The 72,089-nt window shown below is 43.1% G+C and overlaps 1 protein-coding gene across 1 annotated transcript; it reads left to right on the forward strand.

Moving 5' to 3' along the window:
• The first annotated feature begins 746 nt into the window (after positions 1 to 746).
• LOC134610573 (protein TsetseEP-like) lies at positions 747 to 41,030 on the forward strand. The gene is made up of 13 exons (XM_063453574.1): positions 747 to 861; positions 8,264 to 8,307; positions 8,566 to 8,646; positions 25,412 to 25,495; positions 25,910 to 25,990; positions 27,703 to 27,804; positions 31,048 to 31,131; positions 31,686 to 31,751; positions 32,436 to 32,516; positions 33,463 to 33,537; positions 38,209 to 38,342; positions 40,356 to 40,482; positions 40,822 to 41,030. The coding sequence occupies exons 2-13, from the start codon at positions 8,277 to 8,279 to the stop codon at positions 40,899 to 40,901; spliced, it is 1,026 nt and encodes a 341-aa protein (XP_063309644.1). The 5' UTR covers positions 747 to 861; positions 8,264 to 8,276; the 3' UTR covers positions 40,902 to 41,030.
• Positions 41,031 to 72,089: the final 31,059 nt, after the last annotated feature.

A 72,089-nucleotide genomic window follows, 5' to 3' on the forward strand; every position in this document is an offset into this window, starting at 1 on the left:
TGAGGCAGCGTTACCTGCGATCAGGACTTGTCTGTGCGCATTGTTCATCTATATTCCCCAATTTGAACTGCCCTAGGGAAATAGATGCTCTCAATTTCACAGCAAGCTCACTGATGGGTCGTATTAACTAAATGGGGAATCATCGTGAATTGACGTATTGCATAAAATTCAGACTTCAATGAACAAATTAAGGATTTTCAAACTCAGATTTTTGTTTTAAAGTATTATTTTTCTCTAAAATGGGAATTATGGAAAAGTGAGAATGAAATTGCAAGTTTTGGGTCGAAGTCTGGGCGGTGGAAAATGTAGCTGCAGTTGAGAATTATCCCAGTATGGTGAGTTTTACACTAAGATTTATAATTTTGGGAATCTGGGAATCCAACCGGACATTAAGATACAGATATTACACCAAAAGTGTAAATGGATAAACAGCTTGTTAATGAATACTAATTACAGACTCCCACCCTCTGAAAACATACCACAGACATGATATACTGCACCTAACGAAACAAACGTTACATTGAATCGTGTCTGTACGCAGTGTCTGGTATTAAAGGAACACTCTGGGCACCATAACAACTTCATTTTGGTTATGTGAACTATCCATTTAAAGAGCAGATATCGATGGGTTAAAAGCAGGTGCAGTATGAACTCCACTAACGTTAAAGGGGGGTGTATATATATAAACCATTTTTTTTTTTTTTTTTGGCAGTAGGACTGTGTATGGTCTTCAGGGCAGGGTTAGGGACTCGGACACACCCAGCAAGCTGCCTTTGGGGCTGATATAAACCAAGCCTCAGATCAGAGCTGGAATTGTCAGGTCAAAAGTAATATCAGGAAAGAAGCTGTGCTGCTGTACAGGTAAGTGATCCTGCGCTTAGTATGAAAAGGGGCAATGGGAATAAATAAAATGATTAGAGACGGCTGGGGGAGAGATTGAAATGTGAATGGATTTGTATTTTGGTATCACTGCTGTCAATGTGCAACCTATATATACATTTTTATTTATTTTTTACATTTGTATTTAGCATTTTTGTTTCCATTCTGTAAAATTCTGCTTGCAACTTAATTAGTGCAATGTATAACTTCCTGTGTCTTAGAATTGGGCATATCATGCTGTCACATTTATTATATTCGTTCTGCTGCTCTGGTAATGATATCGTTTAGTCTATTCGTGTCCTCCGCACATCTCACATGACTACAGAGCGGAATTTGTTAGCATCCACAATTTAATAATAATAATAATAATAATAATAATATTATTTTACATTTAGATTGTTTGGTAGTCAGGTGTGTGTGTATATATATATAACATTTAATAATCTCACTCCAACTTTTGTGGATTTTGTTTGGTTTTCAATTTATAATTTTGATTCAGTGTTAATTGTTTGGTTTGATATATATATAATTTTTTAAATGACTGTTTTGCCTTGAGGACTGGGTGAGGACAAATCTTCTGTAGTATTCAAATGTATCTCACTCTGGAGATCTTAAATAACACATGATATATGTCTCAAATCCTCCCACTCACCTGAACCTGTCCTCATTTAGGCTCTGTGTAAAAATGAAAGCTCTTGGGGGTAGTGTTGTTTTTTGGTTCGCGAATGAATAAATTGAATAGAACATTCTATACATACAAAATCTAGCCAGCGCTCTACAGATGTGATGGAAGGCTGGATGCAGTAATGTTGGGGTGTTTGTGAGTCTCCAGCTCTGGGTTAGTATGCCCTAGGGTTTCTTCATATTTTGCATTTGCAGTGAGCATTTCAGTGTCTGGGTTTGTGTGTATGGTTCATTTTCTACATGTATGCACTTTGCACTCTTTTCTATGTAATATTATGTGTGCTTTGAGTTTACTTTTCTTCACATGACTTATAGAACAAGAACATTGCCTGGCTGTTAGGTCATGGCATGATCATCAACAATGACCTGTCACTCATTGTGGTCAAAGTTATCTTGCTAGATATGGTCCAAGTGGTGATTATGGCTGTAGTTGTATCTCCTAATTGATCTTATTTAGGAGGAATGGTGCATACCTTTGGGCCCAAATCCATCAGTTTCTCTTCTATCCTAATGTTTCTTTAAACTACAATAAATGTGTTTAGAAATCAGGCTGTGTCATAGACGCGGGCACACCCCGTTGCCCGCACAGTGTGCCTCCATGGGCCGGTAAGGGAAATCAAATATCGCCCTCACCAGCCCACAGGGAGGGAGGAGAATGAAAAGAGGTTCCTTTTTGCGAGGTCGGAGAGTTGCCAAGGGTTCACTCACACTAGGACCATCAGGGATGGCAGCAATGATTCTTCGCCCTCCCCTCAGGCAAAAGGTAAGAAGGGAGGGGGGCTATTTCCTAATCTGTCCCCCTACCCCCACACACCATCCCTCCAAACAGATTAGCACCCTCACACACAGTACACCAACAGCGCACACACAGTGTGTATGTGTGTAGCTGCACACGCCTATAGGCTGTCTAAATTAGATACGTTGTTCTTCTTCATTATATTTTAGTTATAAATTGTTAATATTAAGTACTTGTTATTAGAACAGCCCCATCTCTGCCACACTCAAACATGTCCCTCTTTGTCCATTTGACATGATGGGAAATATGGCTTTTCCTACTTAGACCATGAGTGGATGAGAAGGCATGAGGCAGCCTCACCCGAGGGAACAGGAAGGGAAAAAGGTGGAAAAACATCTGAACGTAATAGTGTTTCTCTAGGGGCCCAGATTCCATGCTATATCCTCTGATGAAATGGCTCTTCTCTTGCATAGAACTGTAAATAAACGGTTAGCTCAAGATTTTGTTTGTTTTGATGCCAACAAATGCAAGAAAGCCAAACTCTTTAACTGTGTTCCATGCATGCCCTGCATTTTCCTTGGTACTAAGCCATCTTCATCCTTCATACTTGTCATCAGGAGTTTTATTTAGCAAAATGGGAACTGTCAATACATTTGCTAATTTTGGGCAAAAATAGACAAATCTAGAAGAGAGAAACTGGCAAATCTGCTCACACCTGGACCGTTTTCCAAGTTTGCTGCCCCAAAACTTTCCATTTCCACTTTACTGAATACGACCACCGGTCTCCGCTGTTAGCGGTTCATATAACAAAACCTGCAAATAAAGCATTTTCTGTAAAACACTGACATTATAGTATTCTGCCTAGTCTATAATAATCTATGTACTGATTACATGAAGATGACTACAGAACCATCCAACTAAATGTCATGGGAATTTTTATTTTTTATTTTATTAAGAGTATTCAAGTATGCTGAGTTGTGAAGAATTCTAGTAACTTGCCCTGACGTGTGTGTGTGTGTGTGTGTGTGTGTGTGTGTGTGTGTGTGTGTGTGTGTGTGTGTGTGTGTGTGTGTCTGTGTTTAATGAGACCATAACCTTGAAACCTTCCAGCTATTACACTGATTTAACATGTTAAGAGTTAATGACTCTCTGCTATAAGTCTCAACTTGTTCTACTGGCCTCTGACTTAACTTGTTAAGCATTTGACGCTCTTTCTAGGAATGTCATCAATCACATGACAAACGACAGATCAGAATCACAGGAATGGTTGCCGATGCGCTGTCTTCCAGAGTTCATATTTCTATTTTATTGATATGTAGAAGATGTAATGTTTATGCACGGAGATGACCACTTTTGCAAATGTAAGCAACGGAGTGTTGAAAATCTCCAATGCGGTGTGTGTTCTGTTCACAAAACTGTCAGACAACATGCACTTTTTGTTTTTGTGGTTTTGTTTGTGTTTTTTTTTTTTTTTTTTTTTTCTGCTTTGGGTTTTTTCCCTCTTTGGGAGACTGGACAGGCAAGTAAAAGATGAGATTCAATTCCCACAAACAACTTGTATATGAAGTCACTTTGAGTTAGGGGTAACTGTAAATGAAAAGGACTTCAAAACAATTAAGATAACAAATTGGGCAACTAACAGTATAAAACTACCCTCTGCTACAGCAAAGTAGGGGGATTTCATGTATTAAGGGATGTTGATTAATGTTATCCAATTATGACTTTTGCTTCTTATACATGTGTTGTAAAGGATATTGCAGAACTAGAAAGAGAAACAAAATAAAGGGGATGGAAACCCCTTAAGGCTGGAAACCTAGTTTGTGTTCTAACCTGTCCATTAGCTGGAATAGACACCAGACAAGAGCTCACCCATTGAGACTGGAAGAAAGGCGTTTTCACCTACTGCAGAAGAAAGAATTCTTTACAGTAAAAACAAAAAGATGTATGAACCCAGAATATTTACATATATAATATATGAGCAGGTTGTTGATCAAAGGAGAATATAAAACATGAACTTTTTTTTTTTTTTTTTTAATGGAAGTTAGATATTTTAACAATTAAAGATAGTAATTAGAGATGAGCGGACACCTGGATGTTCGGGTTTGGCCGAACCTCAGCAAAAAGTTCGAGTTCGGACTCTAACTTGACCCTGAACCCCACTGAAGTCAATGGGGACCCAAACTTTTGGGCACTAAAATGGCTCTAAAAAAGTCCTGGAAAGGGCTAGAGGGCTGCAAACAAATGTGGGTAGGGAAATCACTTAAAATAACATAAAAATTTAAATTGGGGTAGCCCCTAAAATATTGGGACATATAAAAAAAGAAAACAAAGAATAAGTGCACTTGAGTATAACAATGGCTGGGTGAGGCCGGTATAAATGTCTATTCTGCACAAGGTACAGACAAGTCTGGTGGGATCCATGCCTGGCTCATTTTAATAAACGTGAGCTTGTCCACGTTGGTTGTGGATAGGCGGCTGCGCTTGTCTGTGATAACGCCCCATGCCGTGCTAAACACACATTCAGACAATACACTGGCTGCAGGGCAGGCCAGCACCTCCAATGCATAAAGGGCAAGCTCAGGCCATGTGCCCAATTTGGAGACCCAGAAGTTGAATGGGGCATACCCATCAGTCAGTACGTGTAGGCGTGTGCACACATACTGTTCCACCATGTTGCTGAAATGCTGCCTGCTGCTAAGGCGTTCCATATCAGCTGGTGGTGCTGGTTGTTGTGGCGTGCTGACAAAGCTTTTCCACATTTCGGCCATGCTAACCCTGCCTTCTGAGGTGCTGGCGGTGCCCCAGCTGCGTTGGCGACCTCTTCCTTCTCCTTGTGCTTCCCCTGAGTAAATAAATTGGTGTTCAAACTCAAGGAAATCGGTCTAGATGAAAATGCTTGTTCTTGGGTAGAACATTGGCTTAAAAACAGAGTACAGAGAGTTGTCGTTAATGGTAAATTTTCAAGCTGGACAGAGGTGGCAAGTGGTGTCCCTCATGGGTCTGTTCTGGGACCCCTTCTATTTAACATTTTTATAAATGATCTTGAAGTCGGCATTGAAAGTCATGTTTCAGTGTTTGCAGATGAGACAAAACTCTGTAAAGTAATACAATGTGAGCAAGATATTAATTTGCTGCAGAGGGATTTAGACAGACTGGGGGACTGGGCACTCAAATGGCAGATGAAATTTAATGTTGAAAAATGCAAAGTTATGCACTTTGGCATAAAGAATACACAAGCAACGTATACCCTTAATGGAAGCGAATTAGGGATAACAACACACGAAAAGGACTTGGGAATTGTTATAGACCATAAACTATGCAACAATGTGCAATGTCAATCAGCAGTGGCCAAGGCCAGTAAGGTATTGTCATGCATGAAATAGGGCATTCATTCTTGGGACAAGAATATAATTTTGCCTCTTTATAAATCACTGGTAAGACCACATATTGAATATGCTGTGCAATTGTAGGCACATGTTCTAAAGAAGGATATTATGGCACTAGAAAGTGCAGAGGCGGGCTACAAAATTAATAAAAGGAATGGAACATATCAGCTATGAAGAAAGGTTAACACATTTAAACCTATTTAGTTTAGAACAATGTCGCCTGAGAGGGGATATGATAACATTATACAAATATATTTGGGGCCAATACAAACCATTGTGTGGAAATCTATTCACAAACCGGACTTTACATAGGACACGAGGTCATGCGTTTAGACTAGAAGAAAGAAGATTTCGTCTAAGGCAAAGGAAAGGTTTTTTTTTTACTGGAAAAACAATAAGGATGTGGAATTCTCTACCTGAAGAAGTGGTTTTATCAGAGTCCATACAGATGTTCAAACTACTAGATGCATATTTGCAAAAACAGAATATTCAAGGATATAATCTTTCAATGTAGGGTAATAACTGCTTGATCCAAGGATAAATCTGACTGCCATTCTGGGGTTGTAACGGCACCCCAGGCATAAAAAGGGGTTAAAAGCCATTTAGTAGATCTTCCCTACACCGAACCGGAGAAGCATATGAATTTCCAGCAGAATAGGAAAAAACGTACGACTAGGTTTACACTCCTAGCAGTCGAACTGGAACAGCATACAATAAATCCCCTCCCCCCCCCAAGAACGAGACAAGGCTCTGTTTTGAGGGTCAAGCAGGAACAGACAGAGCTGTGGGTTTATTGTTCTTATATATACATTCTTAGTAACACCCACAGGGTTCTAGACAACCAATAAACACGTACAATACATTCCCACACAATCCTCTCCTCTTCCTGTGATACAATTGCCTTACACAATGGGTAATGTAATTATCACAGGCAGAGAAATACAGTTTTTCCACATTATTCCTAACTTTAAAAGTATGCATCACATTCACACAAAATATACATTTTCAGAATCCGCATACAAATACAAATACAAACATACGTCAAAATCATACAAATTGGTCCAGTGGATGAAAAGATAGATCAAAGTTCCACAGAGTCTTCTATCCTGGAGATAATTGAGAAGTAATCCAATTATCTCCAAGGACAGAGGCAAAACTCCATTGAACACATGGCAGCAAAAGACAATAAAATACATAAAAATATATAACTGTGTAGCTATTGCATAAAACAGGTACATTCAACATATCCCCAGATAGCTTAGATCTGAGCGCACAATACTGAATGGCGCTCAGATAACACACATACAGTTCAATTGCCATGGAGCCAAAGTCTTTTATTACACGAATAGGCTCCATGGCATAGCTATCTGGGTTAAAAGAGTTAATTCAGTAAATCCGAGAATCTACAGAACGCCAGGGCAGAAATACATGAATAGACCTTTCTGCATAGGAAAATAAACTACCGGTCCATAGTCAAAAGGCAGCAGGCAGGCAACCAGGCTCCTCCAATGCACAGTGGCGAGATTGGTCTCGTCACTGGGGTCAAGAAGGAATTTTTTTCCTAGCTTGTTGCAAAATTGGGAAGTGCTTCAAACTGTGTTTTTTTTTTTTTTCCTTCTTTTGGATTAACAGCAAATAACAAATGTGAGGAAGGCTGAACTTGATGTACGCAAGTCTCTTTTCAGCTATGTAACACCAGAATTCTGTCCTAATCTGTCCCTCACAGCTGCAGTATCCTCTCTCTACACTAATGAGAGCTCATGTGACTCCAGTTTATATAAAGGCTGGGTCACATGCTGCACTGGCCAATCACAGCCATGCCATTAGTAGGCATGGCTGTGATGGCTTCTAAGGGCACACGAGTCAAACGCTTGTTGGCTGGCTGTCCTGCAGCTCTTCAAAACGCGCCATTAAATCGCCGAACCCGAACTGTGACTGAAATGTCCGGGGTCAAAAAATCGTAATGTTTGGTACGAACCCGAACTTTACAGTTCGGGTTCACTCATCTCTAATATTGATTGATTAGATTTCTATTTATAGGAGATTCTAAACTTGTTGTAGACTCTTTGGAGTCTATGTAAGTATTTCATTCGTAACTAATAGTACTATCTAGACTCTGGAAAACACACTCCAGTAGAAATTAATTAATTTACACTGTGTGGAACCTGAACTCCTTATGTTAAGTTACCTCTTACAATCTATTAAAGCCCAGATTAAAGATCTTGAGGAAAACCCTGAGGGGTCGAAACGTCGATCGGATGATGTAAACCCTTTTTTTGGAAAATAAATACCGAGTAATGATTTATTAAGACCTGAGAGTGCATCTCTTATTGCTTTATATATATCTTTCAACGTGGGATAGCACCTAGGCATTGAAACTACCTTATTGAGAAAGGGTGAGTGCCAAGCTACAGATATTTTCATATATATATATATATATATATATATATATATATATATATATATATAATTTTTTTTTTTTCAATATTTAAAATGTATGAAGCGTTTTAAATTCTCAAAGGACAAAGTCCTAAATCTGCCCGCACACACACTCCCTGACTTTATCTTGTATTCACAGGTTGACTACAAACATGGATCCTGCCACATCAGAAAATGCCCCAGGTGAGTCCATTTTTTAAGTTATTTCTTCTACTCTTGAAAGTCCAGTTGTGGCAGCGTGGATGGAGATGCCCTCCAACTGTCCCGAGAGAATTAGTTAATGGAATGTAATACCATTTTCACCCCCTTTCCTTGGCAGACAAACTCTGTACTGATTGCTGTATTAAACTGGATGTATATGTAGACTTTCTGCCAGATTTGTGTTAAACATGTGCTGGCGTTTTGTTAGTTCGTATTTTCTTCTTTTACTCCTATCTCCAGAGGTTGCAGTCTCTGAAGCCGTACCTCCTCAGGATTCAGAAACAAAAGAACCAGAACCGCCCAAAACAGATACAGAACCTGGTAAGTTATTTATTTGTTATCATATTTTGCTGAATGCATTGTAAATTATCAGAACACGACTACTGCTAATGGAACATATTAGACTGAGTTTCCCAATTGGTGTTCCAAAGAACAAAATTGGGGATCTGCAGTGAACTGCCCATCGGTGGCACATGCACTCGGGGTCACCCGATGGGCATTGCTACACAGGGACCTAGTCAGCGCCACAGCTGATTGCTAATTGCGTGATCAGGCCCCCGTAGTATGGGATTCGAGGAGGAAGAGACTTCCTCCCAGCTTCATACAGAAAACGCAGTGCTGAAAGGAGAGGGGCAGCAAACTCCACACCAGCAAGTCACTCTCCTGCAAACAGGTATGCTAACAGGAGGGTGACTGCAAATATAAAAAATGAAGTTTGTATTGGAGTGTCACTGTGTATATGTGAAGTGCGTTTGTGTGTATCTCTGTGCATACATCCTAGCAATCAAACACCAACATAACATGAAAACACACCCCTGCAAACACAAACATTACATACAAAAATATCCCTGAATTCAAACTCCATAATTATATACAAACACACCCCTTCACTCAAACACCAATATTACACACATGAATTTAAAAGCCAACACTACAAATGCTAAGTACTACAATCTGTTTACCGTATAAGTCGAGTTTTTTCGGCACATTTTTTGTGCTGAAAAACCCCAACTCGACTTATACTCGATTCAATATCTGTATTATGGCAATTTACATTGCCATAATACAGACAAGGGGCTGTGTAGGAGGAGGGTTGGCAGGAAGCGTTTACTTACCTCTCCTGCAGCTCCTGGCAGCTCCCTTCTCCTCCACTCCGGTCCGGTCTGCTCCCCTGTCAGCTCCCAGTGTATGTCTCGCGAGAGCCGCGGGGTCATAGCACGGCCGCAAGACTTACACTGGGAGCTGACAGGGGAGCTGCACGGACCGGCGCGGAGGAGAAGGGAGCTGACAAGAGCTGCAGGAGCGGTAAGTAAACGCTCTGCCAGTCCCCCTCCACTGAACTGCCAATGCCACTGGACCACCAGGGAGTGAGAGCCCCCCTCCCTGCCATGTATCAAGCAGGGAGGGGGGACGAAAAAAAATATAAATAATAATAAAATAAAATAATATTTAAAAAATAATATAACACATTTTTTATTATAATAATAATAATTAAAAAAAAATTATAAAAATGCCCACCCCACACCAAGGCCCACCCCACACCACAGGAAAAAATTATTGGGAATCCCTGTATTAGACATAAACTAGAGATTATAACGTCTGTAGAGATGTCAGGCTTATTTGATATTGAAACTTTTGTCATATGTTTAAACAAAAGTCCTGCTTTATACCAGCATTGTGCTATGGTTCTAAAACATAAAGGAACACTACAGTAACTGGTTATAGGGATTCTCCAGTATATTTTCCTGGCACTGCAGTGCCCCTCCCATCCGAAGTTACTGAAGGGGTTAAAACCCCTTCAGTGACTTACCAGAGTCCAGCGCCGATGTCCCTCGACACTGGGTCAAGCTCCACCTTCTCTCCTCCCCAGCCGACCTCCCCTTGGATTGAATAACACTTTCATTGCTTTCCTATGGGGATTTCCTCAACACTGGAGGTCCTCACATAGCGTGAGGAGGTCCAGCGTCGTTTTAAAACACTTCATGTTCTATGAACACGGAAGTCCCTCTAGTGTCTGTCTAGTAGCTGGTCACTAGAGGACTTAACCCCGCAATGTAAATATTGCAGTTTATGAAAACTGCAATAATTACAATTACAGGGTTAAGGGTAGTGGGAGTTGGCACCCAGACCACTCCAATGGGCAGAAGTGGTCTGGGTGCCTGGAGTATTCCTTTAACTAAAATTAAGTTATGGTGACAATAGAATATATACAAATAGGTGTAACTAATACATTCTAATATCAATAATAGTCTGCAACACAAGAAGAAAGAAGGGCCTGTGACTTGAAATAGAAAAATCTAAAAAAAAATACCACTGTGTGTTCACTCAAAGTGTAAATGTATCAGCAATTAAAAACCCCAAATTTCAATGTAACCAAAAGTAGGATATATAGTGTCCCACTGAGGGAGACTAGAGGCAGGGGCTCCAGTAGCCTAAAAAAAGAGGGGAAAGGAAACCCAACCTTTAATCAATCTATGGATATGCATAAAAGAGAAGGGGGAAAAACAATGGGATTGGTGTCTGGTGAGATATGAAGCACTTCTCTTATATGAATGGGAAAACCTAGCATCAAACAGTCCTGCATAGTGATCAAGGGAGCCAAATTATGGATAAATAGAAACACTGAGTGCAAGCAGATCTGCACCAGAGTGTGTGTAAGAACTGATACCGGAGAAACTGACGGAAGCCAAGCACAGAGAGATGGACACAGGTTTCTTCAGGAAGGAAGAGATTCTTTATTGGATCACCGATCGGGACTCAGAGGGACTAACGTCACCAAAATACAGCAATTCTGAGCCCCGGACAATAGTGCAGGCTCCTTATATAGGCACATAACTCCTCCCATATTAAGCTCCACCCGCACATTCTCTTAACCAATCAACACAAATAAGAATTAACTTCCTGTTTGACCGCATGGCTTGTCCAGCACAATGGAGGAGGGGGAATACTACATCCTGTATTCTTGCACATGCTCCGTACACTACTGATCGTATCTAGCCTCGTGCAACCAACTGATCGATACGTCAGCATATGCACGTACACATGCCACGTGGTAATCTTGGCCTACTAAATTATTTTTACTGAGATTCCACCACATTCCCCCCTTTGATGCCTCTTGATATTTTACAATTACTTGAGGCATCACTTAACCTTGGTTTGCATACACCGCAAGTTACCATGAACCAGACCAGACTTATCTTATGATGTGAATCTTTTAACACTCATCTTCCTGCATTGGTTCTCCCTGATCTAGAGCCTTATACTTATAAATCGCCATTATCTGTGCAGCAGCCTTCCTCTCTGCTATATTTCCTATCAGGCTTTGCACAGACCTAACTACTAAGGGTATAAGACACGGCAGGAGTAGACAGAACATTAAAATCAGTAGGACTCCACCTACCACTGCCTTAAGCCCTCCAAACCACTCATACCAGCTACCAAACCAACTACTTGGATTATACCCTTTCCATACCTGAGTAGGCACATGCGCTAGTTTAACCATATGGCTAGTAAGCTCAGCTATTGCTTGCCCTTCGTCATCTATTTGAAGGCAGCAATTGCTCAGGTTAAACTTCCCACATACACCTCCCTCTACTGCCAAAAGGTAATCCAAGGCTAATCTATTTTGGTAGACTGCTGTCCTCATCCTGGTGTTATGCTTCGCTAGAAGATTGAGCGCTTGCGATGTCTCGTTGGTGATAATCTCAACCACCGCCTGTAATCTTATAATTCGGTTGAGCATATAAATAGGGGTTCTATAACCAAAGGTACCATCCTCAGCCCACGTGGCTAGCCCATAATAATCTATGATACGCTGGGGAGGCCATTCATTATCTTCCCAGGTGCCTATCTCTATGGGTCCCCTTTTCTTCCTATGATTCACATCATACACTTTAACTCCCAAAGTCTCACCTGTTTCAATCGGTAACAAGAAGAAGGATGGTTTGAGCATACCCAACACACATGCCCCTTCCCAGTCCTGTGGCAACTCCGAATAGGCTTTCTTACCACAGATCCAGTACAAATTTGCTGGGGCTCTCCAGGTAGATGTGATGGATAAATCAAACCACACATCCTTTAAATTGGCGTATCTAGCAAACGGGTTAGATGGTTCTGAGACATTTGAAGCCGACCACCAGGTTGTATTCTTTGTATCATCATCATAAGCTTTTTGCCCTAGACAAGTTAATTCTCCTACAGAAGTATTATACATTATTCCTTTCCTTGCTATGCAAACATAACCTATGATGGAGGTCTTTAATCTCCACTCAGATTTACCTCTAACACTCATATGATAATCGGCTTGTGTAGATATTAGTTGGTCAACTGCCTCAGAACCGGACATTACCTCCTTTGCTTCCCAAGGCCATTGGTCTCCCATGTTAGTACCTCCACACACATAGCAGTTGGTAACATTAAGACTACCGGCAATACTTTCGGCTAAATCGATGAACAGGTTTTTAGCATTATGGGGGATCTTATTATCTATACTCATCTCTTCATAAAAGGAATGGTATACTTGATGAGTTTGGGAGGATACCGTATCAGTCTCTATCCCTATAAACAATAATGTCCCAGGATCTAAACCCGTCCTGTATATCTGAAACCCAAATAAATTGCCATATTTGTCTAAGAACTTATCGGGGTTATTTATAAGTATATGGATGGGATTACATTCCATAGACTTACAATATGGGCTAGTCGGCAACTTAGTCACGATCATGTCTTTGTCTACTGTCTGTCCCCAAGTCGCCCACCCCACACAAGACCAATATGGGCAAAAGTTATAGTCTTTATTTGGGCATCTAGGACTTGCATATTTATTTTTACTACTGGGACAAATATATTTATCATTAGACCCATACGTCCTCTCCCATCTAAGATCCCCACATACATTCCACGGCTTTCTACCACTCGATATCGCTTTACACGCATCAAATAGCAGAACACCCGAAGAATGTACGGATTCTAACACCGTCTTATTAATTAGGGTCCCCTGAGGATCTCCATTCCTGAGAGTCAACCAAATTGTACGAGGTTGATACTCTGGACTGAAGCACTTAGGTTCTCCTACTCCTAAATGGCACACACTATAGTCTATATTTAAGTATCTACATCTCGATACATCTCCTTTACACTCGTATTGTGAATGCCAAATTAGGGTTTGGGAAATATGATTACCTGTTCTCGTAGTCTTAATGCATACCTCACAGCTAGGAGTGTCGGTACCTCTACCTTCCTGAATATAAAAACACATATAAATAAACACTATCAAAAGCACATCTTTCGCCGTCATCCTCAGTCTTCGTCCGTGCGAAGGCGCCTCAGCCTCCAGGATGTGAGGGCTGCAGGGAATGGAGTTCTGCTCGTCTTCACAGGTGTCCCTTCGAGACTTTCCTGGCTTATATACTATGTGTTGGTAAGCGGACAGGCTTTATTATGGCCTTCTCACTCACGCACCAAATCCCTGTAACAATAAAATTTGTAATCCACACGATTCCTCGTTACTCCGACTGAGTAGTGCGTTTTAACCGGATCTTGCAGGGATTCTCTGGATCTGCTGTAACTTGCCAAGAATCGACTGCTGCTGGTTTAACCCTGGAGTGATGTATCCACGGAGTCACTTCGGCTACTTTTATCGCTGTAGGGGTAGACAAAAGAACAACATAAGGACCTCTCCACTTGGGCCCTAACGGTACATTATTCCACTCTTTAATCCACACTTGATCTCCTGGATGATAACTATGAACAGGGGGATAAATATTCACAGGTAATCTATCTTGTACCCATTTCTGTACCTCCTCCATAGTCTTACCCAACTCTACAACCTGCTGCCGGGTAATTCCTTCTCCCAACTGACTCAAATCCCCCCTTAAGTTACCAAGTACGGGAGGTGGTCGCCCATACATGATTTCAAAAGGAGAGAGGCCCATCCTTCTGGTAGGGGTACTGCGGATTCGCAATAGAGCTATGGGTAAGAGAACGTTCCACTTAAGTTGGGTTTCCTGACACATTTTAGCCAACTTAATAGTTCTATTCATTCTCTCTACCTTACCAGAACTCTGGGGTCTATATGCAGTATGAAGCCTCCACTTTATACCAAGCATATGAGTCAGTTGTTGTAGGCACTGATGAACAAAAGCTGGACCATTGTCCGATCCTATAGAACAGGGTAGTCCATATCGGGGTATTATTTCTCGTAGCAGGAATCTCACAACTTCTCCTGCTTTCTCTGTACGAGTAGGACATGCTTCTACCCAGCCTGAATAGGTACACACAACTACCAGTAGGTAGCGATATCCACCAGATTTAGGCATTACTGTATAGTCAATTTGTAGATCGGACATGGGGAGTCCCCCCATAAACTGGACTCCTGGTGGCTTTACTGGTCCTTGTCTTGCATTATTTTTAGCACACGTTACACATCTTCGTACAATGGCCTGAGTCAAGTTGGACAATCTTGGTATGTAGAAATGTTTTCTAAGAGATTCTTCAGTACTGTCTCTCCCAGAATGTGTCCCGTTATGATAATTTTGGACAATTTCTACCGCTAGTGATGCTGGTATGACTATTCTTCCATCTTCTAGCTGATACCACTTGTTCTCCAAATACTTTCCTGGTTCAGTCTTTAACCACTCCTCTTCTTGAGCTGTATAAACTGGAGTCCATTGGGACAGTGGAGTTGGAATAAGAGCAGCTATATGCCCCACATACTCCTGTCTTCCTGATTCAGCAGCACGCTTAGCTGCACTATCTGCCATCCGATTTCCCTTGGTTACATCACCATCTCCTCTCAGATGCGCTCGACAATGTATGATACCGACTTCTTTCGGCTCCCACACTGCTTCCAATAGTTGTAGGATTTCAGCTGCGTATTTGATTTCTTTGCCTTCTGAATTCAATAGTCCTCTTTCTTTATACAAAGCTCCGTGGGCATGAGTGGTTAAAAACGCATATTTGGAGTCCGTGTAGATGTTTACTCTTAAACCTTCAGCCAATTGTAACGCTCGTGTCAGTGCTATTAATTCTGCCTTTTGTGCTGATGTTCCTTTCGCCAGTGGCCGAGCTTCTATCACCTTGTCTATTGTTGTTACTGCATATCCTGCATAGCGGATCCCTTCTTTCACATAACTACTGCCGTCGGTATAATATTGAACATCGGGGTGCTGGATGGGAAAATCACGAAGATCTGGTCTACTTGAGAATACTTCATCCATTACTTCCAAACAATCATGTTGACTTTCAGTAGGTTGTGGCAAAAGGGTAGCTGGATTTAAGGTGTTTACAGTCTCTAAATGCACTCTTGGGTTTTCACACAACATTGCTTGATACTTGGTCATACGGCTGTTACTAAACCAATGATTTCCTTTGTAATCCAACAACGTCTGTACTGCATGTGGGACTCGTACATAAAGTTCTTGACACAGAGTGAGTTTATCGGCTTCAGCTACTAGCAGGGCGGCTGCAGCTACGGCTCTTAGACAAGGTGGAAGTCCGCTGGCCACTGCATCCAATTGCTTAGACATGTAGGCAACAGGTCTTTGCCATGATCCCAAGTACTGTGTCAATACTCCCACAGCCATTCTTCTTTGCTCGTGTACATATAAGTAGAATGGTCGTGTGTGATCAGGTAGACCTAATGCTGGGGCACTCATCAAAGCCTTCTTCACATCTTCAAATGCCGTTTGTTGTTCTTGGGTCCATAAGAAGGGGTCGTGCTCTGTACCTTTGATAGCTGCGTACAGAGGTTTTGCCAGTATCGCATAGCTGGGAATCCATATCCTACAGAAGCCTGCTGCCCCCAAGAATTCTCGCACTTGTCTTCTATTCTTGGGTATTGGTATTTGGCAGACAGCTTCTTTTCTCTCTGGCCCCATAATTCTTTGACCTTCAGAGATATGGAATCCCAGATATTTGACAGTTGGCAAACACAACTGAGCCTTCTTTCTAGACACCTTGTATCCTGCCTTCCAGAGAATTTGTAGTAGATCGTGCGTTGCTTGCTGACAGATTTCTTTTGTAACTGCTGCTATCAACAAGTCATCTACATATTGTAACAATACACACTCTCCTGGGATGGACTCGAAATCCAGTAGATCTTGACTTAGGGCTGAACCAAATAGGGTAGGTGAATTTTTAAACCCTTGGGGCAGTCTTGTCCAAGTCATCTGGCGTTTTGAGCCCGTTACAGCGTTCTCCCATTGGAAAGCGAAAATACATTGACTTTCTGCGGCAATTCGGAGGCAAAAGAAGGCATCTTTGAGGTCTAAGACTGTGAAGTAAGTAGCCCCGCCCGGAATTAAAGCAAGCAGGTTATATGGATTGGGTACAACTGGATGTATACTAACAACCGCATCATTGACTGCTCTCAAGTCCTGCACAGGTCGATACTCATCTGTACCGGGCTTTTGAACAGGCAGCAATGGGGTGTTCCAGGGGGAAGTACAGAATTTTAGGATACCATACCGTATGAACTTATCCAGATAGGATTGGATGTTCTTCTTAGCCTTCTGCGGGATGTGGTATTGTCTTAGGCTCACTGGATAAACCCCATGTTTTAGTTCAATTTTTATAGGTGGAATATTGCGGGCCAGTCCTGGTGGGTTGTTCTCTGCCCAAACTCCTGGTATGTTAAATAATGTCTCATCACCCCTAGGGTTTTGGCTAGTCAACGCTGTATAAAGTCGCCACTCTTCTTCCTTTGGTACGGATAATGTCATGATACCTGAAGGTCCATTAAACTTTAAGGATGTTGTTCCATTTGGTAGGAACGTAATCTGCGCTTGTAATTTTGATAGCATATCACGTCCCAGCAATTGGACTGGACATTCAGGCATATAAAGGAATTGATGTTTTATTACGTGGCCTCCCAATGTACAGAGTCGACTTTTAAGAACCGGTTTTTCAGCACTTCTTCCAGTTGCTCCTATCACAGTAATAGTCCTTCCAGATGGAGGAGCAACTAGATTAGTCACCACTGAATGTTCAGCACCAGTGTCGATCATGAACGCACTCCTTTTCCCCCCTATTGATACATCGACCATAGGCTCCGCTCGACCAAGGGGGATGGAGCCCGGTCGGTATCAATAGTCCTCCATGACCGTGTCAGCCAATCCTACAAAGTCCCTGCCTTCTCTATCGCGGGACCTTTGCGCTGCTGGAATATACCTGTCTTCCCTAACACTTCCTCTGTTCCCATTACTCCCTCTATTACCATTACTCCCTCCGGGGCCTCCTCTACCTCTTGCTCTGCCTCTAAAGTTTCCGTAACCTGTCCTAGGTCTGTCTTTCTCACACTGTTCTCTTCGAGGACACTCATTTCTCCAATGCCCTTCTTCCCTACAGTATGCGCACTGATTTCTACTTAGAGGTTCCTCATTCCATCTACTATCGCCTCTATCTGGGCCCCGTCTATCTACGCCTGCGATCGCTACCGCTAGCATATCAGCCTTTTTACGCATCTTGCGCTCTTCCTCTTTCTTACTTTCTGTTTCCCTATTCATATAAACCTTATTCGCTACCTCCATTAGTTGGGTGATTGACATACCTGCGAACCCTTCTAACTTTTGTAGCTTGCGCTTGATATCTCCGTAAGCTTGGCTGACAAAGGCGGAGTTCACCATTCGGGAGTTATCTGCGTCTTCCGGATTAAAGGGGGTATACAAGCGGTATGCCTCCAATAATCGGTCATAAAAGACACTGGGCGCTTCATCACTTTTCTGAATCACCTCAACTGTCTTCGACATGTTAATGGCTTTCTTTCCTCCGGCTTTCATGCCAGCAATTATAGCGTCTCTATAGGCTCTGAGTTGAACCATATCAGCACCATTTACGTTCCAATCGGGATCGGTGTTGGGATAATGTGTTGCGGCCCATGCTGCTGGATTAGCTTGGTTCAAAGTACGGGCTTTATCCTCTAGTGCCTTAATGGCTGCTTGATTTATTCTTGTCCTTTCCTCATTGTTAAATAAAGTCATTAATAACTGCTGGCAATCAGCCCATGTCGGGTTATGTGTCTGTACTATTGAGGTGAACAGATCAGTCATAGCTTGTGGTTTTTCAGTATACGAGGAATTGTGGGTCTTCCAGTTTAAAAGATCGGTTGTCGTGAATGGGACATATACAAAGACTGGGTCAGCATGTGCCATTTGGCCTGCGGCATCGATATAGGCTGGCCCAGGATTCAGACGAAGAGGCATCTGATAGTGTCTTAATTGTTGGGCACCGGTCAACTGTCGGGTCTGTATGGGGCTACGTGGAGGGGCGTTAGTCATAGGTTCCAGTCGGGGAGAAATAGGGTATGGGGATGTGGGAGCTTGGTTTTGGGAAAAGGTGGTAAATAAAACACTTCGAGCCGAGCTAGATGAAGCTTGACCGGAAGTCTGAAGTGGCGCCAAATCAGGATATTCGTTTTTAATGGGGGTTGGTTCTGATTCCGGAAGGGGAGATTTAGTACGAGGGAGGGTGGATCCTGTACTGGAGGAGGAAGCGGAAGTGGATGGGGGTAATGAGGGGAGGGTTGCAGGACTTCCTGCGTTTGCGTCACTTCCTCTTAACGGAAAGTAAGGGGGCGGCAAAGGGATCTCGGACTCAGGGGGCGTGTCCAAAATGGGCCTAACACCAGTCCTAGTGGACGAACAAGTCCTAGCTACCATGAGGCGACACTGCTCCTCGTGGCATGTCCGGAGCCATTTTGGCGAGTCATTTACGGCCTGTCTCCAACAATCAATATAAGGAAACTGGCCGTAAAGTTCAGGCCTACCTGATACAGCCACGTGTAAGCGATGTACCAGAGTTGGATCCAAACTGCCACGTGGCGGCCATGCCGCAACCAAAGTAGGCCACTCCCTAGTACACAAAGTGACCAAACGTACAGGAGACATTTTAACCCCAAAATCACAAGTTTTGAATCCCTTTTTAAAATTCTTCACCATACAACCTAAGGGATCCGGAATCGTTGACTGCGACGCACCCATACTTAACAATGGAACGTCGTCCACAACGAATACTATACACGCGTACTATTCAACAGTCACACCCGTTTCCTCTGGCAACAGCACCACGTGGTACGGTTACCAAGTGAAACGTACACAATAACACAATAAACACTCAGGGAATTCCCGTACACACACAGCTGTTACACCAGTCACTAGATAATCAATATTATGCCCTTTGGCGTAACTATACAGTCACCCACGCTATAATTCTCTATATACGAATTACCCGTCTATAACACACCCAGTAACATCGTCTTTTACAAATAGCGGTTACAGTACGGTTAGCATAGGTCAAAGCACAAGTTAAGGTCACAATACAATTATTAGTGGTTATGGTGTTAAACATGCAATGGACGACAATGATTAGTACTTATATACAGTGTCAGTAAATATACAGGGTTATGGTACCGTGCACTATAATACAGCAACACACTATTAACACTCTCGCTAGACGGCTGAGCTCGCGCTATCTAACAAGATATACACTTTACTAAACAATCTTTATCACATTTACAATTCCCAACTAAACTATTGGCCAGTACCTTGAATGGACTACCTAAAAACAATCTACATACGTTTTGGTTAGCCACACTGCCCAATCACCACATATATAGCGAGCTAGAGGACCGAATTTACACAGACGCCTCTTAGTCGCACTATCAAGTCTAGTGGGTTCCAAATTTACAGGCCTTCCCACTTAGCCCAGATAGGATGAGATCTAGCGAACCGAATTTACACAGACGCCGCTTAGTCTCCCGGTCCCTCCGACCTAGCGAACAAAATATACACCCTAGAACGCTAGTCTAGACAAGACACCGGTGTCCGGCTAGGGCTATTTACACCAGAGCCCCGCCTGACTAACAAAATCAAACGGTCTGACTAAAGAGCGTTCGATCGAGCGGTGCGCCTTCGCTCCTTCCCTCCGACAGAGGGGGCAGATACACAGATTCAAAACCCCTTTGGGCCTACCGCACAATCGGTATACCCCTAGTGGGTCCTGCCGTCTAAAACAGCAGTTGTCTTACCTCCTCGTTCCTGAACCTGAGTTCACACTCATCGACGGGGACACCCCAGCACTTCTCACGTAGAGGCCGATGATCTCCTGGACAACAGACCAGTGGCGCCGAGACGAAGGGAGGTCCACGCAGAAGTTCAGGGGTGCAGCCGTAGAGAACGTGGGCAAAGATAGACCGTCTCACGCCTCTGCCTCTCAGCTACCGTTGAACGATGAGCTTCCCGGCCAATGCACCAAATGATACCGGAGAAACTGACGGAAGCCAAGCACAGAGAGATGGACACAGGTTTCTTCAGGAAGGAAGAGATTCTTTATTGGATCACCGATCGGGACTCAGAGGGACTAACGTCACCAAAATACAGCGGGGGGGGGGGGGGGGGGGGCACTGATCTCGGTTGTGCCACTGATTTTATCAAGTTGTATAAATCCTTCTATCGATAGTAGTATTTATCGAGATAAAATCTATTTTTGAAAGAGATCAACAACATCTTCTTAATCTGGGTGACTTTACAGACTTTGTCACACTTCTGCATACTAATGATCTTGATCGGAGATTCACAAGCGAAGTAGGGGGTAGGAACCTTAATTTCTTGGATCGAACGGTCTGTATCGGAAGACCTGTATCACCTCGAATGGTGTCCTGAACTGGACCAGCCACCATTCACCAAGATTAAAGTATCCCTGTTGGCCTATACCTAAGATTGTGCAGGAATTTCTCTTAACTTGAGGATTTTAAAACTAAAGCTTGGGATCTTATAAAACCCTTTAGAAAAAAGGGATATCCCAATAGAGTACTCAAGAGAGCCTACTGCAGAGCAATCCGTGCCGACAGGGATGCTGTAAAACACAATATATAAGGGATACCGGGCGCTTACAGCAAATAAGAAAACAAGTGCAGCCTAAGAAACACTAAAAGTGTATTGTCACCAAGTACACTCAACCAGACACAAATATACCACAGAGAAGTGTCAAAGTGCACACTGTGGTACTTATTATTTACCTTTAAATCAAAATAAGATGTAGGTCTTTTTCCTCGGTAGGAACCCTAAATAATGTAAATACAAAGCAGAGGGACCATATTGTAACCTGTATACATAAATATAACCGTGATACAATAAAAATGGAACACTCACACTTTCCAGAGCCCTTAGAGTGGCTCTGAACTGTAAGGGCATGTCATCCACAAAAGGGATGGTTATATAGATGTATCTTTGGAACCTTGAGGCTTCCAGATGAAAAGCAGGAACCAGGTAAAAGTATTACTATATTCATTCCAACTTGTAATTAAAACAATAGTTGATAACTACAAAATAACGATTTTGAACGTATGAGGTCTTCCTCAGACCACAGTGCTGATGCAGGTTGGCATAGTATGATGGACACGCTTAAAGGTTTTGGCCGATACTTGCCTATGCCCTTCATAGTAAGAAGGTAGTCATGCCCTTCCCCTCAGTGACAGCACACAGAAGTAGAAACTTGAAGGACTTGCTAGTCCAAGTCATCTCACATCTCTAAACAAACCCTTGAGACAATACTTATAAGTGCGGCCATTGTGTTGCATGCCCCTGTATTGCCAAACAGACAAAATCTTTTTTCAAATAGCAGTAATTCCTAAAAGTTCCTGGCAAAATACTTCTTCAAATGCGAAGCGGAAGGGTTAGTTTACCTTCTGTTGTGCTCATGCGGTATGACGTAAGTGGGGAAAAACCTTTTGCCCTTTCAAACCGCGTATAAGGGAACACGTCAACTCGGTAAGAAGACCATTGGAGACACCGATCTCACGTCACCTAAACACATCATGCTAACTCATGCGAACAAAATCAGATTCCTGGGCATTGAATGCCCAACCCCAATGTAAAGGGAATTGGGACCGCAGATTGCGACAAAGAAAATCCTATTAAATTTATAGACTTAACACACTTTCACCACACGGCTTGAATGAGGGTTTTTCCTTTCCTGCCTTTCTGTACAACTCTCTCCATAACATGGAATCGACAACATTGAGTTTTTTTTGGTTTTTTTTTTCAAGTTCCCTACCTTTCTTTTGTTTATCTATAGATATGTAACTAATTTAATTGTGAGCAGTGACTTGTCATGTTCTGGACTTCTCTCAGTCCAAAACTACACTGTCCTTAAATTCTGAATCATTTTATACCCCATCCTAGGGTATATTCGGATACTCCGTGACTAATGGCTTTCACAGTACGCATGGATAGTATTATTATTCCAATTTGATAACATCAGTGGCTCCGTCTGGATGTTAATAACTTAATTTAGTACATAGGTCCACTAAGTGGAGTTTATTCTGAGTTGGCTATGTTTGTTAGGGGTGATATCCCCATATTTCTATTGCCACAGGTTATTAAAAAAAACTCTGGTGCAGATCTGCTTGCACTCGGTGTTTCTATCTATCCATAATTTGGCCCCCTTGATCACTATACAGGACTGTTTGATGCTAAGTTTTCCCATTCATAAACAGGGCTATACATAGGACACAAGGTCACACATTTAGGCTTGAAGAAAGGAGATTTCATCTAAGGCAAAGAAAAGGTTTTTTTTTACAGTAAGAGCAATAAGGATATGGAATTCTTTGCCTGAATAGGTGGTTTTGTCAGAGTTTATACAGATGTTTAAACTGCAATTGGATAAATACTTGCAAAAACATAACATACAGGGATATAATTTCTAATTAGTGGGGTAATAGCTGCTTGACCCAAGGAGACATCTGACTGCTATTTTGGGGTCAAGAAGGAATTTTTTCCTAGTTTGTTGCAAAATTGGAAGCGCTTCAGACTGGGTTTGTTGCCTTCTTTTGGATCAACAGCAAAAGCATATGTGAGGCTGAACTTGATGGACGCAAGTCGCTTTTCAGCTATGTAACTATATAAGAGAAGTGCTTCATATCTCAGAGATCTCACCAGACACACCAATCCCCATCCTGTATAAACTCAATGATTGGAAGGATATACCCTTCCATACTCCAACAAACCTTCTCCCAGCCATATCCTTTTTATGGGGGTTTGCTTTACCCTCACGTGAGACGTTTGTTTACATTTCGAGGGACTCCCCAAATTTTGGAAAAGCCTTTGGTTTGGGCTGCACACTGAGGTAAGTACAATCTCAACATGCGAGGTGTGGCTCTATTCGGCTCTCAGCCCACCTTGCCACTCCTAGAGTGTTAACCAATCGGGGTACTTAGGGGTTGGGTTAATGACCCTGTATGCCCTTCTCCGTGTCCTCCCAGAGAGAACAGCTGATGGTACTTGTTAGTTAATGATAAGGACATAAAACTGACAGACAAGCTGCCCACAGTTGTATGCTCCTGACAACCGCGTGCTGGCACACGAAACGCGTGTCAAGCTTTCTGTTTCTTTCCTTTCACACCTCACTAGGTATCACGATTTTCATACCATTGTGATAATCATCTTTTTAGGGTGTTTTATTTCATGCTTTTATTTTTCTTTGGCAAGCTGTAATAGGGAGAGATGATTCAGATAGACATTAGTGGCTTGTCCACCGTGTCGAGGTAATCTAAGGGAAAGCCTTCTAAGTTTGCTTAGATTCTCCAATCTCCTACTTATCTTTCCCTCTTACCTGATATATCTGCCTAACCATTTAGTCGGTTGCTAGAGGGAACGGGGTACTTTAGCACCATAATCATAGTAGTAGTAACAGTAGTTACATTTTTTAATACTATATTAAAGAGCCAAATTGATTTCCTGTGAGCTACCTCACATATCCCTGTTGCACAGTTTAGATAGTCTCCCTCTTTTTACTTTGGCTTGCCTTTTATGCATATCCCTAGATTATTTTTTTATTTTCTCTAGTGGAGCCCTTGCCTCTAGTCTCCCTCAGTGGGACACTATATTTCCTACTTTTACACTAGTAGACGGTTATGAGCTCCACTATAGGTGGTCACAGGGGTGCAACCTACGAGCCCTTGATTTGCATCCGGGTTCCTGGACTGCACTGCTGTTTTACTTTATCATCTTGTTATATACAATATAACCAAAAGTAGCTGTTAATAAGCTACATTTTGTACTGGAACAAAGGTCTAGTTCTGGCTCAAAAAAGGAGGCTATTTGAGACCAAAGGGGCCTCACTCCTAAATGGCGAGGATCCAAATCTATATCTATATCTTAATGGTAACCAGCTTGACAGTCTGTGGGGGGAAATATCCAAAAATACAGCATACATAAAAACAGGGCTGGGAAAAAACAAGATGATGTGGGGGGGGGGGGGATCTCTATTGGGTGCCTCTAGTTAGAAGGATGTATGGAAAGTCCAAATGATGCACAGGATCCTGGATGCTTAGGAGAACCGATTAAAACCAAGCCTGCTCGAGTAGATGTCCAGTCTGCTCACTCCCGGTACACAGCTCATGCAGCTGATGTGTCCGCATTACTGCGAACAGAACTTCCCGGATTTTGGGGTGGGTAATATAGTCAAAGGGGCACCCAGACCATTTCAGTTTATTGACGTGGTCTGCGTGCAGTGCCCCTGTCAGTTTAACCTTGCCATAGTAATTGTTGCAGTTATCGAGAAATTGCAATAATAACCTTGCAGGGTTATCTCCACCTCTAGTGGCTGTCTAAAAGTCACTAGAGATGTCTCCAGATGGTGAGGAGACTTTTGGTTGCCTAACTGATGCTGGACATCCTCACGCTATGCATGAGGACATCAGCGTCCTATAGGATTGTAATAGTTAGTGCCGAGGTAGAGCCTGACCCACCGCACTGGATTCAGGTAAGTGACAAACTCTCTGTGGGGTGCGGGCACTATAGTACTAGGAATGCAATCTTGTATTAATAGCTTTTTTGTTTCCCTTTAAGAGGAGAGATTATAACAAACTGGAGCCTGTTTTCCTTAGGACATTTTTTGACCCACACTGTCTGGGATATGGCTGTTTGGCAATTATTTTCCAATAGGGAACTAACAAACCTGATACCACTGCTCCAGATCAGCACCTAGTTGTTCCATTAAGCCGTATGAATGCATGAAATCCCTAACATATAAAGTCCTAAAATCCGTCGAGTTTTGCTTCTGTCCCTCTACCAACTCCATCTATTTGCAGAGACTGCAAACAGTCAAGAACCTCCACCTGAGACAAAAGAGCCAGAACAGACGACATCAGAACCACCTACTGACCCGGAACCTGGTAGGTCTATTGCTTTAGTTACCGGGTCCCTCCCAAATAATGTAAATATAAATATTTTGATAGGTGCTGGATACACCATCTTGTATCTGGCTCAATGTAGAAGTCAGTCACAACAAAAGGCCAGTTTCAAATACTCCTGTAGGTTGATGCTATACTTAATGTTTTTACAAAGTACTGATACAATAACTGCATTAGAATATGCCTCTTGTCTCTCAAACCTCATCATCATTTAGCCCCTATGAACAGGTTTTATAGTATAGACCACACTCATTACCTTTTTATTAGGGACAGAGCAAGAACCTTGCTCTGTGATCTAGTGAACATGTAGCACCTCCACCAACTCGGTGTTCTAGAAGACACATTGGAGTTTTGTATACATATCCAATCTTTCCTAATTACCCAATCTATTTTCAGAGATTGCAAAATGTCAAGCTATCCCTCCCCCGGTTCCTGATGCAGAAGAGTCAGAACAGCCTAAAACCGACCCAGAACCTGGTATGTCCATGTCTAGTCAGAGATCCTTGTTCACACATTGCAGTCCTAGAATGTTTAGCTGCTATCGCTGACCAAAGCATCATAAACCTGTAGGTGTTTAAAGTAGCACGGTCACTTTATCATTTTAAAACCATGTTTCTTCATTTCAAACAGAGCTGTAGTAATTGAGATTTACTTCTTTAATGTGGAATTGTTTATATTGACGATGGGCAACAAATGGTCATCTAACTGGTGGCCATTATGTATACTGCCCACTGGCAGAGCAGCTAAATTTAGGCATCCAAATATGATGTGTACAATGTCTGCAGGTACTCCCCAGTTCAGAGAAAATGTAAATTGTTCTGCCGCCATGGTGTTTGAATTTGGTGTATCCTCATGGAAGCTCAGGTTTGGTTAAAATATTAGCAAGAAGCTTCTGAATTAGAGATTTTTAAACACATCCATATCTGGCATGCAGTATTGCCAAGTATAGAACAGAGACCATAGCCTAGTGTAATACAGTACAATATACTGCGCAGGTTTAAGATGCACTCACAAGATGATGGCAAACTGTATTGCCTCTGGGTGCTATCCAGTGGAGCTTTCTGCTCCTGATTGTGGATACATTGTCAAGGACAATCTTTCAGGCTCATGGTAGTCTTACATGTACTCTGCTTTTATTTTCGAATACACATTATTAAACAATATGGTCATATAGGACTTCTTCAAGGTCCAAATAATGAAAATAATATGAAAAATTGAATAAAATCCCAATTCCTCATGGAAGCTCAGGTTTGGTTAAAATATTAGCAGAAAGCTTCTGATTTATAGAGGTTTTTAGGGAACACGTCAACTCGGTAAGAAGACCATTGGAGACCTAAACACAATCCCATTGAATGCCAAACCCCAATGTAAAGGGAATTGGGACCACAGATTGCGACAAAGAAAATCATATTAAATTTATAGACTTAACACACTTTCACCACACGGCTTGAATGAGGGTTTTTCCTTTCATGCCTTTCTGTACAACTCTCTCTATAACATGGATTCAACAATGCTGAGGGATTTTTCTTAAGATCCCTACCTTTCTTTTGTATATCTATAGATATGTAAATATTTATTTTAATTGTGAGCAGTGTCTTGTCATGGTTGGTAGTAATGTAGTTGTTGTGACTGTGCTGTAGATGGACTACAGACACCATGCTAATATGTGTACTAACCAGCCACAATGAATAAACATACCTAATACTGCACTTTCTGGCTCTTCTAACTCTTAATTCAGTCACCAAAATCAAACTGGCAGCTATAACCTAGTGCAGGCAAAGGCAACCTTCGGCACTCCAGATGTTTTGGACTACACCTCCCATGATGCTTTGCTAGCATTATGGTGGATGTAGTCCACAACATCTGCAGTGCCGAAGGTTGCATACCACTGACCTAGTGAATACAAAGGTACATGAAACATATTGCATATTGCACACCAACGGCCGTTGAGTTAATATATTGTGCATGAGAGCCACGAACTTGCTTAAATAACTTCATACTGGGGAAGCTCCAACTTTAATTTACCTTCAATTTGTGTATCGTTGTTGAACTCCTTATATTAAAAGTATTAAGTATTACGTTTTTGGTTAGGGGACAAAATGAGAAGTTCCTTTAGACATCCAGTATGACCGTCTCTGAGTACCGTACTAATTCCTCTCATTTAATGTAAATCCTCCCCTCTGTTGCAGTACCAGAATTTGAGATTTGTTACCTGCCCGCACCTGAGCCATCTCCACCTGCACCAATCTTGCTGACCGATGACGTATCTAACACCACTAACACAGAGCCTGGTAAAAGTGGGACCGGTGCAGTTTATGTTGCTGGTCTCCTTTCAACCATCAGATTAACTGTTTAATATCCTAACCTTTAATGCTAGCTGTTACTGTTGGGCTGGGGTAATAACCATGTTTACTGATAATGAGTTTGTGCTCCATGTTGGAGTATTATCTGTCTGCAATAGTAATTCCTGTTTTCCTGTTTTCTAAATAATTAACATTCATTGTTCCCAGAGGCCTCATCTCTAAACCCTGTAATACCCCATGTTAAAGGGACACTATAGTCGCCAAAACAACTCTAGCTTAATGAAGCAGTTTTGGTGTTCAGATCATGCCTCTGTGTCACTGTTCAATTCTGTCATATCAGAGTTAAGTCACTTTTGTTTCAGTTTATGCAGCCCTAGCCACTCAAATCACCTGGCTGTGGCAGACACAACCTGCAGAAAGCAAATGGCTTGATTTTCAATCAGTTATAACTAACTTTAAAAGTGTTTTTTTTTTTTTTTATCTCCTGCTCTATAAATTGAACTTTAATCACACACATGAGGCTATTAACAGAGCAGGAGATAATACATTCTAAATTAAACAATTTGCAATAAAGGAAGTATAAACATTAAATGACTCTTTGCAGGAAGTTTTTAGGAAGGCGATGTAAGTCACATGCAGAGAGGTGTGACTATGGCTGCATGAACAAAGAGCTTTAACGATCTATACACCAAGACTGCTTCATTAAGCTAAAGTTGTTTTGGTGACTATATTGTCCCTTTAAATAGTTATATAATTGTGTTTGTGGTTTAGGTTCTCCCTACAGTTTTTAAAATGAGTATTCAATACACTATTGGAACTCAGTATACAGTATCTCACAAAAGTGAGTACACCCCTCATATATTTGTAAATATTTATCTTATGTGACAACACTGAAGAAATGACACTCTGCTACAATGTAAAGTAGTAAGTGTACAGCCTGTATAACAGTGTAAATTTGCTGTCCCCTCAAAATAACTCACAGCCATTAATGTCTAAACCATTGGCAAAAAAGTGAGTACACCCCTAAGTGTAAATGTCCAATTTGGGCCGAATTAGCCAATTTTTCTCCCCGTGTCATGCGACTCAGTGTTACAAGGAGCAGGTGTGTTACATTTGGTGTTGCTCTCATACTGGTCACTGGAAGTTCAACATGGCACCTCATGGCAAATAACTCTCTGAGGATTTGAAAAATGGGGGGGGTGGGGGCAGCCTGTCAGTTCTCAGTCCTTACATCACACACTGCATCAAATTTGGTCTGCTTGGCTGTCGTCCCAGAAGGAAGCCTCTTCTAAAGATGATGAACAAGAGAGCCCACAAAAAGTTTGCTGAAGACAAGCAGACTAAGGACATGGATTACTGGAATAATGTCCTGTGGTCTGAGACCAAGATAAACTTGTTTGGTTGAGATGGTGTCATGCATGTGTGGTGGCAACCAGGCGATGAGTGCAAAGACAAGTGTCTTGCCTACAGTCAAGCATGGTGGTGGGAGTGTTGTGGTCTGGGCCTGCATGAGTGCTGCCGACACTGGAGAGCTACAGTCCATTGAGAGAAACATGAATGCCAACATGTACTGTGACATACTGAAGCAGAGCATGATCCCCTCCCTTCAGAGACTGGGCCACAAGGCAGTATTTCAACATAACAACCCCAAACACACCTCCAAGACGACCACTGCCTTGCTAAAGGTGATGGACTGGCGAATCGTGTCTCCAGACCTAAACCCTATTGAGCATCTGTTGGGGAGCGTAAGGTCTCTAAAATCCACCAGCTCCATGATGTCCTCGTGGAAGAGGACTCCAGTGGCAACCTGTGAAGCTCTGGTGAACTCCATGCCCATGAGGGTTAAGGCAGTGCTGGAAAATAATGGTGGCCACACAAAATATTGACACTTTGGGCCCAATTTGGACATTTCCACTTAGGGGTGTACTCACTTTTGTTGCTAACAATTTAGACATTAATGGCTGTGTGAGTTATTTTGAGGGGATAGCAAATGTACACTGTTATACAGGCTGCACAGTTACTACTTTACATTGTAGCAGTGTCCTTCAGTGTTTTCACCTGAAATATTTACAAAAATGTGAGGGGTGTACTCACTTTTGTGAGATACTGTATGTCAACAATGGGGGATGTATAACTTTTTTTTTTTTAAATCTTAAATTGATTATCAACGTGTATGTCATGGAAGATTTGGCCAAGTGCATGTGTGCAATCCTTTAGGGCATTTAGCGAGCCATATATTATCCCTATGATGCTCTAAATACCTGGTTCCAATTGCCTCTAATGTAGATCTTATTCAATACACATTCATACTCTTACAACTCTAGACCTTTTAACAATATTGCTCCAATTCTTTAACATCCCTCATTCATGACCCAAGAATTTGCAACTTAAATGGCAAGGATCGGAAACTTGCTTGTCTCTATAGCTTCCGGTTTATTATATATGCAGCCACATGGCCCTGTGATCCTTTCCTATCCACTTAATTTGTTTCACTTGTATTTAATGTCTTACTTTACCTTCAAGCACACACTTTATTGTATTAAACTATTATCCACTCTCGTTTCCCTGTTAATAAACACCGTTATTTCAAGGAGTTTAGATTATTTCACACTTCTCTGACTGTCTTGCATTTGTGTTTGTAAAGTGGGAAAAAAAACCCCACCAAAACAACCATACGAAAGCTGTTTTAATGACATGATCTTGGCAAAATATAAATGAACTTCCCTACTAAGTCGAGACTAGTAAACTTATTCTCTACCTACTTTACTCCATAGGTATTTGATATATTTCTGGCTATCTCTTCAATTGTTCTTTCTCTTCCTATTGCAACTTCCTCTTAATGAAAATGTTTATTCTAATATTTTATCACTACACATCTTCTCTTGGTCACCATATACTTTGTATGAGTTAGAATCAAACTTGCCTGTCCTATAATCACACTATAATTCTTTGCAGAAGATAACCCGAATAATGTAGTAACCAAGATATCTTATTCGTTCTCTGTCTGGGTTATGAGTGCAGTGTTTAATCTTAATTATACTCTTTACTCAATGTATCCAGTGTTGCTATAGAATATATTGTTGCTATATGGGTGAAGATAATCCTTAGCATAAACCAATAAATTATGATATACTAGATAATGCTGTAAGTAGGGGTTGGCTCCTCCACAAAGTGAATTCAGCTGCAAAATATATCTGAATTGGTCTATATACATTCCTATTGTGATTCTAGAAATAGCTGTCTGTCAGATTTATGGACCAGAAACTACACAAGAAAACAATGATGAATCCAAACCATCTGAAGATTCAAACCCTGGTTAGTTTGGAAGATTCCGACTGTAGTGGGAGGGGGGGGGGGGGGGGAGGGGGGGAGAGGAGGGTGGACAAAACTGTGTTCATTATGTTTAATTTGTTTTGTGATATGTTAATATGGCTTTTCAAAGCTACAGAATTCAGGCAACCAGTCAGTGTACACCTCTGCCCCCACAATTGAGATTAATCACATTTCATTTGAAACAGAATGCACAAATCTACTTAGCTTATACCCTCAGCAGATCTTCATAAAAAAAGGATCTACCCTTTACAAAAATCCCTACAACTTGTCTACCTTTTTGTATTCGTCTTAACTTGGACTCTATATTTCGCTTAGAGGCACTGATCTTAAACCCAACTGTCTGGTTTCAGTGCGTGATTGTTCTACTCTTTACTCGGTATGTTGTACTGCTGTACAATTTATTGATGTAATGAATATAATCCTGAGAACATATTGTATTAATACTGTAAGTAGGACTAGGCTCCTATATATATATATATGCAATATATATAATATATATTATTTGACTTGGTCTCAATGTATTCCTCTGATTCTAGAAGTAGCTGGACCAGAAACTACACAAGAAAACAATGAATCCAAACCATCTGAAGAGCCAAAACCTGGTATGTTTAAAAGTTTTCAATTTTAGTAACCCTTCTCCTATGAAACATAGCATAGACCTTCATAGATTCTTCACACCATCAAGGATGCCTTCTATACAAAACCCTCCACTATTTGGCTTATTTTTTTATTTTTATTTTATGTCCCCCTCCCCGACCCTCCCCAAGCTCTTCTGACACGTTTACACTCTCCACATCGCTCCTCAATTACTCCTTCTGTTTAAGGCTCTGCACAAGTTGTCTTGAACTCTTAAGATGACATGACACATTGTAAATGTTCTACTAAATCATTCTAAAGGCCTCATACAAGGCCCCCTCTATCACTCTTAGCCCATTAAATCCACCATCTGGCACATTGAAATCCATAGTGTAACTCAGTGTTTCTTTACTCACGGGTGGAATCCAAAAACTGGAAGGAACGCGTTGCACACATCAAACGCAATTGTGTAATGACATTGCGGACACTGGAAAGGATCTAATCTGTATCTTATTTTTTTAATTTTATTTACTATAATGTTGTAGAATGTATTTGTGCTATATAGGTGATGAGGAAGATAATACAGAGAATTTACCAATAATTGAGTATATTATACTAATACTGTGAGTAGGGTAATGCTCCTCCTGCCAGAGTGAATTCAGCTGCAATAAATCTGAGTTTGTCTCCATGTGTTCCTCTCCTGAATCTAGAAATAGCAGTCTGTCAAATTTTTGGACCAGAAACTACACAAGAAAACAACGATGAATCCAAGCCATCAGATTCAGAACCTGGTAAGTTTGGGAGCTTTCAGCTTTTCAAACACTTCTTCTCCTGTTAACTGCTGTCTTACTTCTTTCTAATGTTTACTGCTATGAATGTTGTACTTGTACTACTTCAAAGAACTTCAGAAAACTCTTTCTAAATGTCTTTTCATATGTATTAACTAGTCTAACCAATGTGGCCATATATAAATGTCCTAATGACCTGTGCCGTCTCCTGGTTCTGATATGATATACTAGTTTACGTACCCGCCTCCTGGTCTATGTTTATGCTAAAAATGGGGATAGTTTAACAAATACTAGTATAACGTCTGCATGTTGGCCATCTTAAGGAACACTTTAGTATTGAATACATCTTTGTATTCATAACACTAATATGTTCTGCCGTCCCCTCCCTGTGTCCCTGCTAGCTGTAAAGGGTTAAATAAACCTTTATTCACTTACCTGATTCAATCGCTGATGCCGCGCTTCGCTTCCTCAAACGTCAACTGAAAGAGGAGATAATGTCAATGAGACAGCCACTAGAGGCTGGATTAACTCTAACAGAAACATAGCAGTTTCTGTGAAACTGCTATGTTTACAGCAAAAGGGGTTAACCCTAGCTGGACCTGGCACCCAGACCACTTCATTAAGCTGAAGTGGTCTGGGTGCCTAGAGTGTGCTTTAAGCAGATAGAACTTTAGTATAACTATTTAGGGGACTGAGTGGACCATTGTATAACATTGACAATGATTCTTCATAAGTGATGGTGAAGATAGGGCAGTCAGTGGGTGTGAAGAAGATCCAAGGTTTAAATCAATTTCTGAACAATCTGCCAATGAAATAAAAGCATGCTAAGCACAATGACATCACGTGTTAATGTTTTGGTTGATTAGAATCACTGACATGTGTTGTACTTGGCTGCTCTCCCTAAAACTAGATATTGTGTGTCTATTGATTATCTGGTCTCTACCTCCAGTTGCTATAGCCTGCCCATTGGAACCACCACAAGAAAATCCAGGTCAATCAGAACCTTCTAAAGAACCAGAACCTGGTTAGTATGTAGTGTGTTTGTGCAATTTGTTTCCCTGTTCATTTGTGTATTTTATTTAATTTTTTTGTTGCCAAGTTCTGTCTGCCAGTCTCTCTAGTCTGAATGCTCAGTTCAAACTGACACACAATCTGACTGTTTGGAGCTCATTGCTTTTAGTAAGATCTGGTGTGGGTTTGTTATTTCTTTGTAGATAGTGGAAGGCTGTTTGGTTTTCTGAAACTTCAGCAGTCTAGGCCAGCACATTCTCTAATTTCCTGCCTCTCGCCAGGGCCGGACTGGGAAAAAAATTCGGCCCGGGCATTTTTTTACCACAGCGGCCCACTAAGAAGGGGGCGGGGCAGAGAGGGTGTGTTTTGTCATCACTAATGACAAACACGCCCCCTCTCAAAATGAGCATGTTGGTTCAATGCTCTTCCAGGGCAGACCATGTGCAGAGCTCTGCTGAAGAGCTCTAGCATGAGAAAAAAGGCCCTGTATTTGTTCTGCACAGCGCAAGCAAATTTAATAACATGCTTGCACTGTGTTTCCTTGCAACTTGTCTCTGGTGTCTCTATAAATGGATACCAGGAGACAAAAGGGCCAGGAAAGAGTATTGTGCATGTGTTGTGTGTTGTGTGAAGCCTGCTTGTGGGATTGTGTGTGTGTAGAGTGAGCTGATTGTGGTGAGGTATGGTGTAATAAGGTCGGTGTTAGGCGTGTTGTGTTTTTGGTGTAATGTAATGCATATGTGGCTAGGGACTCTAGAGAATGTGTGTATAGGGGATGTAGCAAGAGTGTGCATGCAGGCTATAGTGTGTGTGTGTATAGGTGATGTAGTGTTTGTAGAGAGTGTGTTTAGGAGTGTAGTATGTGTTTGCTTACAAGGAATCTAGTGTGTGTGTGTGTGTGTGTGTGTGTGTGTATATATATATCTATATGTATCTCTATATATATATATATATATATATATATATATATATATATATATATATATATATATATATATATATATATATATATATAATGTAACGGGGTTTTGGGGATGCCCCCTAGTGTCTTTGGGGTCCTTAAACCTAGTTAATTCACTATGCCTGACAGGCGGATCCTGAGCCTCCGCTATCTGGGAGCTGGGGTGCATGTCTGCGGCAGCGCCTCCACCCAGTGGAACATCCGGGGTAGGGATGTGGGGTCCCACTGGGAACATACTTGGTGCAATAAGACTGACACAGCCTAACTGGAACTAACTTTATATGGTAAATAGCAATTGAACCGACACACATAGGAAAATACAATGGCGTAACAGATAACAATGCAAATGTGGATTTTCCCCACTCACCCACCAGCGTCCCACCCCCTTATCTTCGCCCTAGCGGCCGTTGGTGCACATCGGATAGTTGGGGCCCTAATAAGTCCTGCTCCACAGAGTCACTGACACAGCCTCAGATGTGTAATGTCTGTACGGGACCTCAGAGTCTTTACTGTGAGTGAGAAGACAGGTGCCCTGTGGTGATACAGGGAGAGGTTTGGCTTACCCTCACAACACAATTAACCAGGTAGTCAGTAGCAGTCTCCTCTCACTGGATTCACCAAACGTCTGGGCTCAATGCTTGTCTTTGCCAGCAGGTCCCTCTCTCATCTGGTGTGATCTTGGGTGAAACAAGTTCTCTCTGCCAGGTTGCATCTCTTTTTACAGTCTCTCACATGTCCTCCATTTCAGCTCAGCATGTCATCCTTCTAGAATCCTTTTAGGCCCTCCTTCCCCAGAGCTGTGCAGGAAAACCTCCCAGGAACTGATGATGCCACACTCCTCCCACTGATTTCAGCAAGTCATGTGATCAATGCTCAATGTTTTATTAACAACATACTGGGGCCATGTGCCATCTACTGGGCATTTCAGATAATGCAGCCTGTGTAACTTCACAGGGTTACATATATATATATATATATATATATATATTACACAAACCAGTGCACTCGCTTATTAACTAAACAGTGATTTAAAATCCTACATAGTACTATTTAAAAACACCTCACCTAGGTAACAAATAATGGGGGTTTGGTTACATTATATGATCATACATTGCATAAGCCTGCCAACTGCATCAAAGTACCCCATTCTTGGCAGGTCCTACTCTAGCAGCCTAATGCTGCCAAGAATGTGGTACTTTGATGCAGTTGGCAGGCTTATGCAATGTATGATCATATAATGTAACCAAACCCCCATTATTTGTTACCTAGGTGAGGTGTTTTTAAATAGTACTATTTCGTTGGCCTTCAAAGTGTCTTTGTGCGTATCTTTGTCTTTGAATTTTGGGTGTTATGTTTCTTTCATTTTGGTACATACCAGGAGATGGGTGGTTAGTGAGGTTTGAGTTGTGATGATGATGGGTTAAGTGCCTGGATTGAGTTTGATAGTGTTGTTTATGAGTGATGTGTGACCGATTGAGGTGGTGATTTCGTGATGAAGTGAAGGACTGCTTTCTAGAGAAATGAGGTTGGTGTAGTGGGTCTCTTCTAGGTGGGTGATTGTAGTGTGTTTTAGGTATATAATCATTTTGATAAGTGTTAGGAGGTGGGTTGGTGTTGTTATTTGAAATATTCCTCTTGTGGTAAGAACGGACCTGGTTATTAGAATAATCTTGTTTGTCACGGATATATTTTTTTACTTTAATGTGTTTAGTGTCCATTTCCACTTTTTCTATTTTGTTTTGGATGAGAATGGAGTTTTGTTTAAAAACTTGTGTTTCTGTGAATCTCGACATCTTGTCTTTTAAATCGTTTATTTCCATGTCAAGAGTAGAGTTTTTTAGTTTTTTTAATAATTAGTGTATCCATAAGTCCAAAAGTGCATACTTCTAATTTGTTATACCAGTCTCTCATAAATTCCTCATCTTCTCTATCTGATGTAGGTTCTTTAAAAAGTCTTAACCCTCTAGGAGTTATTCTTTCTTCTAAATATTTCTTTAAAGTACTATATATAGTATTGTGTGGTGCAGTGTGTGGGGGGGGTTCTGTGTGTATGTGAGGGGTGCAGGATGTGTGTGTGTGTGTGTGTGTGATTGATTTGTGTGAGGGTGCTGTGGATGGTGTGTGAGGGTGCTGTGGATGGTGTGTGAGGGTGCTGTGGATGGTGTGTGAGGGTGCTGTGGATGGTGTGTGAGGGTGCTGTGGATGGTGTGTGAGGGTGCTGTGGATGGTGTGTGAGAGTGCTGTGGATGGTGTGTGAGAGTGCTGTGGATGGTGTGTGAGAGTGCTGTGGATGGTGTGTGAGAGTGCTGTGGATGGTGTGTGAGAGTGCTGTGGATGGTGTGTGAGAGTGCTGTGGATGGTGTGTGAGAGTGCTGTGGATGGTGTGTGAGAGTGCTGTGGATGGTGTGTGAGAGTGCTGTGGATGGTGTGTGAGAGTGCTGTGGATGGTGTGTGAGAGTGCTGTGGATGGTGTGTGAGAGTGCTGTGGATGGTGTGTGAGAGTGCTGTGGATGGTGTGTGAGAGTGCTGAGTGTGATGTGCTGAGTGTGAGAGTGCTGAGGATGATGTGTGATGTGTGTGAGAGTGCTGTGGATGATGTGTGATGTGTGTGAGAGTGCTGTGGATGATGTGTGTGAGAGTGCTCTGTATACATGATAGAAGGGATTGTGTGTGTTTGGGGGGTAAATAAAAACAAAAAAATAAGTAAGCATTATGTCCCCCCCTCCCTTCTTACCTTTTAACCTGGGAGGGGGGACCGGCACGCTAGTGAGTGGGAGGGGGGTTCAGGCACTCTGCCATCCATCCCTGGTGGTCCAGCGGTGAGTGAACTCTAGCCTGCGGGCTAGAGTTCACTATCGCGAGATCCGGTCGTTGCCATGGCAACGCTCCGGATCTCGCGAGAGGAACCCGGCGGAGCTGCAAGATAGTGCTCCGCCCGGTTCCTCTGCTGGCAGGCTGCCAGGAAAACAAACTTGTTTTCCTGGCACTATAGTGTTGTTAGCTCCCCCCTCCCACTGGCCTAAAGGGGTTAAAACCCCTTCAGCCACTTACCTTAATTTAGTGCCGTGATCCCTCGGTGCTGGTTACCTCAGCTCCAAATGCACATGCATGGCAAGAGCAGCATGCACACCCAAACCACCATAGGAAAAGCATTACTCAATGCTTTCCTATAAACGTTAGCGTCCTCTCAGTGTGAATTTTTTCAGAATCGCGGTAGACAGCCACTAGAGGTTGAATTAATCCTCAATGTAAACCTAGCAGTTTCTATGAAACACATTTTCATCTGCAGGGTTAAAACCTGGGGAACCTGACACCCAGACCATTTCATTGAGCTAAAGTGGTCTGGGTACCTATATTGGTCCTTTAATGTGAGCCTTCCTTGGGCACCCCATATTACTTTGTCCTCTCGTTGGTGAGAGTTGAAGTCAGACACTCTGTACATCCAGGGAGTTGCCTTTAACAGGGCTGGATCAACTGGAAGAGACTGTGGTGGTCTCCTTCCAAACCATGCTTTCCTTGAAGCTAAAAACAGCATTGTTAGTGAGTCTATACACACATTTCATGACCCATAGTTTGAGTAAAAATACAGAGCCATAACAAAATCTAACTTACTCCTTTCTAATGTGATCTGGCTGTCAAGTCCTGCAGTAAAAACCCTCCCTATTTCACATGTATTTTTAAAGTTTAGTAAAATTAATATAATTTATTTTTTCTCCATTCTAGAAAGCAAAGATCCTGAGGAGACGCCTCTTTCTCGGCTGCTTTCTCTACAAAATTCCAATGGGTTCTGGGCTCCCAATGAGAAACTGGCCTCTGCCTTGGGAGTATCGGAGGGCTTCAATGAAAACCGTCCAGAGGTAACTATCACTGCTGTGGTAAACTAAATGATTGAATGGTTCAGATTATCCAACTATCCCTAATTTTAAATCCATGATAAACATGTTCTGTATGGCATCTTTCCTTACATTTATTTACTAGACCACATTTATTGAAGTTCCTTTCATGGATCCCTTGGGTCAGAAAAAGGTAGTGTAATGGACCGTTTCAGCACACAAGGGGTTAAAATCCGTTTAGGCGATATTGACCTTTTTGAGGCACAGCTACTGCAGAACACCAAAACTCATGAATTGAATACAAGTGAATGCACCAAACTCCCGAACTGCATACAAGGGAATAAGGTAGCACTCCAAACTCCCGAACTGGAACCTCCAGAATAGCTGCTAGCAGACGAACAGGGAAAGCTCCCAAGCGGCTTACACTCCTGGCAATCAGTCTCTATCAGCATACAGTGAATCCCCCCAATAACGAGACAAGGCTCCGTGTTGAGGGTCAAGCAGTGGTCTGGTTTACTCAGGGCTACCCGCCCAGTATTTATGCAGGTCTCCCACCTGGTGGACACTCCCCTAGGGGACCAGATGGAAGACTGTGACAAATGACAGACATACACCAATTACAGAATACAGCAGTAAAACATCCCCACAATGCATCCTGATCTCCTCCCTCTATCCTGGAGATAATTGAGAAGTAATTCAATTATCTCCCAGGAAAAAGGCAAATCGCTATTATACACGTGGGGACACAAAGACAGCAAAACACCATAAAATACAAAGTCACATTTTATGCATAAAACACAGACATGTCACATATCCCAGATAGCTGGGATCTGAGCGCACAAAACTACCGAATAGCGCTCATATCCTATTCACACAGTTAAATTGCCATGGAGCCTAAATCTTTAATTACACGAATTGGCTCCATGGCTGTGCTATCTGGGTTAACATTCACATATACAAACTACCAAATTAACATGTATTCAGTTAAATATGCACGAATAAGAACCAGGGGGCTGGAGGCTCAGCGGTGCCTGCACGTAAAAGTGTCCGCTTTTAGTGCACTGATTCTGGGCTGAGCACCGCTGCCGTCCAGGGAGCTCCATAACACCACCACCTAGCGGCCGCTAAGTGTAACCGCGGCCACCCAGTAACAGTCAATTAAGCTGCGGTTAACCGCAGCTTCAGGGAGGTAAATTGGTGGCACACTCCAGCTCCCAGGTGGTCGCTCCTTCGGCAGTTTGTTCGGTAGGTAAAATGTACCGAACACCCCGGCAGAAAGGCACGAATAAGCCTTTCTGCAGGGAAAATAAATATTTTAAAGTCTGGTCCATAGTCCAAAGGCAGCAGGCGGGCAGCCAGGCTCCTCCAATGCAATGTGTCAAGATTGCTCTTGTCACAGGTAGTAAACAAAATTAAGAAAAAAATTATTTTATTTGACACCACTTCCTGTATTACCGGCAGCTGCATGATACACCTGGTTTTCTTTTAACTACTGGGACTGTATAATTCATTTTTCTCTGTCAGAAGTTCCCTTGTCCAGTTAGGTCCAAGGACTAGGTGTGCTATACAAAGATCTATTCAAAATAAATGGACTGATTAGAAAATGGAACATTTATAGTTAAAACATTCCATTCCTTGTTACTCAGGCAATTTGTCAGCTAAACAATATAAAACAATTAATCCTACTACATAGCAATAATTGGTATTGTGATAAGACTATTGAGGAGAAGTTGGAGCGGGGCAGTTACTAACCCTTATTCATTGATATATATATATATATTTTTTTTTTTCAACCATTGTACAGCTCTGGAAAATATGTAAAACACTACTCTAAATGAAGAAGAATCATATAGCTGCTTTACTGGCCTAGTGGTTAATTGGTCACCAGGAGTATTTCATTCTACATGTACTCATGGAAGCCCTAGTTTGTCGCCATCCTTAAAAACCATATCCAGAGGATGGTGTGCCTGCTAGCTTTGCCAGTCTGGGGGAAAATAATTTACAAATAAATAGTAAATATCTTCTAATCTCTTCCAGGAAGCCGATGTTCCATTTTGGGCTACTGTCCTAGCGGTGCTTTCACTTTATGGATCTTTCACCGAGCAGAAGGAAGAGTGGGGTTCTCAGGGAGAGAAGGCGGTGTCATGGCTCCAGTCCAAAAATGGTAATGTGTCAGTGGTTGTTACCGTGTAATGACGACTAGATTGGAATTAACCACTGGTAGCTGTACATAGCAAACCAGTAACAAGCTGTCTGACATTGGTGGAAGTTGATTGGATTTGTATGTATGCTTTTAGCACGCATAACTAGTTTTATTCAACAGCGTCTTAAAAGCATTTACAACTTCACACTGACAATCTGTTAAAGACCCTTCCCCCCAACTATTCCAGTCTAGATTGTTCCCATTGTGAAAGGATAGAAATTTAGAGGTACCTTGTAAGTCACAACTTTCCCACTTTTGTCCAAGCTCAGATCTGTTTTCGTAAACTGTCTCTACTTACAGAACCTGCCTTGAATGATTTGGTCAAAGCTGGGAATGAATTGCTGAAAACGTCTGTGGAAGTTGCTGTATTTGGCTTGTGAAAGGAGACCATACTGGCCATGGGATGGATGGGATACGAAGTCCTCTCTGATACTGAAATATTCCTGCCATACATGCTCTCTCGCTGGCATTCAGAATGTAACCATTAAATTCCTTTAACCTGTAGACAAGGCTGCCTGTCTTTATTACTCCTGCCTGGCCTTAATGGATCCCCCCCTTTCTGTTTGGTTTGTGTTTAGTTTCCCAGTAACGGATTATATGGGTTTAAAAATGCCTCCAAAGATAATGGAACTTAGTCCATAGTCCAAAGATAATGGGAAGTATGTGATTAATCCTAACAATACTGACTTGGCAATGCTTAACATGGATGAGGAAAAAACTCTCCCAGTTGTCAGAGCAAAAGGGATTCTAAAACTATTTTTAAAAAAAATATTTGAGGAGAGAATGCTCTGTATTACTAAACGTCATACTTTACGTAAAACTGCTCTGCTTAAGCTTAATTCTTCTTTGCTTAGGCAGCTAGAGATTATCTTTATCATCCACTACAAACACTGATGCTTATCCTCTCATGTTAAATATACCATGGATAGGGAAGCTAGCTCCCTATGGGGGTAGGCAACCTTCAGCACTGCAGATGTTGTGTACTACACCTCCCATAATGCCTCCCCAGTTACAATACTGGGAAGGTTACAGAATGCTGTTAAAGGCATGAAGATTAGGGGGAAATTGACAGGACTAAGCCAACATTTAAACATTTGCACTCAAAGAAAATGTGTTCCAAGTTTGATGCCAGATTCACACACTGACTTATCGGGTCCCATAGAAGCACAAGCTAGAGAAGGCTTCAAATACACCATGGCATTCACTGACTACTCTGGAGCAGTATCTGTAGAATTCCTGTAAAAAGTGACATTGTGTTACCTGTTAACATTTCAGCCCAATAAGGAAACAAAGTGTATGAAATCTGCTAATTCAATGGAGTCCATGGTTAAGACTTTTCAGTCCATGAGATATATATATTTTTCTCAGAAGCTAGATGCAAAATTTGAGAAATCTTTGATATGAAAAGAACAGTCCTCCATATTAAAGTGCCAAATTCTGCAGCACTCTACAATAGTTGGACTAACAGACACATATTTGCAACATGACAAGTTGGAAGCACAGAAACAGGGGGTGCTGAGGGCTCTGTTCAAACGAGCTTGCATTTTCTAGTGCCGAGACCCACTTTTCAAAACAGTATTTCGAGACCCACTTACTTTTAATGCATATTTTAAAAAGTGAACACCATGGCAATCCGCTTTAGAGGCATAAAATTGGCACACCATGGCAAACAGCTTTAGAGCATACAATTGGCACACTATAGCAATCCGCTTTAGATGCATACGATTGGCACACTAAAGCAATCCGCTATACTGGATGGCCACCATTTTATGTATCAGAGGCACATGGTGAGAACAATGGATGGTGGCTGTAACGGACAGTTTCAGCAGACAAGGGGTTAAAACCGCTTAGACGATAATCCCCTTTTCAGAGACAGGCACAGCTACTGTGGAATCACAAACTCACAAATTGAATATAAGTGAATGCACCAAACTCCCGAACTGCATACAAGGGAATAAGGTAGCACTCCAAACTCCCGAACTGGAACCTCCAGAATAGCTGCTAGCAGACGAACAGGAAAAGCTCCCAAGCGGCTTACACTCCTGGCAATCAGTCTCTAACAGCATACAGTGAATCCCCTCAATAACGAGACATGGCTCCGTGTTGAGGGTCAAGCAGTGGTCTGGTTTACTCAGGGCTACCCGCCCAGTATTTATGCAGGTCTCCCACCTGGTGGACACTCCCCTAGGGGACCAGATGGAAGACTGTGACAAAAGAGTCATACACCAATTACAGACATACAGCAGTAAAACATCCCCACAATGCATCCTGATCTCCTCCCTCTATCCTGGAAGTAATCCAATTATCACACTTGGGGACACAAAAGACAGTAAAACACTTTGAAATACATAAAGACACATTTTACACACTAAACACAGACATGTCACATATCCCCAGATAGCTGGGATCTGAGCGCATAAAACTACCGAATAGCGCTTAGATCCTATCCTATTATACTGACACCAGAGAGGGTCTCAAACACAGGCTTGTGAAATTATTACGAAGAAAATATTTGAAAGAAAAGCTCAAACTGATTAACTGCATGATGCATAGGACTGCCGTAGAAAGCAATACATCATCTGTACTGAAAATGTATTAAACTGGACTAGAGTGTCCAGAGGAGATCCACATTTCTGATGGGGAGAAACCTCAAGGAGTGCGGACAAAGGATAATCATGGTACATAACCTCTAAAAGAGAGGGGAAATACTCCACAGTACTTTGAAGACTATACATCAGATTTTCAAAGTAATGACCATGTATTAACCAACACTGGTTATTGTTGTAGGGTGTTTTATGTTCCACAGACCTTAGAAGATGCCAATATGACTAACTTCTTCAAATGAATGAACATTTCCTACTTACATGCTCCAATTTATAGCGAAAATATATGTAGAAAAACCAAAGGTGATTGATGCAATGTCATAACAGAATGAAAAACTAGTTCTCCAACCAAACAAACATTCAAATCACTACCAACTCATTCATTAACCGCAGCACGACTAGGATCATCTATATAATCACATGTAGATGTGGTAAACAATATCGGCAAAACTTAACAGCAGTTCAGGAGTCGGATACTACAACACGTAGGATTAGTCTCGAATGCAAGGATGCTCACCCCAGTGGCCAAACATTTTGTGAATTTTCATAATTACAATCCTACTAACCTTAGTTTTCAAGCTATTGAAAAACTCATTATGAACTCCCGTAAGGGAGATTTCAACCTAAAATTATTACAACACAAATCTAAATACATCTACCAATTCAAAACACAGGCTCCATTAGGACTCAATGATGAGTTCAATTATACCCCGTTCATCCACAAATAATAACCAAGTATCCGGTTTCTTCCAATATACTTTATTCATTCATGTCAACATCTTGTGACATCTACCAAGGTGTGTACCCCATCTGTTTTTCAACCAAATACCCCTAGTATGTTTTGCTTAGCAACAACTTCTACCTGATTGCTATATTACACCATAATAACTATTAGACTAATGATTTTAAAGCTTGCCTCTTACCATTATGTTGTCTAACCTCACTTCTGACATCACTCATAACATGTATGTACGTAGCGGGGAATGAGGTGCAACTAAAAGTAAAGAGACTACCTGTGGGGATATTTATGGGATAATAATAGTAAACAGAGAGAATTTCCCACTATTTAACTTCTCAGATCCCAAAGAACGTATCGTGTAAGTGAAATGTATACCATATAAATAAAATCACAAATTGTTTATAAAATAGATACAATTTAAATAATAATAATGAGTAACATGCGTGACAATAATCAATGAATATTCAGTATAATATGAATAGGCAATACAATATGGTAATATAAACTTCCACTGGTTAATACAGTATAGAATCTACAACATAGCTGTCAAGACAGATTTACGATAGGCTTCACAGAGAAAGAAAAAGTTTCACAGAGAGAACAGAATTCCTTAGAGTGCACAGGGGCGTATTAGCCGCGAGGCAAACAAGGCATGTGAGTGTGTGTGTCTGTTAGTGAGTGAGTGTGTGTCTGTTAGTGAGTGTGTGTGTCTGTTAGTGAGTGTGTGTGTGTCTGTTAGTGAGTGTGTGTGTGTGTGTCTGTTAGTGAGTGTGTGTGTGTGTGTGTCAGTGTGTGTGTCTATTAGTGTGTCTGTTAGTGTGGGTGTCTGTGTCTGTTAGTGTGTGTCTGTTAGTGTCTGTGTTTGTTAGTGTGTGTGTGTCTGACTGTGTGTGTCTGTTAGTGTGTGTGTGTTTGCCTGTGAGTGTGTGTGTATGTTAGTGAGTGTGTGTGTCTGCTAGTGAGTGAGTGTGTGTCTGTTAGTGTGTGTTTGTTACTGAGTGTGAGTTTGTCTGTTAGTGTGTGTGTTTCTGTTAGCGAGTGTATGCGTATCTGTCAGTGAATGTGTGTGTGTGTATTTAGAATGCGGGGCGGGGTAAAGGTTGGTTGGGGGTGGCGCGCGCGGGGGGGGGGGGGGGGCGCCTGAGTTTTGTTCTGCCTAGGGCAATATACACCACTGAGAGTGCAGCGTGAAGTCGTAAAAACTTTAGCTGACAGAATAACCCTTTCAATGCTGGCTAGACCTCTTCTAGGCATTTAAGATCTATTCTTATGTAATTTTAAATAAAATAACATTTAAACCAGTTCATTAGCCATTTCCTGAATCCATCCAATAAAAGAAATCTACCAAATTCTATAAGCTGAATTTTATTAATTTGCCTAAACAGATATTTAATCTTATTTTATAGCAAATCAATACAGCTGGATAAATGTCACGATATGCTAACATGTGATATTAATCACGTTAATATATATAATTAATATTAATCCCATCTGCAGATTGGGATGCTATAACCATATATATTCTTTAATAACTAAGCTTTCTGAATACCAAAATCTGATCGTGATTTATCCAGTCATATATCATGCTTTTAGAAAATTTTAATTCATTTAAATTAATTAAATGAAACCAGTATATTTACCAGTAAGTAGATATTTTCATCAGCTTGGTAGGTAGTCTCAGGAACTTGTCTGTCATGGGTCTCTTTCTCTGCATGGAGTGTAAGAGTTTCTGAGTGTCATAGGCCTCTCTGCATTGTCCCCGACTGCTCACTTCTCTGCTTCCTTTGCATACCCTTGCGTTCCTCGCCTTGATCTCTTTTGATTGCTCTGATTCTTGATTGCCTTGCTTTCTCTGAATCCCCTCTCTTCCCTTTGTCTTAACTTTTAAAGGAACAGATTCTCTGTTCGTCACTGGCTAATAACCAATAGGAACACTAGGGGTGTGGTTCCCTTCTAGATAACCATTTTAGTATTTGGACTATAGATGGCAGTCTTGTCCCACTAAACATACCTATCCAGGAAAGAGTTAACTTTTCCTGGTGGCTATTTTGAAGTTATCTATATGGTTGCTATAACTCAAGTTTACTCGTCAGATCAAACGGTTTCTTTAAGTTTTGTCCAGACTATGTGTCTCCAAATTCTGTAATTCCTGTAATTTAGTAATTCTGTAATTTAGTAATTCCTAATATGACAGTTCTTCAACTATTTCTGACCCCTTCAATGCAATGGGAATCTGTTAGATATAGAAAGTAAAATGTAATTATTTAATCTTCTCTGTCACCTATGTCTGGGTTTAGAATTTATTTTATTTCATTAGCATTTTAGACAGTCTCTTATCACTTGGTTTGTTTATACTATACATTCCATTCAGCTCTGGTAAGGCGGTCAGTTTTACAGAAGGGATTGAAATCTTGTGTCTTTTGTTAACTTGAAAATAACAAAATGGATTCTAGTCTGTTCAAAGTGGCTTCAGAATATACACTTTTAATTTCTATCATAGCACAAAATGTCTGCTGATATAAATACCCTGACATACCCCACTTGCCCCCCTAATAACGACAGACAACGAATATTGGATGAAACAGGCCACAGCATTTATTAAAACTTACAACTGTAGGACACATCCGAACTTTATTCTTTTCTTTTAATTCAAATATAAATAAACACATAAATATATATGCATACCATAATTAACATATAAACTAACACTTATTGCCCTACAGCCTCCAACTTAAATAACCGTCCTTGCCAACAAACATAACCAGGTGCCTATGCACCAAAACTTTACCCACTGGTGTCTCGCCCCCCCCTCCTCCAAACCAAAATTCCCATCATCTTAAATGCTCTTCCACCAGCCGGCTCTTTGCTCGGTGGGCACGTCCTATTCGGTAACTTGAAAGTTTACCTTACAGAGCAGGGGAGGTTGAGACCCACCTTGACCATCTCTTGACATTCCATCTGCTCTCCAACCCTGTTGGCAAGGACACGCTCACCGCCACAAACCCCGCTGTTTTACACCTAAAATCAGCGGGGAGCCCCACCACAACTAACCAAGGCCTGTTCCACCACTTCCTGCATGGCAAGACGAAAAAAGGTTGAGCCCAACCTCCACACCCACAAACTCTTAGGCTGGCACGTGTGCGAAACACTCTGGCAAACCAAAATCCCCTTACACTCAAAAACACACCTAGAGGCCCTCCAATTATTTTGTCATACGGCAGCACACCATGCTCTGATTATGGGGACGCTGCCAAAAGATACGGCAAATGACCTCTGACCAATCAAGTTTTTTTTTTTATTATTATTTATTTTATTGAATTTATTTATTTATTATTATTTTTATTTTTTTTGGAACTGTCTTAACATACAACAAATACCGAATAACGCATCCAGAATTTATTTCAATAATCTCACTTCTTTCCAGGAAACAAAACGGTAAATAAATTACCATAACTGAACATATATAACTTAACACATAGTGTCATAAAGTGCATAAACAACTAAAGCATGCACCAATACTCTCTTAGGGGCAGACGCCAAATACCACATTGGCATCGTCCCAAGCTCAATGCCCCCCCAGGGGATAACCCGAACCTTAGGGACCGGTGGGACAGTGGAAAACCTGTTCCAGGGAGGAGCCGAACACATTTCATACCTCCGGCACCAAACCAACGAACCTCCTCTCCAGAAGGCGCACAACCCAATAGCTCACCTCCCGGATGGACACCCGCATGCCACCTGGGAGTATAACCAGGAAAGAGACATCTAGAACTTTTCTGTTTCCAAGTGCACCCTGGGAATTGTTACTTGTACCCACGGAACTGGTACTCCTTTATCTACCTCAAAGGAAGGAATGGATGAGCCACCGCCGCTGAGAATTGAACCCACAACTCCCCAAGGATTGAACAAATTCCACGAAACCAGCATTACTTCACCGAGACATTTCATCATACCCCCTCCCGGTTCTTTGCGCCACGTGCCCTGACATACCCATCCTAAAAGCCTCCAAGGCAGCGCTAAACCGAAAGGAATGCCACAAGATTCCTTGCTGACAATCCCCAGAACCATCAGACTCCAGCGAAAGACCCAAAGAATTGGGAATGGGAAAGAAAAGATCCCATCCGCATAACCCAAAAGATGGCCCGTGCATACCGGGCGCAGCTCACAGTTCTCCACAAAGGAAAAGTGCAACAGCTGAACCGCCATACCCTTCCCGAAAAAACATCCAACCTGGATTGTCAAATACTTATAGTGATGATCCACATGGCCTACTAGGAATCACCAATACCCTAACATGCACAGCCCACAGGAGCATAGCGTCCAGGTGGCCTTGGAAACCGATCCACAGACCCATTCCGTCACTCTGCCAGACTGAGCGACCAGCTGTCCGCCGGGCAAGGTGTCCCATCCAGATCCGCCTGTGGGACGATTGTCCCTTAAGCAAGCGAAACACCGGAGGGAAGGAGGCTGTCAGCCGAGTAATGGCCTGAACAACCCCCCAAATTGTCAAAGCGAAACACTACCCTTAGATCCTGAAAAACGTGACTGCCAGACCTCCCCCACCACCAAAATGGGGAAAAGCTCCAAAAAGGCCAGATTCTTTGTGAGTCCAGAGATATGCCAACTGTCCGGCCACACAGGAGCACAGTCGCTAGAGCCCAGAATGCGTCCGTAAATAGGTGGAGGTCGGCGTCAGAAACCCCCGGCCCTTGCCCGCAGGACAGGCCACGATATGCAGCCAAGAAGGAGTCCCCAACAGCCAAAACATCCCGCAGCGGCCAAGTGAGCCGAATAAATGGCGAGGCCGGAGACCACGGCCGTCGCAGAGCCAGACGCCGGTTAAAAACCCGCCCCACAGGCATGATCCTACAGGCAAAATTCAGCTCACCCAGGTGCGACTGCAGGCAGCTGTCAGGGTACCTGAGGTCTCTACCTCCGAAAGAGGTAGAGACTTAGCAGTTTATCCTTCCGGCAGGGCTGCTTCCTCCATCCCTCGCGGCTCTCCTAGTCACCTGACATTACGACAGGGCCATGGATCCTGCAGGTACAAATGGTCAGCTTGGTTCTCCTGATCCTAGGTTTGACGCCATGGAGCATAGGATGGATCAGATGGCACTAGCACTACAGGCGTTACTTTCACGTCCTACTAATCCACCTGAGGAGATGCGTAATACCTCTGTTCCTCCTGTGGGTTCAGGGCTAGAGGTAGCTACTGTAGGTGCTTCTTCCCGAGTTACCCCACCTGTACGTTATGCTGGTTCTCCTGAGAGGTGTCGTGGCTTTTTGAACCAGATCAGTATTCATTTCGAGCTACAGCCCCGTTCCTACCCTACTGATAGGGCAAAAGTGGGATTTATTATCACCTTACTCATTGAGAAGGCTCTGAGATGGGCTAATCCGTTGTGGGAGAATGATAATCCATTAGTCTATAACTATAATGCCTTTGTAGCTGCTTTTAAAAGAACTTTTGACCCCCCTGGCAGGAAGGTCAATGCAGCTAGATTACTGTTGCGCCTTAGACAAGACAACCGAACACTTGTGGATTACGCACTAGAGTTCAGGTCTTTGGCGGCAGAGGTGAAGTGGAATGAACAGGCCTATATAGACGTATTTTTTAATGGATTATCCGATGTAATACTTGATGAGGTAGCGACAAGAGAGCTTCCCGAGAACTTGGAGGACTTAATTTCCTTTATCTCTCGCATTGACGAACGTCTAAGGGAGAGGCAGAACACTCGAGATAGAACCGGTAGATCTTCCTTTAGACTAGCTCCATCATTTCAAAGTCCTGAAACCAAAACTCCACAGTTTCCAGAACCTATGCAGTTAGGCCTTACTCGCCTGTCAGAGGAGGAGAGACAGTACAGGAGAAGGGAGGGACTGTGTATGTATTGTGGAGTCAGAGGTCACTTACGTTTGAACTGTCCCAGTCGTCCGGGAAACGCTCGCACCTAAGTTTCTCTAGAGGACAGACCTTGGGTGTTTCGATTTTGTCCTCTACTCATAACTACAAAGAACATAGACTCCTATTACCCGTCTCTTTAACTTGGGAGAGGGGAACCTTAGAGACTATGGCATTGATAGACTCCGGAGCTGCTGAGAGCTTTATCGATCAAGTTTTTCTCACCAAACACGCTATCCCATCCCAGTTAAGAAAGACACCCTTGGCTGTTGAAGCCATTGATGGTAGACCTTTAGTTGAGCCTGTGATTTTCCGGGAGACCACACCTCTTAACTTAACTACTGGTATTCTACACAAGGAGGAGATATCTCTACTACTCATTTCATCTCCTTCTGTTCCCATAGTCCTGGGATACTCCTAGCTTAAGAGACATAACCCCGTTATAGATTGGAAATCAGGGGAAATAGTTTCGTGGGGTCAGGGTTGTCAAGAGAGTTGTTTAAAGAAAGTGTCACCTCTCTGTAGTGTTAACACACTTAATAACTCTACCGACGCTACTAAATTACAGATACCGTCCTTGTATCTAGATTTAAAGGCGGTATTTGACAAAGGAAAGGCTGATACCTTACCACCACAATTTTGATTGCAAAATTAATTTACTTCCTGGTACTATGCCTCCCAGGGGTCATGTATACCCTTTGTCTACGAATGAGAACTTAGTCTTAGAGGAGTATATTCGTGAAAACCTAGACAAAGGGTTCATTAGGAGATCCTCCTCTCCTGCTGGGGCTGGATTTTTTTTTGTTAAAAAGAAGGATGGTTCTTTAAGACCCTGCATTGACTACCGAGGCCTGAACAAGATAACCATTAGAAATGCCTATCCGATTCCCTTGATCACCAAGCTTTTTGATCGATTAAAGGGTTCTAAGATTTTCACTAAGTTAGACCTTAGAGGTGCTTATAACTTGGTGAGAATTCAGCAGGGACACGAGTGGATGACTGCGTTCAATACTCGATATGGGCACTATGAGTATATTGTAATGCCTTTTGGTCTCTGTAATGCCCAAATGTATTTCAGGATCTAATTAATGAAGTTCTTAGGGAGTTTCAACATGACTGTGTTATTGTATACCTCGATGATATACTTATACATTCCAGGGATATTGAGACTCACCACGGACAGGTCAGAAGGGTTTTACACAAACTTCTTCAGCATGGCTTGTACTGCAAATTAGAGAAATGCAGCTTTGACCAATCCCAAACTACCTTTCTTGGTTACGTGATTTCTGGAGAGGGGTTTGAAATGGATCCGGAGAAGCTTCAATCCATTTTAGATTGGCCTTTACCTAAGGGTCTCAAGGCTATTCAGAGATTTAATGGTTTCTCTAATTACTACAGACGTTTCATTAAGGGATACTCCTCTATCATTGCTCCCATCACCAATATGACCAGACAAGGGGCTTATACTAAGAATTGGTCTACTGAAGCACTTCTGGCTTTTAAGACTCTCAAGGAGCTGTTTGCTTCCGCACCAATTTTAGTTCACCCTGATACTACTCTGCCTTTCCTACTCGAAGTTGACGCTTCTGAGACAGGTATAGGTGCCATTCTGTCCCAAAGGTTAGGTGTGGATAAACCATTACATCCATGTGGGTACTTTTCCAAAAAATTATCAGGTACTGAGAGCAGATATGACATTGGTGACAGGGAACTCCTAGCGGTTATCATGGCCTTAAAGGAGTGGAGACATTTATTGGAGGGGACTTTGCATTCTGTTACTATTTTGACAGATCATAAAAACTTATCCTATATTGGGGAGGCTAAACGATTATCATCGAGACAGGCTCATTGGTCTATATTCCTCACTCACTTCAACTACATACTCACATATAGGCCTGGTTCTAAGAATTCTAAAGCTGATGCCTTGTCTCGCCAATATGAACCTTCTGCCATATCTGAGCCGGTTTTGTCCTCTATAGTACCCAAGTGTAACATTATCGCTAACACAACTCTCAAAATCCATTCCCCGCTTCTTGATCAGATCAGGAGCTTGCAGCATCTGGCACCTAGACTGACTCCTGCGTCTAGACACTTCGTTCCTCCTGAACTCCAACTGGAGCTCTTACAGTGTCTTCACGAGAGTAAGGTGGCTGGCCATCCGGGCGTCCGCAAAACATATTCCTTGATCTCTAAGGATTTCTGGTGGCCTTCGTTACGGAGGGATATTAAGGATTTTATCGGAGCCTGTGAGGTCTGTACTAAGACTAAACTACCACATTCGCTTCCTTGTGGCCTTCTACATCCTCTGGAAGTTCCAGAGAAACCTTGGTCCTGTGTGGCGATGGACTTTATTGTGGATTTGCCTGTTTCGAAAAGGCACACTGTTATCCTCACGGTGGTTGATAGGTTTACCAAGATGGCACATTTCGTACCTTTACCTAAACTTCCGACTTCTCCTGAATTGGCGGAGATATTTGCTAAAGAAATTTTTCGCCTGCATGGGATACCTTCTGAAATTACTTCTGATAGAGGCTCCCAATTTGTCTCACGTTTCTGGAGATCATTCTGTTCTCAATTAGGCATCAAATTGAATTTTTCTTCCGCCTATCATCCTCAGTCTAACGGAGCTGCCGAACGTACCAACCAAAAAATTGAGCAATATTTACGTTGTTTTGTCTCCGAACACCAGGACGATTGGGTCGGTTTGATTCTTTGGGCGGAGTTTGCGCACAACAATCTCGTTTGTGACTCTACTCATTCAAGCCCCTTCTTCATGAACTATGGCTTTCATCCATCTATTCTTCCCTCGGTTTCTCCTTCCCAAGGAGTACCGTCGGTTGATGTCCATGTTGCCAATCTGAGGAAGTTGTGGGATCAGACTCGACAAATTCTTCTACACAATTCTATGCTGGTTAAGAGACACGCTGATAAACGTAGAAGGGCGGCTCCAAATTTTGTTCCAGGCGATAGAGTTTGGTTAAGTACTAGGAATATTCGGCTTAAAGTTCCTTCCATGAAATTCGCTCCTCGATATATTGGCCCCTACAGGATCTTGACTCGAATTAACCCAGTGGCGTATCGTCTAGCTCTCCCAGCTGCCTTACGCATCCCGAACTCCTTTCACGTTTCATTGCTGAAACCTCTAGTCTGTAACAGATTCTCCTCCTCGATCGCCCCTCCTCGCTCTGTTCAGGTGGAGGGTCAGGAGGAGTATGAGGTTAACTCCATCATCGATTCTCGTATCTCCCGGGGGAGGGTACAATATTTGGTTGACTGGAAGGGTTATGGTCCTGAGGAGAGGAGTTGGGTACCACAAGAGGATGTTCATGCTCCTCGCCTTCGCAGGGCGTTTCACTCCCGCTTTCCATCTCGCCCTGGTTCCTTCCGCCCGGTGGGCGTATCTGAGAGAGGGGGTACTGTCAGGGTACCTGAGGTCTCTACCTCCGAAAGAGGTAGAGACTTAGCAGTTTATCCTTCCGGCAGGGCTGCTTCCTCCATCCCTCATGGCTCTCCTAGTCACTCACACGCCGGCCGCGAGGGATCCGTCCCCTTTTATAACGTCACGCACAGTGCTCGACGTCATGACGTCAGTCCGGACCGACCTGTCACTCAATTGACTGGAAGCCAGTCAGGACTCATCGGAGGCGGGTCTAATCACTGATCCAGGGTATTTAACTCTGTTTCTTCCATTCACTCATTGCCCTGTCGTGGTTCTAGTCAGCCTAGTCACACAGTGCTCTTGTATTCTCTTGTCTTTTGGTTCTGACCCGGCTTTGTTATTACTTACCTGTCTTTCTGTTATCCTTGACCCGGCTTGTCTCTCGCTTACCTGTCTTCTCGTTCCCTCGACCTCGGCTTGTCCCTGACCATTCTATACGTAGTATTACGTTAAGTCCGGCCATTCTAAGGTCCGGTATACGTATCAGCTACTCTTTGTACTCTGCGTGTTGGATCCCTGACCCGATCCTGACAGCAGCACAGCTGAATCTCGCTCCGCCCAATGGCCAAGGCCCCCTCGCGTCGCCAGCCTTGAATCTTATCCAAAGGCAAGCAGCATGCCCCTGCCAAAGAGTAATTTCAATGCCCAGAAAGCTGAGACAAGTGACCGGGCCCACCGTCTTGCTGTGTGCCAACGGGACCCAAAATTTATGAAACACCTCACCCACAACCCGTCGCAGCAGCGCACAGGCTGGCGAATCGGCAGGACCCACACAAAGGAAATCATCGAGGTAGTGTAGCGAGGAGCCTATCCCAGCCTCCTTCCTCCCCGCCCAGCCCAAGAACAAGCTAAAGCATGCAAAGTAACAACAGGATAGGGAGGCACCTATCCACGTATATAATACATCCCTTCAAAAACACAGCCCAGAAGATGGTGACATTCCGGGCGCACCGGCAGTAGACGGAAGGCCGAATCCGCATCAGCCTTGGCCAACAAGGCCCCAGGGCCTATGGCCCTGACCATGTTAACCGCCACATCAAAGGATGCATAAGATACTCGGCAGAGTACCCAAGAGATGTCGTCATTCACCAAACCCCCTCCCAGGGGTACGATAAATGGTGAATCAGACGGTATTTGTCCAAAACCCTTGCTCAACCCATCCAGTAGGATGCCAGCCGCCTGACGATTCCTAGAACTGGCAAGCCAAGGGCGCATTGCACTCATGACCACCGGCGCCATCGCCCAAATCCCCCATCTCGCCAACTTTACCCCGCTTCAAGCATTGGGAGGCGGGATGGGCTCCCCCACCAGTAGAACATTCATGCTAGAAAACAGCAAGATGCCCCCTATTTGCAGTGACTGTCAGTGAATTTCAACAGCCCGGCCTCTGATGTGCGGTCGGTGAGGAGGAGGACCCCCCCCAGAGAAGGAAGAGAGGGGCCGCGCAGATCACAATGGAGAGCCAGAGGCCAATGTCAAACTGGTCCCACGAAATTGAAGGGCGCACCACCGACCGTTGACGGAACTGCTCGTTATATTTCCACCACCCCAGACTGCCATAGGCACGACAAGCATCCCAAATGGTATCCTGGTAGCAGAACAATGCGGAGCACTTCCGCGGAGCCCTTTCCCCAATTACACTGGCCAGGATTGCAAACGCGCAAATCCAATTCCCGCAAGTCTTAGGGTACCGGTATTTCTCCTTGTCTTTTTCGGATTCCTACCCGTCCTTTTCCATTAAAAGGAGTAGCTTCCTCCATGGGAAGGAGGGAAAAATCTCAACAAAGTCTCCCCTCCAAATTTTTCCATGAACCTCCTGTTGTAGGTGCAAGCCACGCGAAACGTCAGCAACACCCAGGGGGTCACCTAATGCTAGGGACCCCCAGCAACAGCAGGTGCTGTGGCACCCGACGCCGTAGCACGGGTGCCAGAATACCCACCCCCTCTGGGAGAGGGTAACCTCGTGACTGTCAAAACCCCCTGTGGCTGCAGCGCCGAGGACCACACTACCTAGAGATGACCATCTAATGGGGGGGGACCCTACCTGCTTGCGCACCCTGCTCCCTTTATTTATTATTATTTATTTATTTATTTATTTTTATCTATATTTTTTTTAATTTTAATTTTTTTTTTTTTGGGGGGGGGACTGATTAAGGAAGCCCTGACAGAAACCCCCCAATGAGGAACCCCCGGACTGAAAAGAAGAAACACAAGTGAACTCACCAGCCGCTGCCCGAGGAACCTCCCGTGGCAAAGGAAATGAAGATGATCCAGGCAGGACAGAGTTAACTGCATTTTCAGTACTGCTCAGCCTTGCAGCAGCACCAGGCGCCATCTGCTGGACGGTTCCAGGAACTGCAGCCAGATCCTGTGTGAAGAGCGTGGAGAGGAGGCAAGCTCACACCCCGCAGAGGAGGGCAGCCGAGGTAAGTACCCAGGGGAGGTTAGGGGGGGACATAGGGACCAGGATTAGGGACATGAGGGACAGGGGGGAGGAGGGAGGGAGGCAGAGAGAGGAAAGGGGACCCAGAACAGCAGCAACAAGGGAGGAGGACGGAGGGAGATAGAGAGAGAGCCAGGAGGGGGAGAGGAGAGAGGAAGGGGACACAGACCAACAACAACAGGGGAGGAGGAAAAACACCAAAGGAGGGGGGGACCCCAGAGGGAGAGGGGACCAGGGATGGCAACCCAGGGAGAGGGGAGGGAGAGAGGGGGGCAATTGCTGACAGATCCCGGGGGAGAAGAGGGGGACCCCCGGCCGACCCTCATCCCCAGAGGAGCCACCAGAGCCCGAGAAGGACCACCCTCCACCCCCAACAGCAGCACAGCCGTGCCCCGCGTGGCCCTGAGGGGCCCACTCACCACCACCGGCCAGGCTCTGGATCTGCCCTGCGCCAACCAGGTGGGGGCTGGGAAAGCCTCCCAGACCCCCCAGGATCCTCAGCAGGTCTTCTGGCCCCCTGGCCCGCTGTCCACGGCCAGGGGGTGCGCGGGGGGGGGCGACAGATGATGCAGGCCACGTGTCAGACAGAGCAGATGGAGCTGACACGCGGGCCTGGTGGTGCCTTGGGCCTGGGCTCCGGCTCCCATACTGGGCCCAAGGTGAGGCATCAGGGCTCAGCCAAGCAGGTGGGTGGGAGGGCCGGCCTGTGCTCCTGCGTCCTACAGGAGGCTGTAGCCGCGTGGGAGGCCCCAGGAAAGGTCTGACCACGGGGGGCGAACCCACACCGGCGGGCAGGCCAGGCTGGAGGGGAGCACATTGCTCCTGAAAGTGCCTACCGCCATCCAGGGCAGCAGCAGCTCTGAGGGCATACAGGACTTCAATATCCATCCCTCAAGCTGGTAAAGCATGCAGGCCCAGGACAAACAGGAGCACAGAGGCAGGGGAGGTGTTTGCTGGCAGAATCCCAAAAGGCACTGAGGTAAGATGATCCCTGCCCCACTATAAACCCATAACCACTCCCCTAAACACATATAGCCACGCCCATATACACATACAGCCACTCCCCTAAACACATATAGCCACGCCCATATACACATACAGCCACTCCCCTAAACACATATAGCCACGCCCATATACACATACAGCCACTCCCCTAAACACATATAGCCAATTACTAGCACCATCCCCACACTCATACATGTGCCCTTGTCTGTTTAGCTGTGCTGACTCCCCAGGGCCTTTACAAGCGATATATACACACAAAAAAGGTGGAAATAAATCACACCTAATGGGGGCGCTAATCGCAAGGAATAAAAAGTACCCTTGTAAAAAATAGTGAAGCAATAAAACTCTATATACAATAGAGTAATCTCTTAGAAAAAATTAGCTTTATTCTGCATCACAGTGCAGTAAAACCATATAAAAAACATAAAAACAAGATATAATAATCTCTAATGCACAAATAATACACAGTGAACAGTCCTATTATGAGACCTGGGAAAAACAAGCCCTGCATAAACCACTATATAACCAGAGTGAAGTATAAGATAGACTAATCAGCTCCTGGTCGCGACCTCCAGGGCTGAAAATACTTGCAACTCGGTCAGTGGTAATGATGTTAAGGTCTCTGGACGTCGGCTGGATGATAGATGTGGCTCAACGCGTTTCGTCCCGCTGTATTCGGGACTTCCTCAGGAGCTGTGGATGGCCTCTGTTCTTTCCGGGGTCTCTTCTTATCTTCTGAAATTCGCGCGCAAATTAGCCCTATACGCATGCGCAAAAACGGACATCAGCTTCCGTCTGAAATGTTGCCGGAACACAACATAGATGTGTCCGCCCCCAGTATCTGTCGGGAATGGCCGATGCGCATGCGTGGCTAAAATTGTGCGTCTGAAAACTTTATTAGCATCCGAAGTAGAGACACATTATAACATTAGGCTCCATTCAAAGCCGTTATATGTGTCAAAACTGTTCGTTACAATTGATGCTCACAATTACTATATGCAGCCTACAGTTTGCCACAAATAAAAGTTATATATGTAGAAAAAATAAATAAATAAAAAAATATTGGAAATGATTGTATTTAATAGATAGAAAAATGATCAATTAAATGTGGTGTGTACCAGTAAATTTATGGCAAACCTTACAATCTAAAATCAGAGGTTCTAGGGGCAAAATCTTACAATCTAAGGTCAAAGAAAAAAACCTTCTCACTAGCAGGGTGTATATCATATGTTAAACTTCCATAACCATCTAGATATAATGATCGACATAGATACAAAATATATACATGCTTTCCAATAGACATATTGTGATGCAAAATGATACCTAATTTTTAAATTTTTAAAAAATATTATTATTAATGCCTAAGTAATCTATAGCACTAAAGCATAGTAAATAGAACACAGAAAAACATACCCATGTGTGATATCTAGCATCGGGGACATTGCACATACATCAAAATAGATATGCTAAAAAAACTACGGAAAAAATACATTTCAACCCATATTACATAAAAGCTAAAATATCTAGGTCTGTGTTCAGACCTCGTGGAGTGGAAGATTTCATCTTATATATCCATTCTGTTTCTTTTTTGGCTAATGCTTTCGTAGTATCGCCCCCACGCCAGTGTGGAACCACTTTGTCGATACCTATACATACAAAATTATTAAAGACAAAAACAGGACATTGATTACAGTGTCGAGGAACAGCTCCAAGTGTCCTCCCAAAAATGGACCTAAAAATTGAAGGTTCAAAAAAAGATTTTCTACCAAATAAACCTAATGGTTTTTTCAAATGCGGTAATTGTAGCACCTGTAAATATCAAAAAAGATCCACCACCAGCTTTAAAAGTTCTGTTACAGGAGAACTTTTTGAAATTAAGCACTTTATAACGTGTAGTAGTAAAAATATAGTATATTTGCTGGAATGCGTATGCGGTATGCAGTATATAGGCCGCACTATACGTAAACTTCACGAGAGATTAAGAGAACACTTTTATGGTATAAATAAAAAAAGTGACAAACATAATGTTCCTCGACACTGTAATCAATGTCCTGTTTTTGTCTTTAATAATTTTGTATGTATAGGTATCGACAAAGTGGTTCCACACTGGCGTGGGGGCGATACTACGAAAGCATTAGCCAAAAAAGAAACAGAATGGATATATAAGATGAAATCTTCCACTCCACGAGGTCTGAACACAGACCTAGATATTTTAGCTTTTATGTAATATGGGTTGAAATGTATTTTTTCCGTAGTTTTTTTAGCATATCTATTTTGATGTATGTGCAATGTCCCCGATGCTAGATATCACACATGGGTATGTTTTTCTGTGTTCTATTTACTATGCTTTAGTGCTATAGATTACTTAGGCATTAATAATAATATTTTTTAAAAATTTAAAAATTAGGTATCATTTTGCATCACAATATGTCTATTGGAAAGCATGTATATATTTTGTATCTATGTCGATCATTATATCTAGATGGTTATGGAAGTTTAACATATGATATACACCCTGCTAGTGAGAAGGTTTTTTTCTTTGACCTTAGATTGTAAGATTTTGCCCCTAGAACCTCTGATTTTAGATTGTAAGGTTTGCCATAAATTTACTGGTACACACCACATTTAATTGATCATTTTTCTATCTATTAAATACAATCATTTCCAATATTTTTTTATTTATTTATTTTTTCTACATATATAACTTTTATTTGTGGCAAACTGTAGGCTGCATATAGTAATTGTGAGCATCAATTGTAACGAACAGTTTTGACACATATAACGGCTTTGAATGGAGCCTAATGTTATAATGTGTCTCTACTTCGGATGCTAATAAAGTTTTCAGACGCACAATTTTAGCCACGCATGCGCATCGGCCATTCCCGACAGATACTGGGGGCGGACACATCTATGTTGTGTTCCGGCAACATTTCAGACGGAAGCTGATGTCCGTTTTTGCGCATGCGTATAGGGCTAATTTGCGCGCGAATTTCAGAAGATAAGAAGAGACCCCGGAAAGAACAGAGGCCATCCACAGCTCCTGAGGAAGTCCCGAATACAGCGGGACGAAACGCGTTGAGCCACATCTATCATCCAGCCGACGTCCAGAGACCTTAACATCATTACCACTGACCGAGTTGCAAGTATTTTCAGCCCTGGAGGTCGCGACCAGGAGCTGATTAGTCTATCTTATACTTCACTCTGGTTATATAGTGGTTTATGCAGGGCTTGTTTTTCCCAGGTCTCATAATAGGACTGTTCACTGTGTATTATTTGTGCATTAGAGATTATTATATCTTGTTTTTATGTTTTTTATATGGTTTTACTGCACTGTGATGCAGAATAAAGCTAATTTTTTCTAAGAGATTACTCTATTGTATATAGAGTTTTATTGCTTCACTATTTTTTACAAGGGTACTTTTTATTCCTTGCGATTAGCGCCCCCATTAGGTGTGATTTATTTCCACCTTTTTTGTGTGTATATTTTGTCTTCACAGGCTTTTGGAGTGTGCCTGTAGGGAGGCAGCTTTTCGTTCAAGGTAGTTCCTTGTGTTTGGTTTTATTCTTTTCTTTTGTCTTTACAAGCGATAACTCTTACAGCAATACTTCAGAGTTACAGTTGCAAGAAAAAGTATGTGAACCCTTTGGAATGATATGGATTTCTGCACAAATTGGTCATAAAATGTGATCTGATCATCATCTAAGTCACAACAATAGACAATCACAGTCTGCTTAAACTAATAACACACAAAGAATGAAATGTTGCCATGTTTTTATTGAAAACACCATGTAAACATTTACAGTGCAGGTGGAAAAGTATGTGAACCCTCGGATTTAATAACTGGTTGAACCTCCTTTGGCAGCAATACCTTCAACCAAACGTTTCCTGTAGTTGCAGATCAGACGTGCACAACGGTCAGGAGTAATTCTTGACCATTCCTCTTTACAGAACTGTTTCAGTTCAGCAATATTCTTGGGATGTCTGGTGTGAATCGCTTTCTTGAGGTCATGCCACAGCATCTCAATTGGGTTGAGGTCAGGACTCTGACTGGGCCACTTCAGAAGGCGTGTTTTCTTCTGTTTAAGCCATTCTGTTGTTGATTTACTTCTATGCTTTGGGTCATTGTCCTGTTGCAACACCCATCTTCTGTTGAGCATTAGCTGGTAGACAGATGGCCTTAAGTTTTCCTGCAAAATGTCTTGATAAACTTGGGAATTCATTTTTCCTTCGATGATAGCAATCCGTCCAGGCCTTGACGCAGCAAAGCAGCCCCAAACCATGATGCCCCCACCACCATACTTCACAGTTTGGATGAGGTTTTGATGTTGGTGTGCTGTGCCTCTTTTTTGCCACACATAGTGTTGTTTGTTTCTTCCAAACAACTCAACTTTGGTTTCATCTGTCCACAGAATATTTTGCCAGTACTGCTGTGGAACATCCAGGTGCTCTTGTGCAAACTGTAAACGCGCAGCAATGTTTTGTTTGGACAGCAGTGGCTTCCTCTGTGGTATCCTCTCATGAAATCCATTCTTGTTTAGTGTTTTACGTATTGTAGATTCGCTAACAGAGATGTTAGCATTTGCCAGTGACTTTTGGAAGTCTTTAGCTGACACTCTAGGATTCTGCTTCACCTCATTGAGCAGTCTGCGCTGTGCTCTTGCAGTCATCTTTACAGGACGGCCACTCCTAGGGAGAATAGCAGCAGTGCTGAACTTTCTCCATTTATAGACAATTTGTCTTACCGTGGACTGATGAACAGCAAGGCTTTTGGAGATACTTGTATAACCCTTTCCAGCTTTATGCAAGTCAACAATTCTTAATCGTAGGTCTTCTGAGAGCTCTTTTGTACGAGGCATCATTCATGTATGTGCAATGTCCCCGATGCTAGATATCACACATGGGTATGTTTTTCTGTGTTCTATTTACTATGCTTTAGTGCTATAGATTACTTAGGCATTAATAATAATATTTTTTAAAAATTTAAAAATTAGGTATCATTTTGCATCACAATATGTCTATTGGAAAGCATGTATATATTTTGTATCTATGTCGATCATTATATCTAGATGGTTATGGAAGTTTAACATATGATATACACCCTGCTAGTGAGAAGGTTTTTTTCTTTGACCTTAGATTGTAAGATTTTGCCCCTAGAACCTCTGATTTTAGATTGTAAGGTTTGCCATAAATTTACTGGTACACACCACATTTAATTGATCATTTTTCTATCTATTAAATACAATCATTTCCAATATTTTTTTATTTATTTATTTTTTCTACATATATAACTTTTATTTGTGGCAAACTGTAGGCTGCATATAGTAATTGTGAGCATCAATTGTAACGAACAGTTTTGACACATATAACGGCTTTGAATGGAGCCTAATGTTATAATGTGTCTCTACTTCGGATGCTAATAAAGTTTTCAGACGCACAATTTTAGCCACGCATGCGCATCGGCCATTCCCGACAGATACTGGGGGCGGACACATCTATGTTGTGTTCCGGCAACATTTCAGACGGAAGCTGATGTCCGTTTTTGCGCATGCGTATAGGGCTAATTTGCGCGCGAATTTCAGAAGATAAGAAGAGACCCCGGAAAGAACAGAGGCCATCCACAGCTCCTGAGGAAGTCCCGAATACAGCGGGACGAAACGCGTTGAGCCACATCTATCATCCAGCCGACGTCCAGAGACCTTAACATCATTACCACTGACCGAGTTGCAAGTATTTTCAGCCCTGGAGGTCGCGACCAGGAGCTGATTAGTCTATCTTATACTTCACTCTGGTTATATAGTGGTTTATGCAGGGCTTGTTTTTCCCAGGTCTCATAATAGGACTGTTCACTGTGTATTATTTGTGCATTAGAGATTATTATATCTTGTTTTTATGTTTTTTATATGGTTTTACTGCACTGTGATGCAGAATAAAGCTAATTTTTTCTAAGAGATTACTCTATTGTATATAGAGTTTTATTGCTTCACTATTTTTTACAAGGGTACTTTTTATTCCTTGCGATTAGCGCCCCCATTAGGTGTGATTTATTTCCACCTTTTTTGTGTGTATATTTTGTCTTCACAGGCTTTTGGAGTGTGCCTGTAGGGAGGCAGCTTTTCGTTCAAGGTAGTTCCTTGTGTTTGGTTTTATTCTTTTCTTTTGTCTTTACAAGCGATAACTCTTACAGCAATACTTCAGAGTTACAGTTGCAAGAAAAAGTATGTGAACCCTTTGGAATGATATGGATTTCTGCACAAATTGGTCATAAAATGTGATCTGATCATCATCTAAGTCACAACAATAGACAATCACAGTCTGCTTAAACTAATAACACACAAAGAATGAAATGTTGCCATGTTTTTATTGAAAACACCATGTAAACATTTACAGTGCAGGTGGAAAAGTATGTGAACCCTCGGATTTAATAACTGGTTGAACCTCCTTTGGCAGCAATACCTTCAACCAAACGTTTCCTGTAGTTGCAGATCAGACGTGCACAACGGTCAGGAGTAATTCTTGACCATTCCTCTTTACAGAACTGTTTCAGTTCAGCAATATTCTTGGGATGTCTGGTGTGAATCGCTTTCTTGAGGTCATGCCACAGCATCTCAATTGGGTTGAGGTCAGGACTCTGACTGGGCCACTTCAGAAGGCGTGTTTTCTTCTGTTTAAGCCATTCTGTTGTTGATTTACTTCTATGCTTTGGGTCATTGTCCTGTTGCAACACCCATCTTCTGTTGAGCATTAGCTGGTAGACAGATGGCCTTAAGTTTTCCTGCAAAATGTCTTGATAAACTTGGGAATTCATTTTTCCTTCGATGATAGCAATCCGTCCAGGCCTTGACGCAGCAAAGCAGCCCCAAACCATGATGCCCCCACCACCATACTTCACAGTTTGGATGAGGTTTTGATGTTGGTGTGCTGTGCCTCTTTTTTGCCACACATAGTGTTGTTTGTTTCTTCCAAACAACTCAACTTTGGTTTCATCTGTCCACAGAATATTTTGCCAGTACTGCTGTGGAACATCCAGGTGCTCTTGTGCAAACTGTAAACGCGCAGCAATGTTTTGTTTGGACAGCAGTGGCTTCCTCTGTGGTATCCTCTCATGAAATCCATTCTTGTTTAGTGTTTTACGTATTGTAGATTCGCTAACAGAGATGTTAGCATTTGCCAGTGACTTTTGGAAGTCTTTAGCTGACACTCTAGGATTCTGCTTCACCTCATTGAGCAGTCTGCGCTGTGCTCTTGCAGTCATCTTTACAGGACGGCCACTCCTAGGGAGAATAGCAGCAGTGCTGAACTTTCTCCATTTATAGACAATTTGTCTTACCGTGGACTGATGAACAGCAAGGCTTTTGGAGATACTTGTATAACCCTTTCCAGCTTTATGCAAGTCAACAATTCTTAATCGTAGGTCTTCTGAGAGCTCTTTTGTACGAGGCATCATTCACATCCGGCACTGCTTCTTGTGAAAAGCAAACCCAGAAATGGTGTGTTTTTTTTTATGTGCAGGGCAGCTGTAACCAACACCTCCAATCTCATCTCATTGATTGGACTCCAGTTGGCTGACATCTCACTCCAATTAGCTCTTGGAGATGTCAATAGTCTAGGGGTTCACATACTTTTTCCACCTGCACTGTGAATGTTTGCATGGTGTGTTTAATAAAAACATGGCAACATTTCATTCTTTGTGTGTGTAGCGGACTGGACCCTGAACCAGAGTCTGCCCTAGTTTCCTGGAAGGGACTGCTTGCTCGCCTCCTGCCCTGCGACTATGGCCCTGGGATGGATTGCCCTTTGACGCACCATATTTGGGCATAATGGATTTTTATAATGATGTTCCTGGCCCTTTAATTACTTTGGAGCAGTGTTGCAACTTTAAATGGGCACTTCGGATACAGTCGAAGTGCCGAAGTAGTCGAAGTGCTGAAGTCGTCGAAGTGGCCGCCATTTCGGGACTTCGACACGTGTTCGCGGTCATTTTATTCCCGTTTTGCCGCCGAGTGTCTGGAACTAAAAACAGACACTCGAGCAGACAAACACCACTGAGACCTCCAGACTTCCACAATTTCGTACCGAAACTACCGAACGCCCCGCCGTTCGGTAGAAAGACTCAGTGACATATGGGGATTCATCCAAACTTCGGTATAACTCTGGATGGCAAGCCATTCGGGACTTTTAACGCACGAACTGAGACCGATCGCAAGGCCAAAACGTATGGAACTATATTCGGCTATTTTGCCTGTGCGGTCGGTCAAAACTTTAAAGTCCCATAACTTCCGAACCCCTTATCCGAATGGGCTAATTTTAGATATGTTGTTCCCCCAGACTAGGGGCGCCTGAGTTCTGTACTGCCTAGGGCAGCACAAAACCAGAATACACAACTGCTAGTATCTACTTACTTGTATTACAGATATCATTTTCTGCGATGACAAAACTATCTTGACAGCCAGGATAAATTCAGATAATTTATATCAGAGCTGTTACACTGGAAAGTGGGGATTTTGAAAACTTAAAGGAGCACTACAGTGCCTGAAAACAGACTAGCCACTTACCTTAATTTAGTACCGGGCTGCCTCAGCGCTGGTGACCACTCCTCCCCCTCCGACGTCAGCTCGGAATGCGCATGTGTGGCATGAGCAGTGCGCACATTCAAATTGCCCATAGGAAAGCATTACTCAATGCTTTCCTATAAACGTCAGCGTCATCTCAGTGCGGAATTGCCCGCTAGTGGCTGTCAGGGAGACAGTCACTAGAGGCTGGATTAACCCTCAATGAAAACATAGTAGTTCAGCTGCAGGGTTAAAACCAGGGGGACCTGGCACCCAGACCACTTTATTGAGCTGAAGTGGTCTGGGTGCCTATTGTGGTCCTTTAATGTGAGCCTTCCTTATGCACCCCATATTCCTTTGTCCTCTCTTTGGTGAGAGTTGAAGTCAGACACTCTGTACATCCAGGGAGTTGCCTTTTACAGGGCTGGATCAACTGTAAGAGACTGTGCTCTCCTTGCAAACCTTGAAAAAGAAGAACTGCCCGCCGCCAGTGGACAGGAAAATACTGGAACATATGCAGTACTTAGAATGTTAATTTCCTGACCTAAACAGCCCAGTGGGTGAAGTTATTGGTATGCTCCCATATTTTGTCCAGGAAAACCTATTTTATTTTTTACACCAAAACTGCTTAAAGCATACCTTTTTTAACATACAACAGAAAATCCCTGTCCAAATTTGTATTCCGGTGAGCGTGTATCTATACAGCAGGGATAGAGGTTGGGTACCATGAGAGCCCAATTTTTAGTCAAACATTTTACCCAAAAATTGGAGGATTCCACCCTGAAAAATCCTTGAATCACTACACTATGTTGTAGTCAGGGCCGCCACCAGAAATTTTGGGTCCCCTGACAAAGCACAAAGTCTGGGCCCCCCCCCTCCCTGCCCGGCCTGCCTCCCCCCCTCCCGGCCGGCCTGCCTCCCCCCCCTCCTTGCCCGGCCGGCCTGCCTCCCCCCCAATGAATGCAGTATGTGTGTTAGTGTAGTGGATGAAGAGTGTGTGTTAGTGTAGTGAATGCAGAGTGTGTGTTAGTGCAGTGGATACAGTGTGTATGTTAGGGCAGTGAATGCAGTGTGTGTTAGTGCAGTGAGTGTTAGTGCAGTGAATGCAGTGTGTGTGTCAGTGTAGTGAATGCAGTATGTGTGTGTCAGTGTAGTGAATGCAGTGTGTGTCAGTGTAGTGAATGCAGTGTGTGTCAGTGTAGTGGATGCAGTGTGTGTCAGTGTAGTGGATGCAGTGTGTGTCAGTGTAGTGGATGCAGTGTGTGTCAGTGTAGTGGATGCAGTGTGTGTCAGTGCAGTGGATGCAGTGTGTGTGTGTGTGTGAATGCAGTGTGTGTGTCAGTGTGGTGAATGTAGTGTGTGTGTCAGTGCGGTGGATGCAGTGTGTGTGTCAGGGCGGTGGATGCAGTGTGTGTGTCAGTGCGGTGGATGCAGTGTGTGTGTCAGTGCGGTGGATGCAGTGTGTGTGTTAGAGCAGTGTGTGTGTTAGTGCAGTGAGTGTGTTAGTGCAGTGTGTGTTTGTGCAGTGAATGCAGAGTGTGTGTCAGTGTAGTGAATGCAGAGTGTGTGTTAGTGTAGTGAATGAAGAGTGTGTGTTAGTGTAGTGAATGAAGAGTGTGTGTTAGTGTAGTGAATGCAGTGTGTGTGTTAGTGTAGTGAATGCAGTGTGTGTGTTAGTGCAGTGAATGCAGTGTGTGTTAGTGCAGTGAATGCAGTGTGTGTGTGTTAGTGCAGTGAGTGTTAATGCAGTGAGTGTTAGTGCAGTGAATGCAGTGCGTATGTGTCAGTGTAGTGAATGCAGTGTGTGTGTTAGTGCAGTGAGTGTCAGTGTAGTGAATGCAGAGTGTGTCAGTGTAGTGAATGCAGAGTGTGTCAGTGTAGTGAATGCAGAGTGTGTCAGTGTAATGAATGCAGTGTGACAGTGTAATGAATGCAGTGTGACAGTGTAATGAATGCAGTGTGTGTCAGTGTAATGAATGCAGTGTGTGTCAGTGCAATGAAGGCAGAGTGTGTGTCAGTGTAGTGAATGCAGTGTGTGTGTGTCAGTGTAGTGAATGCAGTGTGTGTGTGTCAGTGTAGTGAATGCAGTGTGTGTCAGTGTAGTGAATGCAGTGTGTGTCAGTGTAGTGAATGCAGTGTGTCAGTGTAGTGAATGCAGTGTGTGTCAGTGCAGTGGATGCAGTGTGTGTGTTAGTGCAGTGTGTGTTAGTGCAGTGTGTGTCAGTGTAGTGAATGCAGTGTGTGTGTCAGTGTAGTGAATGCAGTGTGTGTGTCAGTGCAGTGAATGCAGTGTGTGTGTGTTAGTGCAGTGTGTCAGTGCAGCGGATGCAGTGTGTGTCAGTGCAGCGGATGCAGTGTGTGTGTGTTAGTGCAGTGTGTGTCAGTGTAGTGAGTGCAGTGGATGCAGTGTGTGTGTGAGTGCAGTGTGTTAGTGCAGTGAGTGTCAGTGCAGTGAATGCAGTGTGTGTGTGTCAGTGTAATGAATGCAGTGTGTGTGTCAGTGTAATGAATGCAGTGTGTGTGTCAGTGTAATGAATGCAGTGTGTGTCAGTGTAATGAATGCAGTGTGTGTGTCAGTGTAATGAATGCAGTGTGTGTCAGTGTAATGAATGCAGTGTGTGTGTCAGTGTAATGAATGCAGTGTGTGTGTCAGTGTAATGAATGCAGTGTGTGTATGTGTTTAGTAGTGTATGCATGTAAATGTAGTAATAGTAATTTAAATGTATTTTTGTTATTCCCCCCTCCCTGTTTCTTACCTGGTTCAGGGAGGGGGGAAGATCCTTTGATCCCTGGTGGTCCGGTCAGGTGGAATTGTGGGCCCCCCGGCTCCCTATACTTGCAGAGGGGGCCCAGCGGACTGCAGGAACACTTTAACGCATTTCCTGCTCTCACTCCCGCGAGATGTGGTGTGCGCGCCGCGCGGAGCGTTGCCATGGCAACGCTCTAACGGCCGCACGTCTCGCGGGAGTTAGAGCGAGGGAAATGCTGTAAAGTGTTCCTGCAGTCCGCTGGGCCCCCTCTGCAAGTATAGGGAGCCGGGGGGCCCGCGGCTGCACATATATATAGCGATGATCGCTATATATATGTGCAGAAAGTAATTGTGGGGCCCTGGACTGCCAAAGCAGTCCGGGCCCCCCAGGACCGCCGGGCCCGTGACGGTTGTCACCCCCTGATGGCGGCCCTGGTTGTAGTGCTCATAAGACTTTGATCATTGTTACCAATTTAGGTCTTTCAGCCTTTTGGTAGATAGCTCTCTGATATCGTGGGAATTAGGGAGTTATCTACTAAGCGGCTGCAAGATGCAGCCGCGGCACGAATAGGATCGGAGTTTCATTCATTAGAATGAAATTCCGATCTGAATAAAGTCCCGAATTGCATCCTAACACGAATGGAGAAACCGTTCTCATTCTGTTAGGACGCAATTCGACAGTTTTGCCGGCGTTCTGTCTAAATGACAGGATGTTCGGCAATACTGACAGGAAGCATCGTGGGAACAGGAAGGAAGGCTTAGAATTGTGGGAAAATTTCTCTGACCACCGGAAATGAAGCACACTTTGCTCCTCCGCTGGTCAATAGCTCATTGTTTTGAGCTGTTTTTCCAAATCAAGTTTCTTTTTTAATCCACACTGGAATAAATCTAGCCGTGATTTACCTGGGGTGTCTTATTCAATGGATTAAAAGAAATTGATTCAGATGAAAGCCTAAAATCGTTTCCGAGATGCAATATCTAGGATAGGGTTGTTTAATTAACTGTCAAAATAATAAAAAAGGGGGAATTGGGGGCACATCTGGAACATGCATTTCTCGGCAGTGTTGCTGCCACAAGCTCTAAAATTTATACGAAATACAGAATAAGGAACAGCGCACACAACTTTAAAAGTTGCGAAGTCAATGGCACCTTAAAAGGTCCTTGCAGTTTATACTCATTCCGTTTCAGATCTGATACATTCAGCGTCTCAATAAACTGTAATATGTGCAGGCATACATGCAGTAGGATAGTAAGTGATGCACACATTTATCCTCCAAACCATGCTTCCCTTTAAGCTAAACACTGCATTGTTGGTGAGTCTTTACACACATTTCATGACCCATAGTTTATTGAGTAAAAATACAGAGCCATAATAAAATCTAAGTTACTCCTTTCTAATGTGATCTGGCTGTCAAGTCCTGCAGTAAAAACCCTCCCTATTGGGGGCGGGGCCTAACCATCATGGCGGCGAGACGTGTCTCTCAAGGGCTCCCGCTAAACTATAGCGATATAGGCGATCTAAGACGGTACCCAGCGAAACGAACAACGATACCACACTCATGTAAGCTCCCTACCACAGAGGGCATGCAGTGGGAGGGTAAGAGACCCACGCAAAATCTGCTGGTACCGCGACCGACAGTGCGGCCTAGCTCACAACGTGCGGGAGAGACGGCCGCTCTCCCGACCCAGAGACGCTCCGACGATACATACAATATGAGCAAGCCCCGTTACCCCCCCTCTGGACCGGTGGGCGAGATCCCGGTCCCCCCAGCGAAGAGAACAAACCACGGCAAGCCAAAGCAACACAGGCCGCCTTGTGGGCAAAGCGAGAGCGTAGAGCTTCACTTAAGATGGCGGAAGTTACAGAAGCTGAGAGCCCCACTGACGTTGCACAAAACGTCCTGGTGAGGATCAACAGACATTTTAAAAGGTTCTGGAAGCAGCTGGAGTGCAGGCTATATCTACCTGCCCTGCCACACAGCGCTGACCTCCCTGAGCAGACACTACAGCCAAACTGGCAGCCAGCGGCCCAGCGCCATGGCGCCCAGTCGACGCCACCGAAGACGAAGAAGCCTCACTTCCCGCCGAGCCATCCACACACACGGCTCAAGCAAATCAATAAATCAATAAAAGCAAGGAGCACAAGACCCTTACGCGGCAACACACAGTACAAAGCAGAAACTCCGGTGCAAGCGGCAATATCTCGGTCCTAACCCGTTGGCAGCGCAGGGGATGCCCTGTGAAGGAACCAAAACGTAATCCCTTAGACATCGGCAAGGCCCGGTGCGTGAAGTCCAGACCCTCCAGACGATTCAGTACGCACCAGCAAAAACCAACTATACCGCACCTGTCGCCTGACGGGCCACTGGCAGCCCTGCACGAACTGTCTTCACATGGAAGCTTACAGCCCAGCCAGGGAATTGGTTAAATGACTGCTTGACTGTACTGGCATGCCAGGCTTACTGCCAGGGCAGATCACTCCTACATTGCCAGTGCTGTATGGCTAACTGACCCAGTTCTCTTCGCCTTTAGCGTGGCTTACCATGTTTAAGCTGTCTCACCTTAAAGATCTAAAGCGACAGTAACAGATATTGATGCAAGTGCTTATGATTAACCTTACGTTGCCACTCAATACGCACACCCATAAATAACACTTGATCTAACCTAGACACTAGCATAGCATGTTAGGTCCTATAGGCATTTATGTTATCAGTTCAAGCTTTATTTTTTGTGGTTCTTATGTTTAAGACCTGGTTACCTCACCATAACGTGACCTACCAAGCGTTAACTCTAAGGCACTTATTCAGAGACATACCAGTTGCAAGCATGTTAACTTACAATGAGTGAAATAGATAGCCTCTGGAGCAATAGGGCAAACAGTGAGTGACCAGTCCTTATCTATCACAATAGTCAGCATGTTCCGGCTAGATCACTGTTTCCTCTCATAAGTGTAATTCTACGTGCCAGAGCAGTTAGGATGATACAAGCATATATACTCGCGAATAGATTGTTATTGCATAGAGAAATCTACTTAATTTACCATACCTTTAAACAAAATGTGCAAGTTTTCAAAGCCACTGTTTAATCTTACTATGTTACCATATTATTGAACGCTGTTGTGGCGCATGACTATACTCTGTACCCACCTGCACAATAAAAATAAAGAATTAAAAAAAAAAAACCCTCCCTATTTCACATGTGTATGGATCACCTGGCACCCCGACTTGGTACCTCCGTTAATGGATGCTCCTAGCGCTTCCTGAGGACTCCAAGCACTCTGGCAGACACCATAATCACCGAATCCGAGAAGCGTATAAATCCTCTCAAGCCTCTGAATGCTGTAGACCATTGAATAGGAACCATACGAATCGGCTTGTACTCCTAGCAGTCAATTGGAACAGCATACATTAAATCCTTCCCCCAATAATGAGACGACACATCACTTTGAGGGTAAAACAGGAACTCTGGACTGGCTCATCCAGCCTGGCTTTTATTACACTAATCCACATACAGGCCACACCCAGGGGGAGGCATAAAATAACCAATCACATACATACAGTTCCATGCATTTTGGCCCTGCGGTCGGTCACAAACAAGGGAATGAAAACAGGCGAATTGCCTGTGTTATAGAGCCTGGAGAGGGTTTGAATGAATTCCCTTGTTTATGGGGCTCTTTCTACCGAACGGCGGGTCATTCGGTAGTTTCCATACGAATTTCTGGAAGTATGGAGGTCTCAGCGGTGTTTGCCTAGTCAAGTGTCCGATTTTAGTTCCAGACACTCGACGGCAAAACACCGCTGTTCGGTAGTTTAAGATGGCCGCCGCCACGTGTTTGTTTCCCGAATGGCGGCCACCCAGAGGACAAAGACCACACTGCACTGATTGCCAATTACCTGTTTGCAACATTGTTGCAAACGGTAATTGGAGGCACACTCATTCCTGGGTGGTCTGGTTGTTCGGTAGTTTCACTCAATATACTGAATGGAGTGATTCTACCGAACAATCAGATGAATGTTGCATACAAATCACCCAGGATACACTTAACACATCTATAAATACATATATAATATTACAGGCAGTACACTCGAATATGCTTCACAGTCTTAAAGGGACAGTAGTCCCAAAAGTCCCAAAAGTC

The sequence above is a fragment of the Pelobates fuscus genome, chromosome 5 (genome assembly GCF_036172605.1).
Source record: "Pelobates fuscus isolate aPelFus1 chromosome 5, aPelFus1.pri, whole genome shotgun sequence".
Classification (NCBI taxonomy): Eukaryota; Metazoa; Chordata; class Amphibia; order Anura; family Pelobatidae; genus Pelobates; species Pelobates fuscus.

Bases quoted from the DNA above. Each gene is read 5' to 3' on its own strand.
- LOC134610573 (XM_063453574.1), top strand. From the start codon at position 8,277: ATGGATCCTGCCACATCAGAAAATGCCCCAG. The intron at 32,517-33,462 runs GTAAGTTTGGGA...CTCTACCTCCAG, and splicing joins GCCATCAGATTCAGAACCTG to TTGCTATAGCCTGCCCATTG. The intron at 38,343-40,355 runs GTAACTATCACT...AATCTCTTCCAG, and splicing joins TCAATGAAAACCGTCCAGAG to GAAGCCGATGTTCCATTTTG.